We start from the raw sequence: 72,089 nt of genomic DNA on the forward strand, positions 1-72,089 counted from the left end.
ACTGCATGCTGCGTTTTTTGATCCGGTTTTCTGTTGAATGTATTCAAGGAAAATCGGAAACGGAATCGGAAACGGAATCGGAATCGGAAAACGGATTTGCAGTGTGCAGGGAGCCTTACTCACACAGCTTTAGATGCAACTCTTAAATTTCACAGTAATTTGGCAGCCAATTCACAAAAATATTTTGGGAGGTTCCACCTACTCACAGTGTGTCTGTGTCCTAGATGCCTGTGTCACATGACCACTGATCTGTGTGTTTGTCATTTACTGTAGTCCTGACTATTTTTATAGGGCATCTTGGAAAAGTTTCCTTTTACTTTGCTTTCAATGTTGAACAGTTTTTCTTATAGTTTCCAGTTGTTTTGCATCTGAAGCATTTTATGTTCTCTTTTCTATGTGCCCTTGTATTTGTGGTCTTAATGGACATTTTAGAGAGGGATATAGAGGCTGCCATATGTATTTACTTTTATACAATGCCAATTGCTTGGCAGTTCTGCTGTGTTCTGAATCACACACCTGAAACAAGCATGTGTCTAATATGGCCAGACTTCAGCCAGAGCACCAGATGTTCATACTTGCTCTGGGCCTGTGGCTAAAGTTATTAGAGCATAGGCATCGAACTCCACGCCTGGAGGGCCAGATCCATGCCAGTGTTTAGGATGGACTGAGAAAAAGGGGAATGTGTTCTAACTGATGGACCACACCTTTCCTGATTCAGACCCATCAGTTAATTTGAGCTGTGTCAAAAATGTGGGAGGACCTCGGCCCTTGAAGGACCGGTTGACATCCCTGTATTAGAGGCACAGAATGAGCAGGATAGCTAGGAAATTGGCATAGTATAAAAGAAAAAAATGTAGCCTTTCTTATCCCTCCCATTACAATGTTCCTTTACAGTGTTCCTCAGTATTACTCTCTGTACTGTCAATTACTAGCTGTATTCAGCATTTAATGATGGGCCTGGTTTTGCCAATATCTACTTTTTGTTACTTTTAGTTCAGCATCAGGCCTTATCTATTGAATATTAATACCTGCACCATATGAGTCAAGTTAGCTGCACAGCATTATAGCTGATACGTGGCTGTTTTTTCTTATATCCTCTCCAATTGCCCAGAGTTGTACCATAACCTCCAGCATTGGGTTTATATGCTTCTGCATGTCTTTTGCTGTGTGTTGTCTTATTTGGTATAATGTTATTATCAGGAATAGCCTATTGTTCAAGCTGAGTCTTTCATGCAACCTTTTACAGAGCTTCACACATGCCTTTTGTAGTGTTCTGATTCCTTATAATCTTCCACTAACACACATATTTTAGCCCTTTCTTGTCTGTTTTTCTCATTCTTAATTATTATCATTAATCTAGCTGTAGTAAAAACTTCCCACAACTTAAAGAGACACTGAAGCGAAAAAAAAATTATGATATTATGATTTGTATGTGTAGTACAGCTAAGAAATAAAACATTAAGATCAGATACATCAGTCTAATTGTTTCCAGTACAGGAAGAGTTAAGAAACTCCAGTTGTTATCTTTATGCAAAAAAGCAATTAAGCTCTACGACTTTCAAAGTCGTGGAGAGGGCTGTTATCTGACTTTTATTATCTCAAGTGTTATTGAACGAATTACTTTTTTTCTGCCAGAGGAGAGGTCATTAGTTCACAGACTGCTCTGAAAGAATCATTTTGAATGCTGAGTGTTGTGTAATCTGCACATATTATAGAATGGTTAAATGTTAGAAAAAACACGATATACCTGAAAATAAAAATATGAGAATATTTTCTTTCACTAAGGTTTTATTGCAAGAAAGAGTAAAAGTAATACAAACAGTATATGCATAGGAAAATTGCAATATTGACAAGAGAATGTGCCGAATCATCTTGCATATATTAATTAGTATAGAAAACCCCGATGGGAGCAGTGAAAATATACAAACATACTTTGAGTAAAATTTTGAAATCTAAAACATCCTAAACCATTGAACCACAAAGTTTTAGAAAAAGCAGAGTAGATGTATAATAATACTTAATACTTAATATCCATCCTCCCATGCTCAAGGATAATTATAGGGAGCTGAGAAAATAGTGGAAAGAGACCAGTTTTGCCAGGCTAGCTGATATTTAGGGATGGAATCTTGAGATAGGTGAAGGATATAATCCATAGTGCGTATAGTTTCCACCCTTTTTAAGATTTGCTCAGTTTATATTCCTGGTTGTTTCCAGTTCCTGGCAATCCCCCATAAGGTGGAGCAAATGACAGTATGGTAAATTCGCTTCCAGGCTTTCGGAATACTCTTGTTGGGTGCTAATAACAAAACATGCTGAGGTTCTAGTATAATAGTGACAGATGAAAGGTTACTCAGATCTCTAACAAACCAATCCCAGACATGCTTCACAGCCGGACATGACCAAAATATGTGTTTAAAAGAACCTTCCTCTGAGCATCCTCTGAAACAGAGGGGAGAGGCAGAGGGAAATATCTTATGGATTTTAGATGGAGTTCTGTACCAACGGGTGACAAGTTTTGTGATAGTGTCTCTAATCATGGGGGTTTTAGTAGCATTCGCCATATTGAGGCCTATCATAAGCCAGTCTCCTGTGTCTAAAGTGATTTGCAGCTCTGCTTCCCAATCAGTCATAAATTTTGCTTTCTGATCATACATCAATTCTAGCATATGTGAGTAAATTTGTGAGATATGTCCTCTGCCCTCTGTACAAGTTAGGAAGAAATTTTCATAAAATGTGCAATTGAGCCTCCCAAAAGGGCATGTATTCTTTTGGAAAAAACTCTTAATTTGGATATATCGAAAATATTCCTCATTAGGGATGTTTTTATTAAACTTAAATAGGGAAAAGGATGTGAATTTATCAGCTATCCAAAAACGATTGGACGTGGTTAGTGAGTTAGAGATCCACCAATGAAATGAGGAATGATCTAAAAAGGCGGGGGGGAAATCCGGGTGACCTATGAAGGATAGTCTGGGAGGCTTCTCTGAGCAAAGCTTCATCTTAAACCTATGTATATACCAAAGTGAGATATTGTCCAAGACAATTAAGTTAAGAGGTCTTAAAAATTTAGGAGAGCACCCAGATAGCAAGGGAACTGAAGCAAGATTATAAGGGAGAACCGAGTCCCTTTCAAACTGAACCCAGGGGATATGGGAATCCGAATCAAACCAAGGGAGCATCTGTGTGAATCTAGCCGCTAAAGAGTATAACCAGATATTGGGTTGCGCTACCCCCCCTTTAACCACTCTTCTATATAAATATATATTCTTAAATCGAGCAGGTTTATTGTCCCACACAAATTTGTTCATCACTTTCTGAAACTTATTGATGAGAGTTCGTCCTGGGCTAATAGGAATTGCCCTGAGAAAATATAAGATTCTTGGTAAAATAACCATTTTAATTGCGTTCACTTTTCCTAGCCAGGAAATTTGGCATTGTGACCAGTCTTTTAGTGTAGACGATATTGTGCGGAGTAACGGCTCAAAGTTAGTATTAATAAGAGTGTTAAAGTGTGGGGGTACCTTGATTCCCAGATATGTGATATGCGAGTTAACTCATTTGAAATCAAAATTGGCTTTATATAACTTGACCACCGTCTGAGGGAGATTAATTGGTAGGGCCTGTGATTTAGAACCATTGACCGTTAGACCAGAAAGTTTACCAAAATGTTCCAAAAGCTGAAGTAATATGGGCATGGAGGTAATAGGTTGTGATAAAAACAATCATCATCAGCATATAGACTAAGTTTATATTCTTTATCAGCTTTAACATAGCCTTTTATATCAGAATTTGTTTGGATGGCTAGTGATAAGGGTTCCATAGCTATTGAAAATAAGAGTGGGGAGAGGGGGCAGCCTTGTCTGGTCCCTCTGCTAATTTGAATAGGCTTAGACAGAAGGCCAGGTAGTCTTAATCTAGCTTGGGGTAGGTCATATAGAGCCAAAATCGCTTCCATAAAAGCCCCATGGATTCCCATTCTGTTAGTCACTTTATGTAGATAAGGCCATAGAACCGAATCAAAGGCCTTGTGGAGATCAAGGCCTAATAACAATAGCCTTTCATCGTTCAGTTGAGCATCTTGAAGAATATTACATACTAGCCTGGTGTTATCGGTAGTTTGTCGTTGGGGTATAAACCCAGATTGGGATGGAGAGATTAAATCAGCAATCACCCAAGAGAGACGGCTGGCCAGGATCTTGGAGAAAAGCTTCACATCGTTGTTAATAAGTGAGATGGGCCTATAGTTTTGCGGTACTGTATGGTCTAGATTTGGTTTCGGTATAAGAGAAACAAAAGCGTTTGTTAGCTCATTAGGGAATTTAGTACCTAACAATGCATCATTGAAAAGCTGTTTTAATTGTGGGATTAGAATTTGCTCGAATTTCTTATAGTAAAGGCCTGAGAAGCCATCTGGACCTGGGGCTTTAGAGTTTTTGAGAGAAGAAATTGCATTGCTAATTTCTTTAGAGGAGATAGGTGAATTTAAAGTCTCCAATTTGTCTGCTGTCAGAGAGGGAATGGGTAAGGAATCCAGCCAGTCGTCTATCTCTGGTAAGGAGGGGCTAAAAGGGGCAACAAAAAGGCGAGAGTAATAATCCTCAAAAATTTGCATTACCTTATGGGGAATAGATTCTAACACCCCATGTTTATTTTGAAGCTTATACAGGTGGGGGGTTCTTTGAAATTGGGAGCACTTTCTAGCAAACATAGTGCTAGGGGCATTACCATAGAGTAGAAATTTTGCCTTTGCAAATTTTAAGGATTTCTCGACTGCTTCTGATAGAATTTGATCTAAGGTTTGTCTTTTTTCTCTGATGCTGATGAGCGTTGGCCTATCCAGAGAGGAGCCATGTTGCTTATATAAAGTTTCCAGTTTAGAAGTAAGTTTCAAAATTAGAGCTAATCTTTCCCTCTTTCTCTTGGCCCCCATCTGTATAAGCTTTCCCCGTATTACAGTTTTATGTGCTGCCCACAAAGTACCATTAGAAACTTCCCCATTGTTATTTAAAATAAAATATTCTTCTAGCGATTGTTGCACCTCACTGAGGATAGCTGGATCTTGTAACAGCAAATCATTCAATCTCCAGTTGTCAAAAGAAAGGGGAGTACCCATTGATCCCAGATTCCCACTGATTATCTGATGATCAGACCAGACGCAGGCATGAGTCATTGATGCTTGTGCATTGGACATCAAGATGGGAGACAGGAGTAAATAATCTAGTCTAGCATAAGAATTTTGCGGGTTTGAATAATATGTGTAACTCCTGTCTCCCATGTTGAAAGCCCGCCAGAGATCTGTTAATTGAAAGTTTTTAATTAATTTCTGAAGAGTTTTGGGGAAAGTTCTACTGCTGTCGGTGGGGATGCTTCTATTAGTTAGTGGATTACTGACACAGTTAAGATCACCCCCTATAATAAGATGATTAGATAGATATTTTTCAAGACGCTGGAATAGTTCTTTAAAAAACAAAGCCTGTTGCGTGTGTGGGGCATAAACATTACATATAGTAACTTCCTTTCCTGCCAAAGTGCCTTGCAAAATCAAATACCTGCTCTCAGGATCTTTGTATGATTTCTTGAGATCAAAGGGTATCCCATTGCGGAATAATATAGCTACCCCTCTGGTTTTATTTGAGAATACCGTATAATAATTTTTACTAAACAATTTATCCATAACCTTGGGTGTATTGGAAGAGAAGTGCGTCTCCTGAAGCAACAGAATATCCGCCTTCAAAAGCTTATACTGCTTAAAAGCTTTACGCCTTTTGTTAGGGGGATTGAATCCCTGTACATTACGACTCAAGATATTAAGAGACATAATGAGGGGGTGAATACTATCTAGATATGGCTAACAAGGATAGAGGGATATGTAAAGAAAGTTGTTCAGGAGGCGCAGAACTCACATATATAAAGATAGAGGGCTGGATATTGGTCCGAGAGCATGGGGGATGGAAACAAGCAATAATGTGGAGAGCAACATCAAGTTGTGGTTCAGTCAAACAGTACACTAAAACTATTAAGCAACTATAGCAGTAGAAAATATTTAAGCATAATGAAACCATTATAACGGGTAAATACAGTTCAGTAGACTTTCAGACAGATGTCCAACCGATATCGGGAGGCCGAATGTCTGAATACCACAGCCCCAAGAAACGTCTGGAGGCTGGGGGGGGGGGGGGGGGGGGGGGAGTACAGTGCACTTAGCCCAGCTCGGAAACAGCCGCAACATGTTTAAGCTTTCAGAACACTCGGTATGCGAGGGAAGGGTAGAGTATATGGCTCAAAGTGAGAGTATTGCATAAAACAACATTTAAGAAGCGGCAAAAGGTTATAGAACAAACAGGTAGTAATCCCTTATTTTTGCCAGAATTCAGGAATGGTCCGGAGATTGCGGAAGGGAGTCAGCTCGGTGAGATCCTTTTTGCGACCATATTGGTGAAGGTGAGCGCCTCTGGGATTTTTGAGGTGTAGATGTTGCTTTACGCAATCCAAGTTTAATTAGTATTTTTCCCCTTCTCGTGGTGTTGCAGCCAAATGGGTGACCCCATTATGCAGTACTATCAGTTTGAAGGGGAAGCCCCAACGGTAGCGAATTTGAGCTTTGATCAGTACAGCAGTAATGTGCTTCATCTTCCGACGCCTCTCCAGCGTTACAGAGGAGATGTCTTGAAATATTTGGATTGCATATTCCTCATATTTCAGTTCGGAGATGGTACGTGAAGCTTTCAATATCTGTTCTTTAATGAGGAAGTCTTTAAGGCACAGAATAATGTCCCGGGGTGGCTGGTCAGGAGCAGGAGGAGCTCTAAGAGCTCTATGAACTCTGTCACAGAGAAAGGCCTCAATGGCGGCCTCCGGCAAAATTTGGTGGAATATCTTGGTAACATGTTCAGACAGGTCAGTGAAAGATTCAGGCAAACCTCTTATCCGCAGATTATTTCTTCTATTCCGGTTGTCTAAGTCCTCAGTTTGTGATTGAACTGCTTGAACTGTATCACATAAAGAGTCGTGCTCAGACCGCATTTCTTTGTGAGCTTTTAATAGATCGTCATATTTAGTTTCTAACCTGTCTGTTCTGCTGCCCAAGGAAGCTATTTCCTGGGTCAGTGAGACCTCCACTCGTCTGAGTTCAGATTGGAATTTTCCAGCCAGCTTATTATACATTGCTTCTAAGCTTTCTTCCAGGTCTCGTTTCGTGAGGTTCTTACCTCTTTCAGGCTTTGCTTGTGTCCAGTCCTGCCCGGCTTCTGAATCCTGTGACAGAGCAGGGGAGCCGCGGCCATCTTGTGACATGGTGGAGGTTGCACGCGGTCTCAAGAGATAGTCAGAAACGGAGGTTTGCCGCTTCGCCGGTCCTGGATTCCGCTTCCCAGGCATACACCAGTGTTTCCTTTAGGGGTTGCTTGATATCAGGGCCCAGATCGCTGCATAGAAATCCCCAAAAGTTGCGGAGAGAGAGCGGTGAGCTCGGAGCTACATCGGCTTGCTTCCGTCTCCTGGTGCGCCGCGCATGCGCCCCCGAGAATATTTTCTTTGCTGCTAAACTTCTAGTAATTATACATAGTACACAACCAATTCATTATATCATATTTATTTTTTCGCTTCAGTGTCTCTTTAAAGAGAATCTGTACTCTAATATTCTTACAATACAAAGCATACCATTCTATTCATTATGTTCTCCTGGGTCTCTCTTTGCTGTTTCTGCCACTCCCTGCTGCAATCCTGGCTTGTAATTGCCAGTTTTAGGCAGTGTTTACATACAAAAAACATGGCTGCTAACCAGCATGTGATAGGCTGAGAGAAGCTCAGTCTGTGACTTATACAGAGCCTGGAGGGGGCATGGAGAGGGTGTGTATAACTTCTACCTATCACAGCAGAGCAGCACATTCCTGCCTGAGCTGACAAAGCTGACAAAGGAAAGAAGATTAGATTATATAACAGAGATAATACAGCCACTGTGCAACTAGGAAAGCCTGCAGTAAGATAGACCACATTAGAACAGGTATAGGAACTTATAGGATAGAAGAAATAAGGCTGAACATTTTGTTACAGAGTCTCTTTAAATTTGGATCGCTGTATTTAAACTTCAAACTTTCACAGTTGATAGGTCTCAGTTTAGGCTTAGCCACTGCTAATTTAAAGAGGAACTTTAGCCAAGGATTGAACTTTATTCCAATCAGTAGATGATACCGCTTTTCCCACAAGAAATCTTTACCTTTCTCAAATAGATCATTGGAGACGTCTGTATGGCTGATATTGTGGTGAAACCCCTCCCACAGCCTGATGTCATGACCATGGTCCTGACAGTTTGAAGTCTATGAACCTTGTTGCATTGTGGGAAATAATAGCCTTTTCCAACTTCCAAACAAGCAGTATCTCCCTCAGTGCATAGACCTCTCACTAAATGACCATTCCGTACAGATCACCTGGCAGAACTAAAGTAAAGATGTCGCCACCGGTGATACCTTTCAGAATGTAAATTGGAGAGGAAAGATTTTACAATGGGAAAACACTGAATAAATAATCTGTAAATGAATATTGTACACAATAAGCAATTTTATTCATTATGTTATTTTCACTACAGTTCCTCTCTAAAGGGGAACTTCAGCCTAAGCAAACATACTGTCATCAAGTTACATTAGTTATGTTAATTAGAATAGATAAGTAATATAATCTCTTGCCCACCCTGTTTTAAAAGAACAGGCAAATGTTTGTGATTCATGGGGGCTGCCATCTTTGTCATGGGGGCAGCCATTTTTTTGGTTGAAAGGAGGTGACAAGGAGCAGGAGACACAGTTCCAACTGTCCTGTATCCTATTACCCCTCCCAGCTGCACACTCTAGGCTTCAAATGTCAAATTCAAAATGTAAAAAAAAAAAATTGCACCAAAACAGCAGAACGAGAACAACAAAATCAGAAATCCCATCATGCTTTGCACAGCATCAGGGGAAAAAAGCCCGGGCAGTTTTCTTCTGTGCAGCTAAAAATGAGGCTTGTATAAGAGAAACAAAGTTCTGATGCTGTGAAACTGTTAAAGAAACTCCAAGCCTTTTCAGTGCTGCTGAGTCGATTTTTAGTCCGGAGGTTCACTTTAAGCTCTGGGTTGATGGCCATGTCTATCTCACTTCCTTGCGGCACACATTTGTTTTTCTTACTTGCACTTTGCAAATCACTAAATATCTTTGTTCATCAATTTGTAGATGTAGATTGTGCCTGGACCCACAACCCGCTGGAAGTTATGGTCTTAATGAAGATCCCACTCAGCAACTTGTAATCAGGATTTACTAGTGTATCACATTGGGATAGGAGCAGAGCTGAGCAAATTCTTACATAGGGAGAAAATAAACTACTGTATACAACTAAAGAGGTGAGTAATACAACTGTACATAACACCGAATATGCACATCAATGAAACACACAGTGCCACCTTGTGACCTTCTTCAGAACACACAGTTTAAGCATGATAGGTGTTGTGAACACTAAGAAGCAAGTGCAGGAGACTTGGGCGCAGCCGGCTCCACCATAGGCCGAAATATGTATTACGGCTATAGCAGGGCACAGAGTGTAACTTCGGCGCCCTCAGAAGACGGAGCTGAAATTGCATTTAAAACACTGTAATTCGGCCTCCAGCAATAGCTGGAAGCTGGATTACATCATTCTCCACCATCCATGGCGGCCTGGAGGTGGAATAGTAATTAACACGGCCAGAACTTGTGCGGCAGCAGGATCAGCTATATACCGGCTGTATCCTGCGCCCAAGTCTCCCGACGCCGATTCTTTAGGTGTTGCACCTAAATATTTCAACATGTTTTTAACCTCCGCTTTTGTACATAGAAGCCTAGAGTCTATGGCCAGTGGGTTGCCACTCATGACTACGGCTAAATTTGAAAAACATAGAGGCATTTTTATTTTATATAGTTTTAGATAAACACTGGAGAGAGGTCAGAACAAAAGATGAATACTATTTACCAAGTGCTGGACTTAAAGAAGTGTAGAGATTTTCTAGCATGTCTGGAAACTTATGATTAGAAATGAGTGAATTATTGAAATCCTTATCTACCGAGTAATCCAGCGGAACATATCAAAGTACAGAATCTAGAAGATTGCTGGGAAAAGGATGTGCCAACATACTGAAGGCTGCTAGTGGCTAAAAACTGCTTATATTCAATAATGTATTTAATAATTTTAAAAGTTTCTCTAGTGTCTGAGTCTAGGCCCTCCGGTAACTAAATAATTCAAGCTACTGACCTGGTATCACGCTGCGGACTTTGTACAAAAACACCCATTAAAGAGAATTCATTTTTAGATGGGAACACTTGGAGTAGTTTCAAATGACTGTTCCAAACCAATGATTACTTATTGCTCTCTGCCAGCAAGGGTCAACCTGCCAATATGTGCACCTGTTCCAGAAGACTTTGTATTTCCAATTTGTATTTATTACTTTGTAGGTTTGGGCCATTAAAGGACACCGAATATAAATCCACCTTGATTAATCATGCACCATTCATCTATTTACTGTAAACATTTCATCAGCTTGGATATGTTCTTAGGATGTATTTCTCTCTTTTCTACCCTGGCAGTGACTGTGGGCCTTGTCTTGACAGGTAACAGGCTTGCCATTAATTTGCCTCACTTGTTACGGAAAGTAATGGATCTTTTGGTAATGCAGCTTGAGTGCTATTTTTTCATCTATTAGAGTCTCATGAGCTTTTTTGATGTTCTGCCAAACCTGCTTGTTCTGCTCCGTTTCTTTCCCTTTGTTCGTCAGATATGCTGCTGTTAGCTTGCCATTCAGACCTAGCAAGCTCTCAATGACTTCTCTTTTTCTCTATGAAACATATGCAATTATATAGCCTTTCATCGTATATTGCTTCCATCCATACTAATTGCCTCGTCTCCAAATCCTGCCAGATATTCTGGGCAAAGGTTTAAATTCTGTGTATTTTCCCCAGGATGTAGGTGAACCAAGGGGCATGTTTGTAGCCTTCTACAGTGCCTCTCTTAATGCATCAGGGAGGGATTTCTTGAATGATAAAAATGTTTTTCATCAGTATTCCTCAGTACTCAACAAACCATCTAGCTGTAACTTGTTTTGGAAGTGCTTTTTTTCTCTGTGTTTACAGACAAAAGGATAAAAGATTCTGGATGCAAATTGAAATGCTTACAAACATCAGGGTGTTGTTGTTGGTGGTGGTTGTGGTAGGGGATTGTGGGATGGTTATTTTTTTTAGGCTTAGTCCCCATTTCATCTGCTTTCCTTAAAGTGCCTTATTGTAGTGTCTCACTGCTTTATAACAATGCTCTGCATTATGTTGCTCCTAATTTAGTACTCCCAGCTATAGTGGCCACATTATAGTGATCATTGTTATAGTGTTCCCATTGTAATACAAACAATCATAGGAGTGCCATTATAGTCATCCTTGTTATAATGTTAACATTTGAGTGATGCAGGGGAACCAGCAGGGAGGATTATGGAAAAGCTGAAAATAAAAATTGATAGAACAATTCTCAACTAATTGTCAGCAGGCCAGTAACACGATTGGATATAAAAAGAGCATCCCAAAGAGATTAGTGGCCTTATTCAATTTACTTTTTTTTACTAGGAGATAATTTTTCATCTTCTGTTTAAAATGCATTTTCAGCACTGCAATGGAAAAAGTACCAAAAAGTAGGCGAACAAGCACTGTCAATTCTGAGTATGCTCTTACTTGATGGTGGCTTAAAAGGCATTTTATTGATAAGATAAAGTAAAATATCACCAGGGAGAAAACTTAGGCCCAAATGCAATCTACTTTTTCTCCTGAGTTTTCTCCTAGGAGATAATTTTTCATCTTCTATTTAGAATAACTTTTCAGCTTCAAAACTAAAAGGGAAAATTCCAGTGGAGAGGGAAATTGTTTAATACTGAGACCAGGGCAGAGGCAAAGGAGAACCACACACTTGAGAAGTGAGGGTCAAGCAGGGGGGCAGTGGCAGGCGAAGATGAGAGAACAGAGACAATCTGATCTGTGGTGGTGGATCTGAGGGAAGAAAGTGGAGGGTAGGGTAGAGTGGTGGGAGTGGAAGGCCAGGGAGAGATTGAAGGGGTAGGATGACAAGAGATGTCCAATTTGATAGCGTCAGTTTTTTCATAAAAGTAGTTGTTACGGTCTTGGGCAGACAGGTGCAATGTGAGGGGAAGGGGAGTTAGGGTTCAGGAGGGAGTCAAAATGGCAAAAAAAATGGAGGCCTGAGAGATAATGAAAGCAGATAAGTCGTTTTCTTTGGCAATGGAGAGAGCCACATGGAAGACTTGAAGCTTTGTTTTATAGTTCAGGAAGTCAGTGTAGGCGTGACTTCCTCCACTTATGTTATCAACAATATCAAAAGCGCTATAGCCACATCCACATTGGATAATAGAGTTGTCCTGGAGTGTGCCACAGCCAGGCTTGCCAGATTTACAGTTGTAAATACAATGTTTTAAGCGCACATCAACAAGTCCTTCAAATTTCATATACAGGCTCCAAATTCTCCAATAGTGCAGTGCAATTCTCCACCATAGACACCCAGTATCAGGAAGACTCACCAGATCGCTTTGACCACTGTTAGACTGGTCAAAGTAAGCCCATATCCAGGAGCTTTGGAGCCTCAGGATCCTGGTGCCACAGAGATAGGTTGGTGATGAGTCACTAGATCACATAGTGTGTTCCCATAGTGTGTGGTCTCTTGCATCAGAATACCTCAAAGAAATACTCTTCATAGCGTAATACAGTACAAACTTTAAAAGCTTTATTTTAAAATTACACTCACATATTTCATCCAGATAAAATCGCCTATAGTTTTTCACAGGCTCTCCCCCGTTGCCATGCTGGGCTGGGCTGTGTCTCCTTCTCCGCGCTACCTGCCTCATGTTTCCAGCGTGAACTTCCGCTGTCCACCGACGCCTATTTTCTCACTCATCCAGTCTCCGCCCAATCGATTTCATCACTCCCTCGTGACTCATCAGGGGCACCTGATACCTGATACTGGGTGTCTATGGTGGAGGATTGCACTGCACCATTGGAGAACTTGGAGTCTGTATAAGAAATTTGAAGGACTTGTTGATGTGCGCTTAAAACATTGTCCTCCACTTATGTGCTGAAGCAAAAGCAGCTCTTTGGAGACAGAGGGTGTGAGTAGTATGTCAGGGCTGGTGGTAGGGGGATGGTCAGAGTGGAAAATATATGCGGCAACTTCATCTAAAGTTGACGAGAGGGAGAGGTTGTAATGGGCAGTGGCTTGGTTGGGGCAGGACAAGTTCAGGATTGACATTAGGGTTGAGGTTGCAGAGATCTCTCTCCCAATGACCTAGGATAAATGGAAAGCAGAAAGGGCAGGATATAAAGAGTGAAAACATAATCAGATGATGGTCAGGGAAGGGTGTTGTGTCCAGGTTAGTGAGTGAGGAGAACTTGGAGAGGTTATGGTCGAGGATGCGGCCAGCAAGGTGAGAGGAACCCTTAGAGTGTTGGGAGAGGCTAAATGAGCTGATGGTGGAGAGCAGCTGAGTGGAGGCAGAGCTATTGGAGACATCCAAGGTGATATTTAATACTCAGAGGATTATGGTGGGGAGGTTGGAAGATAGGATGTTTGGGAGCCAGGAAGCAAAGTTGTCAAGAAAGAAAAAAGACGGGCAGGCAGGGGAGTGTCAACTATGCTGGGAAGGGAATGGAAGAGGTGAATTGTTTCAAATGATGTGAAATAGAGAAAGGCAAGGTAAAGACATTGAAAGTACAGGAGGGGAGAGGAGGATGCCTATTACACCCCTAGTCAGGTTAGCAGCTTGGGGGAACCTTAGAAACGAAGGCAATGTGGCCATTGGACAGCTGATCATTTATGAAAATACATATGCATGTGGGCAACTGAGCAACTAATATCAGAATCAGAATTCCTTTATTTCGCCAAGCACGGGTGGGCCGTGCCCGGAATTGGATTTGGCACATTGATGGCATAGAAAGAGTCAAAAACAACGTACAACAGAGCAAGAGTAGTACAACAGAACATGATTAATACAACAAGACATGAGAATACACATTTGTGGTAGGGACCAGCACGGACAGCAGCGTGTGACAGCAGATAACACTAGCATGACCTTACCAAGGCAGATAAACAAGCAGCCGCAGCCGAGGTCGGATGTTAGACTACAGACGGCTACAGGGGGGGGGCAGCAGAGCGAGCAGAGTTCAAGAGTCTAATGGCAGTGGGGAAAAAGGTGTTCATGCGCCTGCTGGTTTTTGCAGGTATGGACTGGAACCTCCGACCGAGTTTGAGTCGCCTGAAAAAACTGTGACCAGGGTGTGAATGGTCACCCACAATTTTCATTGCTCTGTTACGCAGCCTGGTGTTGTAGATGAGATCAAGAGGGGGAAGAGGTTTACCGATGATCCTCTCCGCTGAGCTGATGACCCTCTGAAGTTTGTATCTGTCACTGGTGGTGCAGCCAGCAAACCAGACCAGGATGGATGAGCAGAGAACTGACTCTATCGTCGCAGAGTAGAAGGACCTCAGAAGTTCTTGGGCCATAACAAACTTCTTTAGTTGGCGAAGGAAGAAGAGTCTTTGCTGAGCCTTCTTCTGAGTTGCGGTGGTATTAGCCTTCCAGGTCAGATCGTCAGAGATGGTTGTACCCAGGAGGCGGACACTGGGAACCCTAGCGACTTCGGTACCCTCGATGTACATCGGGGGGGGGGGGGGGGATTACTGGTATACTTCCTAAAATCAATCACCATCTCCACAGTTTTGGCTGTGTTGAGAACCAGCCTATTCTCTCTACACCAATTGCAGACTCTGTCGACCTCCTGGCGGTAGGCCTGCTCGTCATTCTCACTAACAAGGCCAACAATTGTGGTATCGTCCGCAAATTTGATGATTTTGACAGAGTCCGCAGTGGAAGTGCAGTTATTCGTGTATAGAGAGAACAGGAATGGTGACAAGACGCAGCCCTGAGGGGCTCCAGTGTTTGTCACTCTGGGTCTGGAGACTATGTCGCCCAGCTTCACAACCTGGGACCTGTTCGTTAGAAAGTCTGTGATCCAGAGGCGAAGAGTAGGATGAACTTCCAGCTCCGTGAGATTGTCATGCAGGATACGGGGGCAGATAGTGTTAAAGGCCGAGCTGAAGTCCAGGAGAAGGATTCTAGCATAAAGGGGCCCATACACTCAGCCGATTTTCTGGCCGACCGATCGATCCCGATCGATCGATCGATTGATCGTTTGCAAATCGGTTGGCCAATCGACCGATCGATGGCCGATTTCGATCGATTTCGATGGATTTCCATCGAACTGGCAGGGTGGAAAATTTAGGTCGATCTGATTAGATTGCTTATCAGTTTGCATTGGCCTTAATGGAAATCTGATGGCAAAAAAATGCCATCAGATCGAATTTCAATAGATTTCAAACTGAAATCTATTGGAATTCTATCCTGGTAAAAAATGTTCTAAAAACGCATCAGATAGATCATCAGATGCATTTCTTATCTATCTGCTGCCAATCTGACGAGTGTATGGGCACCTTTAGAGTTCGGCCTGTCTAGGTGGTCAGTGATAAATTCCAGGCAGATGTTGATAGCATGGGTTAGCTGTGACTTTAACATCTTTTAACATCTCAGGCAGATAGAGCAGATTAGTTAAAGAGACTCCATAACAAAAATTGCATCCTGTTTTTTATCATCCTACAAGTTCCAAAAGCTATTCTAATGTGTTCCGGCTTACTGCAGCACTTTCTACTATCACAGTCTCTGTAATAAATCAATTTATCTTTCCCCTGTCAGACTTGTCGGCCTGTGTCTGGAAGGCTGCCAAGTTCTTCAGTGTTGTGGTTCTGCTATGAACTCCCCCTTCCAGGCCCCTCTATGCACACTGCCTGTGTATTATTTAGATTAGGGCAGCTTCTCTCTGCTCTCTTATCTTTTACAAGCTGGATAAATCGTCCTCTGAGCTGGCTGGGCTTTCACATACTGAGGAATTGCATAAGGGCAAAGCTGTTTGCAGGAAGAAAAGAGCAGCCTGAAACTTCAGTGCATGAGAACTGCAGGGGGAAAGAAACACACAAATGATCTCTTGAGATTCAAAAGGAAGGGTGTATACAGCCTGCTTGTGTATGGATGTATTTTCTATGTGTGGACATACTGTACATCAACCTACTTCCTGTTTTGGTGGCCATTTTGTTTGTTTATAAACAAACTTTTTAAAACTGTTTTTAACCACTTTTAATGCGGCGAGGAGCGGCGAAATTGTGACAGAGGGTAATAGGAGATGTCCCCTAACGCACTGGTATGTTTACTTTTGTGCGATTTTAACAATACAGATTCTCTTTAAGGGAGATCAATTAAATTAGATTAACAATGAGAAACAGATACTGAAAACATACCGCAATTCAACTTATATATCCTATAGTTTCATTGTAACACTATATACTATAAGATTTGTCTTTTATATGCAAATAAAATGGTCTTTTATATGCAAATAAACAACCACCCTTTTTGCAAGTATCCCAGTGTCTTGCGTGCAATCAACTCAAGGTGCAGTCTGCATGGTCCTCTTGTCTATCTATTCCCCCCCCCCTTCCGTGCATGCTGCCAGCCCACCCCTTGGAGTGACGTATGAGGAAGGAGAGGCGTGCTTACTTGGAGAATAGCTTGCTGGGATTCCACACACAGCCACCCACACCTGCCGCCGGATGGAAGTCACACAGCTGATCGGTGGAGATGGAAGCCACTGTTGTTAAAACATCCGTCAGACGGCGGTTCAGATCTAACCTGGTTACAGCACCAGGATAACCACTCTTGACATTGCACTATAAGATCCCTTACACTTTTGATTGTATAAAGACATTGCATAACAGTTCTATAATAAAACTAAATAAAAAGAATAATTGCAATAATCTGTAAACGTGCAAGAACCCAAAACAACCAGTCCAACCACTGGCGCAGGGATCACTATAGCAGACGCATAACCCATGCCTTCCATTGTGGGGAAGGGGGTTCAACCAAAACTTTGCTACTTGGCCCCAGCAATGTCCCGGAGTCTAACATACATTATTCTTACAGCAGGCTAAAATAAACAGAACAATGAAACACTGCAGTTTAATATTGCTTGCCATGAGTTACTGCTCTTTTACATTTTACTTTGCTTTATTAGAAAGGCCATAAATATGTACTATAAGTTTGTGTGTTCATATATTACGACCTCTGTAATGACAGCTTTTGATATTTTGGTGCTAATCTTTTCACCATGTACCTGACGTAGGTTATCATTTGCCTCATGTATACGCCCAAACCAAACAAACAAATTATATGCAATCACCGTTCTATTTTAAAATGTCACATTTTACAACGTAGAATAATATATGCCCCCACCCCACCTCCCCACCAAAAATGATGGGTTAGACCGTTAGACTGTAAACTTAACCTGATCTCTAAGTTAATATGCTTCCACCTGTATGTCATATAAGTTATGTTTCTAATTACAATGCTCAACAAATTTACTGTTTGTCATCTCGCTTGGCCTTTCTCTGTTTTACATCAATCTCCTAGCTCTATGATGGCATGCTGTCCTATAGCTTTCCTGCTTGACCTTTCTACTGAGACCTTGCAACAAGATATACAGTAATACGCAGGAGGATTCATAAATCAAAACCGTGCACTGCACTTGTCCGGACTTCTGAGAAACAAGAGTACTGAAGTCCTGCATTGTCTTCATGTCACTGGGGTCTATTGATCAACCCCCAGAAAATATTCTATGGGTGAGGAGATAAATCCGACTTCTGCAGAATCACACTGCACTAACCAAATTTATGATGTACAAGCCCGTGATTAAAAGGAAATTGATCTCTCAAGAAATGGTTGTTGAATAATCTATCAGAAGGAAAAAAAACAACTTGATGCTGTAGAATCACAGAAATGCAAGAAAAACAAGTAAAAGGCCAACTTCCTCTCCGACTTTTTTGGCATTTCTTACTCCTCATGAAATCCAGTGGTAATATATCCTGTATGGAATTCCCAGATTTGGCGATGTGAGGCTTTCTCTTACAGTTCTGTGAATGATGGGAAACTATCACTCCATCGTTTGTGATTGCTTTGAGTGACAACAGAGCTGGATCATCCAGCAGACAACCTAAGCAGAAAAAGACCACAAGGGAGGCCCAAATCTACTACATTACCTAGGCACCCATTACATCATAATCCATCCCCCGGGGACAGTTTATCAGTGATCACTGTATGTGGTGCTGTCCTGTGGAGAAGGGTGTAAGCAGGAGATGTCCTGCTGCAGCTTACACTGGGGACTACAATAGTGGATACTCTCTCTTCCTTATCTATTCTCTCTCAGTAGAAGGTCCCTGTAGTGCCTCTGTAAAGCTGTTTAGATTTATAAAAAGCATGTCAGATTTAGGTAATGACATTTTCAGAGCGTGTACACGGCAAGATGGAAGTCCCCATGACATAGAGGCAATACATTCTGCACTTTTGGCTAGCTAGGTTAGATGACAATGGTCATTAGTAAAACAACATTATTTGGATTTGTAGGACATAGCAAAGATGGGATCAAGTGGCCAACAGTTTGGTCCAGGTTTGCTCTCCACCAATCCAGTGAATGGAGAAAAAGCCACTGGCATTGGGACCCATGTTCTAATGCTAGATTGCTTTCTAAAGCAATTACAAATGAATCTGATGTATGTATGTTGCTTTCTAAAATACAATATACTGTAGAACTCCACAATGTTAATTACATACCTTACAAGCTTATAGCGGAACTGTAAAGTTATTTTAGACACATAGTTTCACTTACCTGGGGCTTCCCTATGGCCCCAGCAGCCGCCCTGTCCCGCGCCGGTCCTGCCCGAGCCGCCGTTCTCCCACCGCCAGCTCCGTGACATAGACTTCTAAGTCAACGCCGGCGCAGCCCTGTCACGCGTATCTTTTCATCGCGTTCCCCTCTGCAATAGCGGGGACGCGATGAAAAGATACGCGTGGTAGGGCTGCGCTGGCGTCGACTTAGAAGTCTACGGTACGGAACGGAGCTGGCGACGGGAGAACGGCGGCTCGGGCAGGACAGGGCGGCTGCTGGGGGCTTAAGGAAGCACCAGGTAATTGAAACTATGTGTCTAAAATAACTTTACTGTTCCGCTTTAAGACCATGCAGTAGGATGCAAACGTTTGGGCAACCTTGTTAATCGTCATGATTTTCCTGTAAAAATCGTTGGTTATTCTGATAAAAAATGTAAGTTGAATATATCATATAGGAGAAACACACAGTGATATTTGAGAAGTGAAATGAAGTTTATTGGATTTACAGAAAGTGTGCAATAATTGTTTAAATAAAATTAAACAGGTGCATATATTTTATTGATTCCACAACCTTTAGAACTAATTATTGGAACTCAAATTGGCTTGGTAAGCTCAGTGACCCTTGACCAACATACACAGGTGAATCCAATTATGAGAAAGAGTATTTAAGGGCGTCAATTGTAAGTTTCCCTTCTCTTTTAATTTTCTCAGAAGAGTAGCAACATGGGGGTCTCAAAACAACTCTCAAATGACCTAAAGACAAACATTGTTTGCCATCATGGTTTAGGGGAAAGACACAGAAAGCGGTCACAGAGATTTCAGCTGTCTATTTTCACAGTTAGGAACATATTGAGGAAATGGAAGACCACAGGCTTAGTTCAAGTTAAGGTTCAAAGTGGCAAACCAAGAAAAATCTCAGATAGACAGAAGCAACAAATGGTGAGAACAGTCAGAGTCAACTCACAGACCAGCACCAAAGACCTACAACATCATCTTGCTGCAGATGGAGTCACTGTGCATCGTTCAACCATTCGGCGCACTTTACACAAGGAGATGCTGTATGTGAGAGAGATGCAGAGGAAGCCTTTTCTCTGCCCACAGCACAAACAGAGCCGCTTGAGGTATGCTAAAGCACATTTGGACAAGCCAGCTTCATTTTGGAATAAGGTGCTGTAGACTGATGAAACTAAAATTTAGTTATTTGGGCATAACAAGGGGCGTTATGGATGGTGGAAAAACAACACAGCATTCCAAGAAAAACACCTGCTAACTACAGTAAAATATGGTGTTGGTTCTATCATTCTGTGAGGTTGTGTGGGGACTGGGAATCTTGTCAAAGTTGAGGGATGCATGGATTCCACCCAGTATAAGCAGATTCTGGAGACCAATGTCCAGGAATCAGTGACAAAGCTGAAGCTGCACCGAGGCTGGATCTTTCAACAAGACAATGACCCCAAACACTGCTCAAAATCCACTAAGGTATTCATACAGAGGAACAAATACAATGTTCTGGAATGGCCATCTCAGTCCCCAGACCTGAATATAATTGAAAATATGCGGTGTGAGTTAAGGAGAGCTGTCCATGCTCAGTAGCCATCATACCTGAATGAACTAGAGATGCTTTGTAAAGAGGAATGGTCCAAAATACCTTCATCCAGAATCCAGACTTTCATTGGAACCTACAGGAAGCGTTTAGAGGCTGTAATTTCTGCAAAAGGAGGATCTACTAAATATTGATTTCATTTATTTTTTGGGTGCCCAAATTTATGCACTTACCTAATTTTGTTTAAACAATTATTGCACACTTTCTGTAAATCCAATAAACTTCCTTTCACTTCTCAAATATCACTGTGTGTGTCTCCTATATGCTATATTTAACTGACATTTCTTATCATATCAACGATTTATACAGGAAAGTCATGACGATTAACAAGGTTGCCCAAACTTTTGCATCCCACTGTACCTTGGGAAAGATTAACTAACCCCCGGTAACATTCATGAATATAGACAGCACTCATACATTTACTGAAATGTACGTAAAGTACATAGCAGGTGTTATGCAAATAGTGCAACTTGCATTATGTAATTAATGTCCACCTTGCTTGCATGTGTAAGAAACATGTACATCGCATACATAACACGAGTTGTGCAATTTGCGCAATGCTCGTTTAGTACTTTGTACAAATGCAGGTAAAATGTATGTGTGCTGTCTGCCACTGTTAGGGCTGTTTTCCACTGCCTGCAATTTACTGGGTTTTGAGGATCACTTGTGATCTCTAATGTAAATCACACATTTGGGGTTTTATGTGTTATATTTGTGATCAGAACAATAACAAAAATTAAATTGCCGGATTTTCTCCTCCATCGCAAATTACACACTCAATTGCACCATGAAATCCATCCAAACATATAATTGCATCGCAATGTGTGCAGTGAGTTGAGATAAAACATGCATCGCAATGTGTGCAGTGAGTTGAGATAAAACCACAACCACATTGCAATTTTTTTTTTTTTGATTGCGATCGCAAATGGTAGTTGAAAACGGCCCTTAGTGAATCTGACCTCTTGTTTGAGATTCACATCCTTGACCCAAAATGTACATACTGGCAAACTAGAATTAATTTGAGCTCTAAAATATCAAATAATTAAAGTAGATTACAGAGCACTTCAGACCCTTTAAAAGCAAATCTGCGAGGTCCCACAACATCCGCTGGGTCCCCTTTGTGGTCCAGCTGGCGGCCCCTTAAGTGCAGTGACTTCGGGCAAAGTCATGTGCAACTGTGCATGCGTCCACGCAACCGACTCGATGACGTGCTCATCGTCACAAGCATCCTGCGCATGCATGGTTCTAAAAAGACTGACCTGTGCATGTGCAGGATTGCTTACAACGACAGCCGTGTGATCAGGTTGGGTGCTTGGAAAGGCCATGCTTGCGCAGTTGTCAAACTAACGGGGCAGTGGAGGGGACCCAGTGGATGCCGAGGAAACTCGAGATTTACAGGGGGCTGGAGGAAGACCGAAGTAAGTTCAGATTTGCTTTTAAATGGCAAACTGCAAATACGACAGAATGATGCAATGTTATAAAAAAAAAGCTATATAACTGAAAATAAAAATATGAGAGACTTTTCTTTGCTACTAATGTTCTATTAATTATCTGTACTACAAATACAATTCATTATTTCATTTTTTTTTCCGCTTTAGTATCACTTTAACAGTGTATGGAAAACAAAAGTTTGCTTTCTTAACAGTGTATGAAATAAGAAATATAGGTATTTTACGTATTAGGCCTCTTTTCCACGAGCAGCTGAAGTGGGTGAATTCACATCCTGTCAGCTGCTTCTGTCTACCGGCCATGCCTTCAGACTTAACATGAGTTTTTGTCCATGGGGAAATGCCGCCATCTATCAAATGTCACGCACCATGTTCCCAAACGCTGCCATTCTGCTGCCATTTTAGCTTCAGGTTTTGCTTTAACACATACATGATCTATGCATTTAAAGGGACTGCACCCACTTCCTCAAGATGAACAGTTAAGGTGTAAAGCAAAATACAAGATATAACCACCACACTCAGTGAACTCTATGGCCATATGCAATTCATATAGTTTTCTCCTAGGTGATATTTTCATAATTGTCATAAATGGAATTTAAGGAACCAACAAGCAAGAAAATACTCAGCATAGCATTCCCACTAGCAGCCTTTTCTAAGCACTAGGGATTTGAAAAAGCTCAGCTCATCAGGATTCCGGACATCCGGGTAACCCGAATATCCAACCTTTTTTTAGCTATCCAACCGGATTCCGGATACCTGGGCCAAATCTGGATAGTTATCTGCGGATATTTGGGCGCATAACGTGGATATCCACGGATATTGTGGATATCCAGATCCCAAATACTGTAACTAAGTAGATGATGTCCTGGAGCCAATCAGAGGGCTCCCAGCAGAAGCCCTAGCAACCAATCACAGAGGGGAACCCTGGCCAGCCCCACCTGACCTAATTCTGGGAGCCCTCAGCCAATCAGAGGGCTCCCAGCATAAACCCTGGCACCCAATCACAGAAAAGAACACTGGCTAGCCCCCATGTATAATAAGGAGGGCTGCAATGATGAGACATATCGTCCTAGCTTGCTGTATGCTCACTGAGAGACATGCTCCAGTGCTGGTGGCCTACCAAGGGCTGTACACAGTTATAAACCTAAAGCTGTTCAGTGATTAACTCCTTCACTATCACTACACTATTGTTAAATCTTTAATTAGCTTGATGTCATTGTGTGACAGTCATTGTTTGACAGTCAGAGTGTGTGCTCCAGTGCTGCTGGCCTAGCAAGGGCTGTACACAGTGATAAACCGAAAGCTGTTCAGTGATTAACCCCTTCACTATCACTACACTATTGTTAAATCATTAATTAGCTTGATGTCATTGTGTGACAGTCAGAGTGTGTGCTGCAGGCAGCTGCTATGTGTCTGTGTGTGTGCTGTGCACAGACCAGGCCAGCTGCTGCCTGCTGGCCAGCTATTAGCCTTAGCTAGCTACAGTATAGGTTAGTTAGGTCAGGGATTAGGGGATCAGATTACTGTGTTATTGTGTAGTTAGTACTGTAGTACTGCAGTCAGTGCTAGTAGTTGTTAGAGTAGTAGTACTACTGTTTTAGCTTTCTACAGAACTGCTGTGCTGTGAGCAGTGCCAGCGTGACAGTTAGTGTGCACTTGTGTCTTCTCCTCTGCTGTCTGACTGTCTCGCGGCACTTGGCACGTGGCACTTGGCACGTGTCACGTGGCACTTGCCACATGTCAGGTGGCATTTGGCACATGTCACGTGGCACTTGCTACGTGTCAAGTGGCACGTGTCACGTGGCACTTGCCATGTGTCCCGCGGCACTTAGCATGTGCCACATGACACGTGCTAAGTGACACGTGCCAAGTGCCACGTGACACGTCCGGCATGCTCCTGGCACACGTTACACCTGCTGCTGCTGCATTGCCCTGCTCCTGCTGCCTGTGCTGCTCACACCGCCAGGGTGCCACAGGCCACTGCTGCTGTGCTGATACCACCTATATTTAACCCAAAACACAATTGCTGAGTAATTTGTTGGAGGTGTCTTGGCTGAAAACTGTCATGTCCCAGTTGTGCGTTTGGACTTTGGAGTGGACACAATGTGGGCTGCATGACCGCTGTCTGGAACCTAGGCCTGATGTTAATTGACAGCCATTTTTTGGGGAGGGAGGGGGGGGATTTTAATTCCCCACATCATCAATTAGTGTTCCCCTTTAAAAAATAATGATGCTACATGCCTCATTTTCCCTAAAAAACGATTTAGAAGCAATTTAAAGGCCACTTCCGGTTTTCTATTCAGATATCCGAATCCGCCGGATACTGAGGTCGGATATCCGATTCGGATCGGAAAATTTTGAACTCGGATATCCGACCCGGATTGGATATCTAGGTATCCGAATCCGAATCAGATCCGGATTTTGAAAAGGGGTATCCGAGCAGCACTAAATGCAATGCTATGGGGGATTTTTATAAAAGCACATTGCTCAAGTGGGATCACATGCTTCAATATTATTGGGAATGAGCCCCAGACAGAAAAAAAGGGAGCTCCTGTTGATATAGCGATCCACACTTGAGCACACCACTATGCTCAGAGTAGTACCAGATTTCTGTATAAGAGGATCGGTTTGAATAAAGTGAAGCCACAAATCAGTAATCCGCTTCCAAGGTTTAAGTTTCACATTTTATTATATTCAAGAAATCCTTTTTCTTCAAAAAGGTAAAAAAGTTTTTTTTGCAAACAGCGATAAAAATATTTAGTGGTACAGACATAAAGAATCAATGTGTTGAGCAGATCATAGACACTGTGTGCTTTGTTTAAGGAAAATATAATTTCAAAAGTGATTTAGTTCAGGCGACGACACTAGTCCGTTTCGGGTTGTTAACCCTTCATCAGGCCTTGAGGGCTCGTTTCCACTATTGCGTTGCAAAATCGCTGCAGCAAAATTCGCATGCGGATGCGAACTTCGCATGAAAATTCGCATACCAAAACAGAAATATTTCATCTTTACATTGATATTTAAAAAGTTTAGACCCTTAGGTAAATATTTACATGTTGTTGTTTTTTATTGTAATGGATTTTTTTTTTATAGTAAACATTTTATTTGGGTACTTTTGGGAGGGTGGGAGGTAAACAATAGATTTATAATGTAAATGTGTGTTAATTCTTTTTTTTTTTTTTTTTTTTCAGGTGTAGTATTACTTTTTGGCCACAAGATGGCGGCCATGAGTTGGTTTACATGACGTCACTCTAAGCGTAGCACGCGCTTAGAGTGACACATCGGAAAGGGAACGGCCAGAAAAGGCGCAGCTTCCAAGAGAAGCTGTCGCTTTTTCAGCGGGGGAGAGGAATCAGTGATCGGGCTCCATAGCCCGATACATTGATTCCTTGGCTACCGAATCCGCGGCCGGGAGTGCGGGAGCGCGCGGTAGCGCGCATGGTTCCTGGACGTAGAAACTACGTCCAGGAACCAAAATAGGTTAAGCAAATATGAAATACATAGAGACACTTTGAAATGACCCTTTAATAGGAATTAGGGAAGCGCCTTCTACACACAAAACACAAAGACATACATACAGAGAAAACTTCCTCAAAATAAACAGAAAAAGCATATGCAATTAATTACAAAAAATAAATAACTGAAAACTACAGCTGGTCAATGAGATTAAAATAATTTCGTTTTACATTAATGCGATTAAATGCAGTTTGGAAAAGGCTCAATCAAAACTGACATGAAGTTTATCAGCAGTCAGGGCCGGATTTACCATAAGGCACTGTAGGAAGTGGGCACATGGCTGATAATGGAAATGCGGTTCACTCTCCTTCCCTAGTGCCTCCCTCCTTCCCTATACAGAGTCCCGAGCATAGAATAAATGAGGGGTTACTGACTCAGCTCTCTGCGCATGCTTGTGACATCATTGTGAGGTCACCCACATGCGCAGAGCCCTTCCGGCCGTAGTTGCGAGCTGTAACACTTACAAATAGGGACACTCTCACAGGTACATACATTTTCAAAAAAACAAGGGGTACATATTATGACCACATGGCTTCTGCTTATAGTAGACATCAGATGGTGATCCATGCATCAAATTCACATTTGAACACAAATTTATAATGCATGGATAATTTATCAGCAGGGGACACTAGAGCGCATAATCTATGCAGGAGATTAATTTGCATCAACTGTCACTGGCTATTTTTATTAAGTGGAGCTGAGTTCCTCAGCAGCAAATAAGTAAGCCTATCAGTAGCATGGCACATTAGGGAAGTTTGAAGAACTAAACATTACATCAATCATAATAGATGACTGCTACTAATGTGGACAACAAATATAAAGTAAATATTTACCCCCTGAGTGACGTCAGATACATCAAACCTGGATATACTGCAATGCTCCACTCTACTGTCTTCAAGTTAAATTGGGGTGCATTGTCATTAAATAGTTTCTAGAAGTATGGGTCAGGGTGTTAATTCTACACTTCCTTGTAATTATGGTCTAAGTTCATCACAAAGTTGAACTCAATTTTATCTCTCTACAGACATCCAGTTTCCAAAGGAAGACCTTTATGTATATTGCAAGGATAAATCATCTCTTACTTATGGTGGAAATGTAATGAGGAAGAATGCAGTTGGGAAAAGCATGAGTTACATTTGCTGTTATGCACCTGACAGCTGTTACAGAATGATTTATTTGTAGCAATGATTTTTTATTGGTTATGGGATCCTTAACATCACAAACTCTGAGAACATAAACCTTTTAGCAAAGCCTAAACTACTTCTGCACTTTGAAATGGCTTCCTACTTAAAAGCATTCAGCCTTTTTTTCCCCCTTTAATCTCTCGGGAAACAACCACTTGAGAAAGCAGATAGGCAAACGGGCACGGTGCGCTAAAATCCTTGGCAGATATTGAACTTCAGATAGGAGGTTTAGGATACAGTAATTTTGACTGGTTCCGGGGAACGCGATTGAATTACAACCTTATTATTGTGCTCATTGGCATAATGCTGAAATTACTTTAGGGTGTTAGTAAACAATTTTGCTCTTCCGCTTTGTGTTTGAGAGTTTATATCTTGTTCCTTTTCTGATTTATAAGTTTACTTTCAGACTTTATGTGCTCTAAAAGTCCAAAATTGGGATATAAAATAAGGCCTTAGGAAAGGCTAAGGAAAACGAGGCTGTAATGATTCCAGCCAAAGGCCACAGATTTACAATAAGTCAAGCAGATAAGACTGACACATTTGAAATACATTAAAAGGCCTCCACCCCAAAATGGCAACTTCCTGGAAAGAAATAACTATTTGACCATTATATGCACATTTTTCTTTTTTTTGAGTTGCCTACGTACACATAAGTGTTGACTAATGTGCAGGCATGATCAGAATACCTCTTGAGGTATCAGCTCTTCAACCTGTGGATCTTAGATCTCCTGTTTATGCATGAAGTAGAGTTGGGTAATGGTAAAATATACCTTTTGTTCACATTTCATTGTAATTTTTATATATATTTTTCTCCAAAATATTTTTCAAAAGAGAAAATAATTTTGTGAAGTTGTTTACGCTACCAGCTGGATTTTTCATAACACCCTGTAAGCTTCTAGTGTAATAGAACATGCTAAGAAAACTTTAATATGTTAAAATGAATCTCTTCTGACAGGGATATAGTGGATGTGATTTTCATTCCTTTGTAAAAAAGCTACTTGCCTGACTGTCACACTGATCATTCTTCCAGTACTTTGTGAGCTACTGGGTTCTCATCTTGCAGCCCTGGTTTGGAATTTGGAACAGGACGCTATTTGTGTGGAGTTCATGTTTGCATGGGTATAGTGTTTGCTCTGGGCACTTTGATTCCCTCCAACTTACAGATAATTTAATCAGCCCCCACCAAAATTGGTCTTAGTCTATGATAGAGACATATGGCTTCGGTGGGGAATGGGTTTGGCAGTGAGTCCCTCCGAGGTACAGCTAGTGACATGCAGATATTAATGCACAACACACATAAATACTGATTTAAAATAACTCCATTAGTGGACTGATTTTTCCAGGTGTAAAATGCTAAGGCTCCTTTTACACTTAACCCATTCAGGTTCCGTCGTTTTCACGTGAGAAATGTTCACCTCCCATTCATTAGCCTATAACTTTATCACTACTTATCACAATGCACTGATCTATATCTTGTTTTTTCTGCCACCAATTAGACTTTCTTTGGGGGGTACATTTTGCTAAGAGCCACTTTACTGTAAATGCATTTTAACAGGAAGAATAGGAAAAAAATGGAAAAATTCATTATTTCTCAGTTTTCAGCCATTATAGTTTTAAAATAATACATGCCTCCATAATTAAAACTCGCGTATTGTATTTGTCCATATGTCCCGGTTATTACACCGTTAAAATTATGTCCCTATCACAATGTATGGCGACAATATTTTATTTGGAAATAAAGGTGCATTTTTTCCATTTTGCTTCTATCACTATTTACTAGTTTAAAATAAAAAAAAATATAGAAATATTTCATCTTTACATTGATATTTAAAAAGTTTAGACCCTTAGGTAAATATTTACATGTTTTTTGTTTTTTTTTATTGTAATTTTTTTTTTTTTATACTAAACATTTTATTTGGGTACTTTTGGGAGGGTGGGAGGTAAACAATAGATTTATAATGTAAATGTGTGTTAATTCTTGGTTTTTTTTTTTTTTCAGGTGTAGTATTACTTTTTGGCCACAAGATGGCGGCCATGAGTTTGTTTACATGACGTCACTCTAAGCGTAGCATGCGCTTAGAGTGACGCATCGGGAAGGAGACGGCCAGAAAAAGCTCAGCTTCTGAGAGAAGCTGTCGCTTTTTCAGCGGGGGAGAGGAATCAGTGATCGGGCTCCATAGCCCGATACATTGATTCCTTGGCTACCGAATCCGTGGCCGGGAGTGCGCGTGCACGCGCACGATCAGCCGCGGGGGCGCGCGGTAGCGCGCATGGTTCCGGGACGTAGAAACTACGTCCAGGAACCAAAATAGGTTAATCTGCTGCGTTGGGCATGCGTTTGTGTTAGTATAGGTTGGTTCGCGTTAGCACGCCTTTTTTCCTCAAATGTAATTTAGTACTGTACTCTTTTTTGCAAATTCCAGCATGTGGGGATTGTAACAAATAGGTTTTCTATTACATTTGGGGAAAAAACCCACACTAACGCGTACCAACTAGTACTAATGCAAACGCATGCCCAACGCAGCGGATTAAATATAAAAGGAGCCTAGGGCCCTTTTACACTTAATCAGTTGCTCTCAGTTATAACTAAAAGAAAATAGATTTTTAAAGTAATGCCCATATTTTCCTATGGCACCTTTCACATTTAACACATTTTAACTGAATTTTTTTCACAATGCACCGCTATGAAAAAAACGCGTACTAACGCGTACCAATGCGTACTAACGCACACTAACGCACACCAACTGATTAAGTGTAAATGGGCCCTTAGGGCCCTTTTCCACCAGCGCAAAAACGCAAACCGCTAGCGATTTTACAATCGCTACGGTTTGCTTTTTAACATAGGAATCGCGGTAGGTCATTTCCACTACTGCGATTCGTTTTTGCCAGGAACGCGAACGCGCGGCGGAGCGATATTAGCCGCGATTTTGCTTTGCAGTGCATAGCATAGCAAAATCGTGGCCGCGAACGTCGGGGAATCGCCGGTAATTGCGATTCAGCAATCGCTAGCGTTCAGCGTGAACGCTAGCGATTGCTAGTGGAAAAGGGCCCTCAGTAAGTACACCTTGAATTAGAAGACGCTAATTTGAAAATGAGCATCTCCGGGAACGTACATGTTGCAATTCTTGGTAAAACATCACCAGTCATTTGTAATGCAGGTGTAATGTGCTCAGTGTCTGGTAGTGCACAGTTCAGGTCATGTTCTTACAAGTTACAGTGGCGTCTGACACACTTACATTATAGAACAATGCGCATGGGACCCTATTCTATTAATTTTTCTCCTAGGAAAAACTATAAAATAGTACAGTACGCAGCATTTGAGAACAATACAAATAAGTAGGTAAAACTTTTTTCAGTATTTTTCTGCTTCCTTGTGGCTTAAAGTGTACCTGAAGGGAAAAAATTGCCTCTAGGGGGTACTTTCCTCGGGAAGGGAGAAACCTCTAAATCCTAAAGAGGCTTCCCCCATCCTCCATAGCAGAGGGTGTCCAGCGCTGGCTCCCATGAAAATCCCCTTGGCGGAGCTTGTCAGGAGCCTCGCACAGAGTGAGTATCAGCTTCCCTTCAGACTCCAGGAAATAGCCGAGCCCAATCGGAAGATTTGTGCCTGAACGGGCTTGGCTATTTCTGCCAGAGCGGAAAGCCGTAAGTGCACCTGCAAAGGCAGACAAGTGTAAATATTTCTGGATCAGGGCTGCAGAGGAGGATGGGGGAAGCCTCATAGCTTCCCCCTCCCAACATCTTGTGCAGAGTTCTATCAAGTTCTATCAAGCACCCGCCCAGGACACTGAAGTAGGAAATCAGAACCTTCAGCCTCCTGTGTAAAAGAGGTCTAATCCTGAACAATCCCCAATCTCATGTGCAGAAATGCAGCCCCAGCTTGCAAGGTACCTCGGATCCACCAGGGGCGTTTCTAGGGTCCTTGGAGATCGGAGGCACCTGTGGGCACCAGGCGGGGAGAATGGGCGTGGCCATGTGGTTAGTGGGCGTGGCCATGGGTGGGGCCAAATGTACATGAACTTAGCAGCGGTGTAAGCTACAGATAACGGGCCTGCCCATCGAAATATTGGATGGAGCCCCCTGTCCTTTATTTGGATAATTTACAATCAGTATAGGCATAGATCAAAGATGTATACGCACATACAATTTTGATTGGTCAATCACTGACCCCCAATTTTACCACCCCCGTGCAGTAAGTGGGCCAACAGACAATGAATTTTGTGAACAGAGCTAAAATTGGCTAATCAAAATTGTATGTGTGTACCAGGCTTTACAGCTAATACTGTACATACTGAAAGTAGCAGGGATCAGCATACAATATAGCTGGTTTACAATCAATAAAGGCACAGAGTAACACCTTACACTGTACACACTGGAGGTAAATCAGCACACAGTGCAAGCACTAGAGAACAGCGTATACTGTACATACTGTAGGCAGCAGAATTCAGCACACTGCAGCTAGCGTGCCAAAAATATGAGGATCACGTTGTGTGGCGTGCTTATCGTGCCGCACCGAAAAATGGGTGGGCCATGGACCAGAATATAGGTGTGGTAACGGCTGGGTGGAGACAAATTTACATGAACCTAGCAATGGTGGGACATTAGATTATGACAGTGGTGGCGAACCTTTTGGAGGCCGAGTGCCCAAACTGCAATCCAAAAGTCACTTATCTATCGCAAAGTGGCAACCGCAATTTAAACTAAATACTGTACAAACGTTTTAACTCATACATGAACATTATGGAAAATCCAAGTTGAAAATAAACTGTGAAGATAAACAATTTCATCCATCCTACTCCTGAAAAATGTATTCATTTTTTTAGAACCTCCCAGTTTTATTTTCTGTTTTAAAAAGCTAAAAAAGTAGGTTTAATGCTATTGTCTCATATGATAAGGATTCAGCTTTTCCCATAGTCTCACATTTAGCAATCATGTGACCCCCAACAAGACAAATTCAGCAATCATGAGGCCCCCAACAAATCATGAGGCCCCCAACAAGACAAATTCAGCAATCATGAGGCCTCCAACAAATCATGAGGCCCCCAACAAGACAAATTCAGCAATCATGAGGCCCCCAACAAGACAAATTCAGCAATCTTGAGGCCCCCAACAAATCATAAGGCTCCCAACAAGACAAATTCAGTAGTCATGAGGCACATAAATAGACAGCATTTCACATAAATAGGCAGAATGCCCCCTTAATATGGTAGCCCCCCAAGTTAGGTAGTGAGTGACAGGGACCCCCAGGTTAGCTAGTGAGTGACAGGCGCCTCCAGTTAGGTAGTGAGTGACAGGGACCCCGATAGTGAGTGACAGGGAGCCCCTTTAGGTAGTGAGTGAGTGACAGGGAGCCCCTTTAGGTAGTGAGTGAGTGCCAGGGAGCCCCTTTAGGGAGTGAGTGAGTGCCAGGGAGCCCCTTCAGGCAGTGAGTGAGTGCCAGAGAGCTCCTTTAGGCAGTGAGTGAGTGCCAGGGAGCCCCTTTAGGCAGTGAGTGAGTGCCAGGGAGCCCCTTCAGGCAGTGAGTGAGTGCCAGGGAGCCCCTTCAGGCAGTGAGTGAGTGCCAGGGAGCCCCTTCAGGCAGTGAGTGAGTGCGAGGGAGCCCCTTCAGGCAGTGAGTGAGTGCCAGGGAGCCCCTTCAGGCAGTGAGTGAGTGCCAGGGAGCCCCTTCAGACAGTGAGTGAGTGCCAGGGAGCCCCTTCAGGCAGTGAGTGAGTGACAGGGAGGCCCTTTAGGTAGTGAGTGAGTGCCGGGGAGCCCCTTTAGGGAGTGAGTGAGTGCCAGGGAGCCCCTTTAGGGAGTGAGTGCCAGGGAGCCCCTTTAGGGAGTGAGTGCCAGGGAGCCCCTTTAGGGAGTGACTGAGTGCCAGGGAGCCCCTTTAGGGAGTGAGTGAGTGCCAGGGAGCCCCTTTAGGGAGTGAGTGCCAGGGAGCCCCTTTAGGGAGTGAGTGCCAGGGAGCCCCTTTAGGGAGTGAGTGAGTGCCAGGGGGAGCCCCTTTAGGGAGTGAGTGAGTGCCAGGGAGCCCCTTTAGGGAGTGAGTTAGTGCCAGGGAGCCCCTTTAGGGAGTGAGTGAGTGCCAGGGGGAGCTCCTTTAGGGAGTGAGTGAGTGCCAGGGAGCCCCTTTAGGGAGTGAGTGAGTGCCAGGGAGCCCCTTTAGGGAGTGAGTGAGTGCCAGGGGGAGCCCCTTTAGGGAGTGAGTGCCAGGGAGCCCCTTTAGGGAGTGAGTGAGTGCCAGGGAGCCCCTTTAGGGAGTGAGTGAGTGCCAGGGAGCCCCTTTAGGGAGTGAGTAAGTGCCAGGGAGCCCCTTTAGGGAGTGAGTGCCAGGGGGAGCCCCTTTAGGGAGTGAGTGAGTGCCAGGGAGCCCCTTTAGGGAGTGAGTGAGTGCCAGGGAGCCCCTTTAGGGAGTGAGTGAGTGCCAGGGGGAGCCCCTTTAGGGAGTGAGTGAGTGCCAGGGGGAGCCCCTTTAGGGAGTGAGTGAGTGCCAGGGAGCCCCTTTAGGGAGTGAGTGAGTGCCAGGGGGAGCCCCTTTAGGGAGTGAGTGCCAGGGAACCCCTTTAGGGAGTGAGTGAGTGCCAGGGAGCCCCTTTAGGGAGTGAGTGAGTGCCAGGGGGAGCCCCTTTAGGGAGTGAGTGAGTGCCAGGGAGCCCCTTTAGGGAGTGAGTGAGTGCCAGGGAGCCCCTTAAGGGAGAGAATGAGTGCCAGGGAGCCCCTTTAGGGAGTGAGTGAGTGCCAGGGGGAGCTCCTTTAGGGAGTGAGTGCCAGGGAACCCCTTTAGGGAGTGAGTGAGTGCCAGGGAGCCCCTTTAGGGAGTGAGTGAGTGCCAGGGAGGCCCCCCCGCCGCCGCCGCCGCTCCCCCACCCCCCTTACCTCGTAGCAGACCTCAGCATCAGCGGCGACCCGATCAGTAAGAGCGGGCGCTGGACGCACCCGCTCGATATGCGGAAGTGATGTCACTTCCGCATATCAGTGCGGGCGCTGGGTCCTAGCGCCCGCACGATTGGTCGCCGGCTCGCCGCCTGATCCTGAGGTCTGAGTGACGCGGCGGCGGCCGCTGGAGGGAGCCGCTGCTAGAGGGGGCGGCCGGGCGGAGATCCGTGGCACCCCAGGACAGATTGGGGGCACGTGCCCCCCCAAAATAGGGCTAGCGATGCCCCTGGGATCCACTATGCTTCACTGTTGCCTCAGCCTTGCCATAATGTGTGAGTGACCTGCAACATTAAACTGTCTTCCACTTTGGTAGAGTTTGGCTGTTCCTTACCCAGTTTTAAACCTTCCACACAGCTGTTTATATTTCAGTTAATGACTGGGCTTAAATATATATGAAAATGATGATGACAGCACCTGTTTGTAGCAACTGGTTCATAATACATCCTACTATAATCCTACAACATCCTACAACAGCGCTTTGAGTCCCCAGGGAGAAAAGTACTATATAAATATTATTGTTATTGTTACAACATCCCTTAGTTTGTGCACATATTAGAATTTATAAGAACTGATAATATTTTGAAGGCAATGGCTAGACACACGGGGCAAACCCAGAATTTTCAAGGGGGGGGGGGGGGATTCCAGAAAGGTCTCCCTCAGCCATGCACATTACAGTATAATAATATAGTAGGACATCCTGTTGGGTACACATAATGCAATTTCCCATCCCACTGACCGACAACGGGATCGATCAGGAGCAGTTTGGATACAGATAATAATGAGGACAGCCGACATTGGTAATGAAGGGTAAAGTGAGGCATTCACACAGCAGGGCACAGGGCTGTGCTCATACCTGGCTCTGTTAAGTTCCCCAGAGCTGCTCCATGCTCTGTACACACGCTGCTGCTCCATGCTCTGTACACACGCTGCTGCTCCATGCTCTGTACACACGCTTCTGCTCCATGCTTTGTACACATGCTGCTGCTCCATACTCTGTACACACACTGCTGCTCCATGCTCTGTATACACACTGCTGCCCCATGCTCTGTACACACGCTGCTGCTCCATGCTCTTTACACACGCTGCTGCTCCATGCTCTACACACACGCTGCTGCTCCATGCTCTGTACACATGCTGCTGCTCCATGCTCTGTACACACGCTGCTGCTCCATGCTTTGTACACATGCTGCTGCTCCATACTCCTTACACACACTGCTGCTCCATGCTCTGTACACACACTGCTGGTCCATGCTCTGTACACACACTGCTGCTCCATGCTCTGTACACACACTGCTGCTCCATGCTCTGTACACAGACTGCTGCTCCATGCTCTGTACACACGCTGCTGCTCCATGCTTTGTACACATGCTGCTGCTCCATACTCCTTACACACGCTGCTGCTCCATGCTCTGTACACACGCTGCTGCTCCATGCTCTGTACACATGCTGCTGCTCCATGCTCTGTACACACGCTGCTGCTCCATGCTCTGTACACACGCTGCTGCTCCATGCTTTGTACACATGCTGCTGCTCCATACTCCTTACACACGCTGCTGCTCCATGCTCTGTACTCACGCTGCTGCTCCATGCTTTGTACACATGCTGCTGCTCCATGCTCTGTACACACACCACTGCTCCATGTTCTGTACACACACTGCTGCTCCATGCTCTGTACAGACACTGCTGCTCCATGCTCTGTACACACACCACTGCTCCATGTTCTGTACACACACCACTGCTCCATGTTCTGTATACACACTGCTGCCCCATGCTCTGTACACACACCACTGCTCCATGCTCTGTACACACACCACTGCTCCATGTTCTGTACACACACTGCTGCTCCATGCTCTGTACACACACTGACGCTCCATCCAAAGTCAACTGTAGCAGGGAAAAAAAGGGGGCAGTGCTTTGAGCTGCAGGATGCCTGCAGATATTCTGGTGTCTCCACTTGTGCCTGTCCCCAGACACTGCACTGGTCTGAGGGGGGATTCTGGGCAGCTGTAACCCCCCCCCCCCCCCTGCATTTGCCTATGTCAAATCATTTGGGGAAGCAACTTTTCAATGTATATATAAAAAATGTACCTATCGTTAAAGTACAAAAGATTGCGCCTTGATAATTAATAAAAATCTATTGTCATATGCATTTAATAAGTAGGAGGCCAAACTAGGGCTTTAAGAATATACACAAGTAGATAGTGCTTTTTGAGATTACTTGGCATCATGCTGACCAGAAAAGTTGAACTTACATTTTTGTACACAGTAGGGAAAAATGGCAGTGCATGCAAAACCAGGCTGCATCTGAATGACTTAACAGCAAGAAGGTGTGCAGAGCCTCTTAAAGCCATAAATGCACCCAATTGCATCTAAAATAGGTGCTACAACTTTAATGGCTGGCTGCTCCCAGGTCAAACAGATGTTTGCATCTCGTTTTCTGCTCGTTTAAAATAAAAGTTAGGGCCCCTCTCAATAGGATGACCTCACTGCGGTGGAAAGGTCTAGTACACACTTTTTTTTGCAAGCAAACTGTTTTGGAAGCTAACATCTTCCATTATTGTAATTTGTAGCACCTGTTTCAGATGCAGTTGGGTGCATTTATGCCTTTAAGAGGCTCTGCATGCCTTCTTCCTGTTAAGTCATTCAGATGCAGTCTGGTTTTGGATCCACTGCCATCAACCCCCCCCAATCATGCTGACCAGGGGCCAGGGCTAACAGCCTTCCTGCTGATGAGGCCCCCATGGCTTCTCCATATAGCTGAAGACATCACTCACTTATATATCTGTCATATAAAACACCTTTTACCCAGTAGTTTTAGCTTCTTTTTGAGAACCTTATTTTCAATAATAATTTTAAACTTTATGTTACTCTCAAAAATACAGAGAGACCAGCACAATAAGATGGATGATATCAGTATATTGTTGCATTCTCTATAAATATAAATGTCTCCATCTAGAATGCTATATTGTACAGCTTCTTCCGTTTTTTTTTCTGTAAACGGCATTCTCTATACACAAAATAAATGAACCGCATGAAAGGCAGGCAAGCGCACAAGGCAAGGATTGTTTTGTTAGAAATCCACAATTGATTGTGTTTTGTGCTTGAGAAACAAGCATAAACTGCAAGATGTTCTAGTGTTGATTAAGTTTTGTGCAGTAGATATGGCTAGGTCAGCTGTGTCTTACTTTTCATGAAAAAGAACACTAGCTGTTCTACAATGCTGCACAGTCACAAATGTACCCACTGATGCCGAGTTCTGTAATCTTAGTGTCTATGCTAAGTGTGTTGACCCTTATCCAGTGTTGTACTGCACTGCTAATTTTACGTACTGTGATTACTAGCAGTGTGCCCAAGCACCGCAAATTGCAGTTTGTGAAAGGTATTAATAAAGCTTAGATAGAAGTACAACAGAAATAATGTGGGAAACTGGAAATCGCGTCTCTGAAAGGAAATTGTATTTCACTTTTGCACTTCTTTCCATCAACTAAGACATTGTTATAAAATTTAACTGTATTCCCTCTAAATTCAGTTATATGGAAAGGAGTAAGAATGTTTCTAGATGACCCCAGACAATAGCAAAGAAGGTAAATTAGAATAGCATAAAGTGTGTCATGATGAAATGCAGCCGTTATCAAAATGTGGCCATGGATTAAGGGTGCCAATAAACAGGCAGCCATTTCATCTTCTATATTACAGCCAATGATAGTTATGCTGCAGTACCACAAGCCAATACTCGTAGGTAGAAAGAATAAGTCCGGCACCATCAGACTATAATTAATGCTGTTTTATTTAAAGCGGAATATAACCCTGCATTTCAACTTTGCTCTAAAATATTATTTACAGCATATTATATGCAAAAAGCATTTTTTTTTTACTAGACCAGCATTGGAAGGGTTAAACACAGACGTTTCAAGTTCGTGGAGAGATATGCAGAAGTTCAGATTGTTACATTCTATGGGCCTGATTCACAAAGCGGTGATAACTCAGTTATCACGCCTAAAAGACTTTAGGCGTGATAACCTTTGCACTAGCAAAGTTACCACCGCTTTGTGCTCTAACTCGCGCGAAGCTACCGCGCGCACGCAAAGTCCCATAGGGCTTAATGGGAGCTTCGCGCGAAGCGCCGGGTGCTTGCGCGCGCAAATCTTTGCGCGTGGAAAATTCGCGCGAGTTTCTTCTTATCATGCCTAAACTGAGTTTAGGCGTGATAATGGGGTTTTCACTCGCGTGCAAACACTTTGCACCGCTTTGTGAATCAGGCCCTATGTATCTGTTGATAAACAGTTACACACTCTTTGGCAGTCCTCCAAGCTCCTTCTCAGTCAGAGAGATGAGTCACATTAAACACTTAGATACATTTCTGTAAACAAAATGTATCTCTTTTCAGCTTCGGATGCGTCTGCAGAAATCTAAAGGAACTTTAAAGCCCTGTGTAACCCTTCCAATGCTGGTCTAGTAAAAAAAAAAATGTTGGTTGCATATAATATACTGTAAATAATGTTTTAGAGCTAAGTTGAAATGCAGGGTTATATTCCGCTTTAAGACATCAATGACGTGTATCACAGTGACGTTTCAGAGGGCGTAACTCCTTCAAACAGTGTCAAAGCATGATTGATTTAAAGGGAACCTAAACTCAAAAAAAACCCCATGAGTTTCACTTACCTGGGGCATCTACCAGCCCCCTGCAGCCATCCTGTGCCCTCGCAGTCAATTTATGCATGGCACCTGTAACATGTAAAAATGTACTTGTTAATGTCCACATTAGCTTCCTGCACCAGAGGGAATGCATAAAAAGGTACGCATGGCAGTCGGCCGACTCCCAGTCGGCAAAAACGAAACTAGCTGGCAGCGGGGGACCGGAGGAGTGACTGAGAGGGCACAGGATGGCTGCAGTGGGCTGGTAGATGCCCCAGGTAAGTGAAACTCATAATTTTTTTTTGGAGTTTAGGTTCCCTTTAACACACACACACACACACGCACACGCACGCGCACGCACGCACACACACACACACACCTTATATAGGGAAGTACAATGGAAAATACACAAATCATACAGGAGGATGACAAGAGAGCTGCCAACCGGTCACACTGTCTGAGGACTGCCAGCCAATGAGAAGGAAGGATGGCGCAATTGGTCGGCAGCCCCCTTGTCATCCTCCTATGGGAGGGGCTTAGTTTAGATGACGCCACCTTCTTCTCATATGAGTTTTTTACATCAGGTTTGAGCAAGGCAGGGGGCAAGGAGATTGGTTATCAATAGTAGGCAAGCCATGTGATTGGTGCATTTTTCATTGTATTTGGCACTGTTTGAAGAAGGAGGTATGTCCTCCGAAACGTCACTGTGATATACGTCATTGATGTCCTAAATAAAAGAGCATTAATTATAGTCTGATGGTCCTGGAACTTTTCCTTCTACCTAGATGATAGCTATGCAAGCATCTTTTCTAGGTATTGTGCTTCTGCATAGAAATCAGCCCTCATCTGCAGTACTTCACCAGCCAATCAACATACATATTGCTTTCCTAAACAACTGTAGTCATCAGCATCACTGGTCCCACAGCCTTATTTATGTGTGATGATGTGTGAAATCAATATGAATAACTGCAGTTGTTTGAAAACCCCCACTCATTCTCTATTAGTCAAAATCCCCCTTTCCATAGTACAATATAGACTGCTGTACTTCAGCAGCGTATCTGTACAGTGAACATTCATTATGTTGTCATCTGAAATTATCACTTTATGAAAGATTCTGAGCCTGAATGGACTGTATCCACTGTATTAACAAAGTGGTGGTACTACTGCTGCTGACCCCTCTCTCTGTGCTGTTAATAAGCATCACATGTTGGGGAAGCTTTACCAACCTCTAATGTTGTGAACCCAGTGGGCTGGTATCGCTCAGAGTAAAATTTCCAGCAGGTCCGCACACTCTTAAGTACCAAATCAAGTTTTATTCAAATACGTGACACAACCATTCCAAAGAACCAATGAGTCGTTTCGGGACCCGGGTCCCCTTTGTCAAGGCAATAGTACAGAATGGCAACAATGTGCTACATTACAAGGGTGATATAACAGACTCTTTTCACAAAGCCACACCTCCAATTTTCAAAATTACCGCCTTAATTAACATAATTAGCATAATTAACATATGTCAACATTCCAAATATTAGCATGTTATGACAGGCACATACCACTTTCATGTTGTCACCCGCACCTTACAACCAGTAAGTGACAATGAGGTCTATGCATCTATTATATATCTACTAGGCCAGTATGTATATCTACCTTTCTGTGATGCACGCTGTCTTGCAAGAACTGCAGCCTCCTTAGCCATTAGGGTGGAAGTCCCGCCTCGCTCCAGCTCCATAGTAAGCTCCGTGACCTTGCGTGATCATTCTCGCTGGTCTCCGGGGCTGTCACTCGCCCCTTGCTGTCACCGCCCCTCCAGGATCCCAGCCACCAATCCGAGCATGTTCGCCGGCATCCCGGTGACGTCACTGGCCACCGGCCAATCATGCGCCGCCTTCGTTACGCAGCCATTCACGGCAGTGCTGGCAGAAAGGAGGGTTGCCAAGCAACCATTGATCACGGCCGACACTATTCCGCTCTGTAACTGCGATCCTATTAGAGGAGACAGCACATACCAGCATAGACCCGAACTGTGTGCAGACAACTTAAGCCCGCACACATATGAGAACTGCCTTACTCACAACACACGTGCATCACCTGCACACATGGCCTAAAGCAATGTTTTACACTGCACCTGATGGTGTTCGGCCAAACCGTTCGGCCACATGGCCGAACTAAGAGCGCATGGCCGAACGTTCCCCGAACGTTCGGCTAGCGCTATGATTGGCCGAACAGGTCACGTGGTTCGGACCCGAACGCGCTCTGATTGGCCGAACTGTCACGTGGTTCGGGTAAATAAATAACCGAACCACGTCATATCTCCGCCATTTGTCTGTGGGTTTAGCTTTGTGTAGGCAGGCAGGGTAGTTCGCGCTCCAGCCACGCTAGCCAGGGTCCCCCGAGTCATTGTGTGTCGCTGCTGGGAACAGTAGTACACCGCTCGCTCAGCCACACTATATAGCATTGTGTTTACTGCCACTCTGTGTACCTCGCTCAGCCACACTATATAGCATTGTGTTTACCGCCACTCTGTGTACCTCGCTCAGCCACACTATATAGCATTGTGTTTACTGCCACTCTGTGTCTGCTGGGAACAGTAGTACACTGCTCGCTCAGCCACACTATATAGCATTGTGTTTACTGCCACTCTGTGTACCTCGCTCAGCCACACTATATAGCATTGTGTTTACTGCCACTCTGTGTCTGCTGGGAACAGTAGTACACTGCTCTCTCAGCCACACTATATAGCATTGTGTTTACTGCCACTCTGTGTACCTCGCTCAGCCACACTATATAACATTGTGTTTACTGCCACTCTGTGTCTGCTGGGAACAGTAGTACACTGCTCGCTCAGCCACACTATATAGCATTGTGTTTACTGCCACTCTGTGTACCTCGCTCAGCCACACTATATAGCATTGTGTTTACTGCCACTCTGTGTCTGCTGGGAACAGTAGTACACTGCTCGCTCAGCCACACTATATAGCATTGTGTTTACTGCCACTCTGTGTACCTCGCTCAGCCACACTATATAGCATTGTGTTTACTGCCACTCTGTGTCTGCTGGGAACAGTAGTACACTGCTCGCTCAGCCACACTATATAGCATTGTGTTTACTGCCACTCTGTGTACCTCGCTCAGCCACACTATATAGCATTGTGTTTACTGCCACTCTGTGTCTGCTGGGAACAGTAGTACACTGCTCGCTCAGCCACACTATATAGCATTGTGTTTACTGCCACTATGTGTACCTCGCTCAGTCACACTATATAGCATTGTGTTTACTGCCACTCTGTGTCTGCTGGGAACAGTAGTACACCGCTCGCTCAGCCACACTATATAGCATTGTGTTTACTGCCACTCTGTGTACCTCGCTCAGCCACACTATATAGCATTGTGTTTACTGCCACTCTGTGTCTGCTGGGAACAGTAGTACACCGCTCGCTCAGCCACACTATATTGCATTGTGTTTACTGCCACTCTGTGTACACCGCTCACCCAGCACTATATAGCATTATTGTGTTTACTGCCACTCTGTGTCTGCTGGGAACAGTAGTACACCGCTCACCCGCCACTGTATAGCATTGTGCTTTGTGTCACTGCTGGGAATAGTGGTACACCGCTCACCCACCACTGTATAGCATTGTGCTCTGTGTCGCTGCTGGGAATAGTGGTACACCGCTCACCCACCACTGTAAAGCATTTCTGTACTGCCACTGTACTGCTGCCAGTCAGCGTGTACTTTAAGGATAAGTGAAATGAGGAAGAAATCCGGTGAAAGAGGGAGGGGCAAGGGAAGAGGTGTTTCCCCTGACGGTCCACGTACAGGCCACAGGGGAGCACCCAAGAAAACCCACTCAATACCGCCCATGTTGTCCAGGACAACAACCCTCACAAATCCAAAAGAACAGGACCAGATAATTACTTGGATGACCTCTCAAGCGTCCAGCAGTGGGTTAAGCAGCACCAGCACATCACGCACGAGGTCCGAGTCCTCAGCCAGTTACAAGGAGCCAGTGGGCACAAAGCTGACACAACCGGCAGCGACACCACGCACACAACTGCCAGATAACCAGTCCGATGAATTACCTCAGGACACAATGGGGTATTCGCAGGAGCTATTCCCAGCCCAACAAACTTCCACCTTTGAAAGGTCAATGGAGGAACAGCCAGAAATGTTGTGCCCGGATTCACAACCATTAACTGTGGGAAATGCACCGCGCACTGAAATACAAGGCGAGTCCGAGGACTTTAAAACCCAAATCCCAGAGCAAGTTGGGCAGGAGGGGTTGCAATTGCAGGAGGTCGGCCGACAAGATCTGGAAGACGACGTTGGAGTGAGCTGCGCAGAGGTTGTTCTGGGGAGCTCTACTCCACGGCGGCGGCCCCCCACAATGACATATGACGAGTTTGAGGAGTTGGAAGAGGAGGGTATGGACAATGTGGACATAGACCCAGATTTTGTTTGTGAACGAGAACATCGCCGTCGTAGCAGCAGCACAGATGAGTCTGTTGAAGAACCCACTGCTGCACGAGTTCGCCTTGTGCCACAAGGTAGGCGGCGCGCAATTTCAGGCACCACAAGCGTGGAAGTTCAAGTGAGAGGCAAAAGAGGCGCAAACAGAAATCGCCAGCAAGGCAGGTGCTCCAAAGTCTGGGCTTTCTTTGAAGACTGCACTGAGGATGGTACTATGGCGATTTGCAAGGTGTGCAAGACCCGCCTGAGCAGGGGGAAAAGTATTAACAACCTCTCCACCACCAGCATGAGCCGCCACATGCTATCCAAACATCCCACTCTGTGGGCAAACACGGCAGGACAGGGTACCAGCAACACTGCCTCCCTTGGGGTCACCAGACTCTCCACCAGACCCGCCTCAGCAGCAGCAGTAGCCCAGCCATTGCGTGGTTCACAACATTCACAAACATCAGACGACGCTGACACTGTCACTTTCCGGAGTAGTGCTCTTGAGGTCTCCCAGTGTTCATCAAACACAACAACCAACAGCCCTTCAGTGTGCAGCCCTACGGTTCAGTTGTCTGTCTCGGAGATATTTGAGCGCAAGAGGAAATTGCCAGCAAATGACCCCCGGGCCGTGGCAGTAACAGCCAGCATAGCCAAGCTTCTGGCCTGCGAAATGCTGCCATATCGAGTGGTGGAGACAAACGGCTTCAAGGGCATGATGTCAGTGGCCATCCCACGTTACTTGGTTCCCAGCCGCTACCACTTTGCACGCTCTGCAGTGCCTGAGTTGCATGAGCACGTGGTCAGCAAAATAACCCAAAGCTTGAAGAATGCCGTTGCCTGCAAGGTTCACCTCACCACTGACACCTGGACGAGTGCGTTCGGCCATGGTCGATACATCTCCCTTACCGCGCACTGGGTGAACCTTGTGGAGCCTGGCAGCGATTCCTCACCTGCTACGGCGCGGGTGTTGCCCACGCCGCAAACAGCTGCACCGCCGTCCCTCCCACTGGATAACAACAGCAGCACCTACCTCTCTGACTCCTTCTCCTCCAACGCATCTCAAAGCTGTACCTCATCCGGAAACGTTAACCCAGCAGCAGTAGGACCGTGGAAGCAGTGCAGCACAGCTGTTGGCATGCGTCAGCAAGCGTTGCTGAAGCTGATCTGCCTTGGGGATAAGCAGCACACAGGGGAGGAAATTTGGAGGGGAATAAAGGAACAGACGGATTTGTGGCTGGCACCGCTGGACCTGAAACCGGGCATGGTTGTGTGTGATAATGGGAGTAATCTCATTCGCGCTTTAAGGTTGGCTAAGCTGACACACATCCCTTGCCTGGTGCACGTGATGAACCTAGTAGTTCAGCGGTTCCTGAGGACATACCCAGGCATGGCCGATCTTCTGTTGAAGGTGCGACGAGTGGCCAAACATTGTAGAAATTCCAGTACTGCTTCGGGGGCACTCGCCAAGATGCAGGAGCGCTTCAATCTCCCCCACCATCGCTTGCTGTGTGATGTCCCTACGCGCTGGAATTCTACGCTGCACATGCTAGCCCGCTTTTGCGAACAGAAGAGTGCAGTGGTCCAGTACATGACGGCGCAGTACCGAGGCGCATCCGGACAGCTGCCAAGCTTCTGTGGATCCGATTGAGCCAACATGTTGGACCTCTGACAAGTCCTCCAAAATTTTGAGCAAACTCTTCAGTCAGCATTACCATACCACTGCTGTGTTTACTGAAGAGGTCAATGTTGAAAATCAAGGAAACAGCTGTCATGATGCAATTGGGGGAATCTGAAGGAGAAAACGATCAGCGTGATGGTACCAACATCAGGCCATCCGCCTCAGGAAACGCTGGCCCCAGCAGCTATGACGAAGAAGAGGAGGAGGAACAGCTGGAGTTGGAGCAGGAATTTCATGCCACCACTGACGAGGGCCAGAGCGGTGCACGTTGGACTTCCACAATTCAGCGCGAATGGTCAGCAGAAGCAGACCAGGAAGAAGGTGACGACTATGATGCATCACAACAACTATCACAACGCTCACAAGAGGATGATGAGGATTCTGGCAGGACTCTGGCACACACGGCTCAATTCATGCTAGACTGCATTGAACGCGACCCACGCATTGTGCGCATTCTGGACAACACCAATTACTGGGTTTATACCCTTCTGGATCCACGGTACAAACACAATGTTCCAAAACTGCTTGAAGAAAGAGTCAGACAGGTCAAAATGGAAGAATACCAGCAGGCCCTTGTGGAGACTTTAGAGAGGAGATTGACATCCTCCCCCTCCTCTAGCCAGTTGTACGCCGACAGACTGACTTCCGCAAACCCAGGACGACCAGGAGGGCAGCAAACAACACAAGCCGCAGCTAGTGCCCAAAAGGGAATGATATCGGCAGTGTCCTTGGAGTGGGAACATTTTCTGACACCCATGCAGCAGCAGCCCACAGAACAGCAAGCGTGCAGATGCACCTCCAACACCGATCGCCTGGAGAAGATGGTCAAGGACTACATGTCAGATGGCGTAGCTGTGTTGAACAATCCATCTGCACCCTTCAACTATTGGGTATCGAAGCTAGACACCTGGCACGAACTGGCAATGTACGCAATAGAGGTTCTGGCTTGCCCGGCAGCCAGCGTTATGTCGGAACGCTGTTTCAGTGCTGCCGGAGGCATCGTCACAGATCGGCGTATCCGCCTCTCCACAGAAAATGCAGACCGTCTGAGTCAAATTAAAATGAATCAATCCTGGATTGGAAACGACTATGCAACACTCCTGGACCCCAACCAAGTAACATGAACAATGACCATCTGTGATGGGTTAGCGTTGCCGGTCCCTGTTTATTGAACCTCTCATCTTTATTACATTTATGACTGCATGGCGGCAAAAAGCATTGCTATATCCGCACGCTTTTTGTCCTCATGCAAGGCCTGGGATGTTGTGTCTCAAAAAGCGTGGCCTTCTCCTCCTGCGCCTCCTCCTGTTCCATCACGTGTTCTGCTGCTTGTGCTGGGTTAGCGTTACCGGTCCCTTTTCCTGGAACCTCTTCTCTGTATTACATTTATGACTGCATGGCGACAAAAAGCATGTTACCTTTGCAAAGAAACATGACATTTTCCACATTTAAAAGACAGTTTACAATCAATTTTCTCAAAAACTATAAGCTCTTTTTCAAATATTTTTTTTCCTCTTGTACCCACTCCCAAGGTGCACATACCCTGCAAATTTGGGGTATGTAGCATGTAAGGAAGCTTTACAAAGCACGAAAGTTCGGGTCCCCATTGACTTCCATTATGTTCGGAGTTTGGCGCGAACACCCGAACATCGCGGCGATGTTCGGCGAACGTTCGCGAACCCGAACATCTAGGTGTTCGCCCAACTCTGTGCTCTGGTATCGCTCAGAGGCTGGATCTCCATGTTGGTGGATATCTTAGGGCAGTGATCCCCAACCATTTTTGACCAAAGGACCGCTTACACATCAGGAAGTTTTTCCAAGGATGGGGGGGGGGGGGGGGTGATGTTGTAGGAGGGGTGTTGGTATTTTACGGACACTCAGCATACACAAGAAGAAAGCAAAGGCGTGCGCCTTCCGTCATTCAAATATTTACTGGCAAAGTGTAACAGTCCATATACATCCATTCACTTAGGATACATCAAGTGTCAAGCAGGTGTGCTATTGCTGCTGTAAAGCCAGGCATATCTTACGTGTCCCGGGTTGTACAGGGTGAGCGGTGCAGGAGGTGGGTGGAGGTTCAGAGCGGTGGAGCGACGGCCGTTTCGTATCTAGACTGACGCTTGGTCACGCGTACCACTGGATTTTACGGACACTGTCATTACAGAAGAAAGTCCTGGCAGCTCCAACCCCTAACCAACAACCTTATCACCCTCAGTCTTAGTGTCCAAACACACAGAAAGCATGCTCCTTTACAAATTACAGATGCCAGGTGGCAGCAGTAAGAAAGGCTGTGCAAACAGCTCTCCTTCTTCAGCATCCTGTTTAGTGCAGCGTCTTGAACTCTGAAGTCAGATGCACGGCCCATCTCAGCACAGTCTGCGGCCCAGTAGTGGGCCGTGGACCGGGGGTTGGGGATCCCTGTCTTAGGGAATTTCAATCTGCATGGAGGAAAGGGTGATAATAGGGCTTGAGGGGCACACTCTTATTTGGGAGGTGGGACAATAACTCGGGGCATGATGGACAGGGCCTGATTTGTACTCTTTACCGCTAAAGGTAGTGATATTACCCCTCCCCCCTTCCCTTCAGTATAGGTAGCCAGATGACTCCCTTAATCCCTCCCCCCCTTTTCAGTATAGGTAGCCAGCTCATCTTCACACTGCAGCAGCCATCAGTGTCACTCATTTCTCCACCTGTCTCCAGTTCAGAAGCTTCCTCTTCCTTTTCGTTGTTAATGCTGCCCAAGTCCATAACCGCCGGCCACAATGCAAACGTGTACAGAGAGCAAGATGGCTGCTGCTGCACAGGCAGCAGAGTACCACAGTCAGGCGCTCGCCTGATCTCCCTGTATTGCAGCATTTGCAAGCTTGCAAATGCTGCACCAGTTTAGCCTGCTGCTTTGATGCTCTTGCTCCTGTGGTGCCCTAGGCCATGGCCTAGGGGGCCTTTACCTAAATCTGACCCTGATAATGGATCAACTTCTGGTGGGTGGGGTAAGGAGGGGAACAATGCACTTGGGTTTTGCAGTTGTTTAAAAAACATTTTGAAATGCGTTTGGCGTCAGCTGTCATCCTGCTACGTTGTTGGCTGAGCAGGCCATGAATTGCCACTTTAGCTAGAGTTCCACCTGGTATGTGTATGAGGCTTTAGATATGGGGCCTTGCCAGCCTTGGCTTTCCTTTTAATTATACTTTTCTCATTACAGACGCAAAAATTCACACTATTTTGAAATTCCTATTTTTTTAAAGAGGAAATATTCTATTTTCTAGTGCTCTAGCTAGTGCTTACAGCAGACTAGCTCAAAGCAACAGTTTAGCTTTAAACTCCTATCCTGTCCAAACCTTTATGGCACAATTAAATGCTCAGTTCTAAGAATAATGCTTATTATAGTTAGTCTCTCCACCCCAGGGATGGTCGTAGTGAGCCAACTTCGCGTAGTTTTCTGCAATTACGCTTTGCCAAACTACGGCTTCGAAATCAAAGATTCGCTACATATGCATTTCATAGACTAAGCATTAAAATACGCAATTACATGAAGTGCGAAGTGTAGTGTATGCGGACGCTTATGCTGTTATGCGGAAATTAATCCGCATTAATCCTCCAAATATGCGCATATGTGAACTCTTATATGCGTACATTCCACCTACGAATGTGGAATTGTATATGCATAGAAAAGGCAATAATATTTCTGGGCATGTGCAAGCAAAAACAATGATCTGTACGTGGAAAAATAGACGCGTTTACCGTACGCGTAGTTGACTTCGCAATACACACATCAACTATGCGTAGCTGGCGAAGCTTCGCATAGCGGTACTTCGCTATGCGAAAGTGTAGTTTTGAAACTTCGCCTACGAACTACGATGAGTAGATGCGAACTACGACGCGTAGATTTGCACTGGCGTAGTTTCTACTCCACCCCAGATAACCTAATGTTGCACCCTTCAGTGTCCAAAACCCCTTATACTTTATACTTACCACCAAGGGTCTTATCTTCGGGTTCTGTAATTAACTATCTGCCAGGACAATGTATGGAGCCGAAGCAACTCTAAATGCTCAGATTCAATATGTGTTTTATATAGACACCACCCCAAAGTGCACATTCAAAGTACCTCCATGTTACTCCCACATCGCCATGTGCTTCGGCTCATTCAATAAACAAGACCAAGTTCTCCACCGTTATAGTAGGGGAGGACTGTTCCTGTGAAACACATTCCTTTCCTCCATCCAATTATCAATGAAGGGAGTTGTCACCACGGGAGGCTGTGCCACTGAAATGATGTGGTAGCTATCGCTACAAGATAAGGGACCTTGACAAGAAAACCCTATGAGGACATTCTGGGTCTTCAGGTGAGTGCTGGGGTAGAGGTGGGAGGGAGAAGGTGTTAATAAAAAGGAAAAGTGTAGATACACTTTAACCAACACCAGACAAACAGCAGAAATTCTCCTTGATTTTTCTATATTTGTCTGAAATAATTATGGATGCTTGTGAATAAATATGACCTTCTGGTTAAGTCAGAAATTCTGCCTGCAACATTTTATGTGCTCATTGAGCCATAGGATTAGCATGACAAATAGGGAATGAACACAAAGGCATAGCAATAGGGGATGCAGAGGTAGCGACCACACCGGGGCTCTTGGGTTAGAGGGGCACCACCTCAACCACAGTATTATCTCTTTATTGGTCCTGTGCTGGTAACAATCACTTCTTTAGACGCTTTGAATAGTAGTGATTATTAACAAACTGTTTCCCATACCCTTCTTGCACCTTTTACACTGGTTGGCCTTGGCAATTTTTGCTGAAATGTATCAATTATTGTGTATAGAGTGCTCGGGGGGCCCAATGTAAAACTTGCATTGGGGCCCAAAGCTCCTTAGCTACACCATTGAATGAACAGTAGGGATGATCAATGATATGCAAATATTTGTGAGTTTATCCAAATGTATGTAAATTTTCATGCAAATATATTGAAATTGGACCTGCGTGGGACTTGGTTGGTCCACTTTCAAACTGCATATACTGCATTTGCATAAACATGTAGATACATTTACATAAATTCAGCAATATTTGCATCTCATTAATCATCTATAATGAACAGCATCAAAAAGGCAGCAATGGCAGCTCCCATATTTATGATATGTCAGCTTCCCTTTAACCCTTTATTGTCCTTTCTTAGGGCCATCCATATTCACTAGATATCAGTAAACTTGTGGTGTGCAGGGTGCATGATGCAATTTTACCATTACTTGCACCAACTATGTACCGTGGGCTGCGTGCAAGTAGTGTAACCCACCTTACCTAGGATATGCAGGCATTGCTAGGGTAATACCTGTTATGCAAGTAGCATAACCTGGATTACCCTATCAACGATTGTGTTACCTAGGTAACGCAAGTTGCCCTTATTGCACAAGCTCTGCATTTCCCCATTAGACTAAACATGGGTCCACATTAAGTTCTATTCTGTGATCATGTTGTACAGATGCACTGTAATGCTTCAGGGTTCACTGGCACTCTGGAGTGGATGTGTGTCATTTATCAAATGTGTGCACATCAGATTGTTCTGCAATAAACTCAAATGTAATGATTAAATATGAACTGACCTAAAGAAAATCATTGCAGTCCTCAGCCTGTCCATGGTGGATCCACTGCCCAATCCATCCAGATACGTGGCAGTGGATATAGTGTGAGCTGAACCTTAGATTAATACAAATTTGTTCACGATTCAGCTCGCCAACATGTACCAAAAACCTGAAATGTCTTTGGCAGAGCTCACCCTGCAACACCTGAATGCCGTTTCTGCCTTTATTACACAGCGGTAACTTGTAGTGCAGATTTATTGGGCTTTTAATCTTTAAGACCCCCATCCTCTTCATTCGTAGCTTGTGATGGAAAGACAAAGGATGCTTCACGTTTTGTGAGCCTCGATCTCAAACGAGATTACATTTTTTTTTCCAATCGCAATAAATGCATTTCTCTTTTTTCTACGGCTCATCAGCAAACCATTAAGCCAGATCAAAAGGGTCAGCATAACATGCCTGTAAATGGCGGCCCGTAAATTGCCTAATCAAAACTTGATTTGATATGAAACAACAAGTAAGCATAATTACTGAACCTATAAAAACACCCATATGCGTATTCGCCTGGAAATGTATCAATAGTGTAGCCGGCAAACGACAATGTCACAGGCAAATGTCTCTGTGCCAAGACGCTATTATTCCCATAACTAATTTTTCTATAAGCAGCAAATTGTAACGCTAGATTTTGCAGATCATTTGAAGCCACCATTCCACGGCTATTCCCCATCAACTTCTTAATGTTTTTGTAATTAAACTTACCTTGGTGTGAAATTCTCTAGAGCGGGTTTTGCCTGGCTGTTTAGTCTTTGCTGTCCTGTGACTTTGAGAATTTAAAGGAGACTCATGATGCCGGCATTCGTTTGTAATACGAAAATGGCATCAATAATTTATCATTGTTATGTCTCCTACCATGATTGTGCTAAGGTGCCATATATTAATAATGAATGAGTAAATTGATTTTCACGGGTACAAGTACACATCAATGTGATTGAGACGTACTTGAAGGTGTGAAATTCTCATCAAAACACATGGATTACTTTATCTACTTAAAAGAAGACTCACCTTGCATTAAAAGCATGATAGGATGTCGGTAGCGGCTACACAAAATGTTCAATGTTAACGCCCAACTATAATCACCAGTAGCATAGCTTAGGAGCTCCGGGCCCCAGTGCGAGTTTTACATTGAACCCCTCAAGTGTTCTATACATAACAATTGATATGGAGCACCAAAATCTGACAAGGACAACTGCAGTGTCAGAGAGATGTAGGCGGTGGAGGAAAAAAGTCTATTAATGGTTACAACTAGAGCCGGATCATCCCTAAGGCAAACCTAGGCAGGTGCCTAGGGCCCGAAGAGAGACTAGGGGCCTGGTTGCCACTAGCCCTCACCAAATCATACAAAATAGTCCAGGTGGCCACCAAGGGTGGACCCAAAGTTGGTACTTGCCTAGGGCCCCATTCACCATGATTCTTTTCTGGTTACAACAAATAAAAGCACACAGAGGTGATCATTACCAGCTTATTACTAATAAATAGCTAATCAAGTGGTTGAAGGAGAGCTTATACTGGGTCCCTCTGGTCCAATGGTGTGGTTGCTACCTCTGCATCACCTATTGCAATGCCACTGTTAAGCACATAGATTTTCTTAGTGCTGTACAGGCACTTAGTGCCAAATATGTATTATTATTTTTTTTATCTCTGTGTGCGCTAATTGATTAATAAATAAATAAGTACCTGATCAGGACTTCCTATTCCAGCCACATGTGACCGCTCCTCCAGTACCCTCCAGTACATTAATAGCCTTCCTGCACCACCAGGACAGGTACAGTAAACAAAGAAATAATAACAAATAAAGCTTGTGAAAAGTAACACTTTATATTTTTGTGAGGCCTTTGCTGCACTTTTTACCATGCAATACTAACTTTATAACCACATACTCTTTTTATTATAGTCCTGCACTGCCACCATGGGACCTGGTAGCTCCACTGGCTCTGGAAAGGATTGGTTGGTGTTTGTCACAGCCCATGCCTGCCATTGCCTGACTACACGAACACAGCATGCCCCGGATGCTCACTGCTCTGCACATACAGTAACAATTACCACCACAGGCAAAAATGAAATCACTATCTAACTTTCATATTGTTGAACCACCAGTAAAACTATCCAGGTATAGTCAGCCCATCCCCATGATGCCTCTGGTGTAGTCAGCTCTCCCCCAAATAGCCCTGGTGAAATATTAAAGCAGCCTTCAACCCCTCCTGTGATTGCCCTGACATAGCCCTAATCTTCCTATTGTGTGAGCAATGTAACAAGTGAAGCCTTATTGCCCCATGTCCTTTCCAAAAGTGCAGACATAATGAGAATGGGTCTCCTGAAAGGTCCAGCTGCAGAACTTGGAAGAAGCCAAGAGGTGGCCTGGGCACTAGAGGACAGATGTTATCAGGCACGTGCAGAGGGGGGTGCTCTGGGTGTCCAGGCACCCCCCCCCCTTTTTTAAATCTTCAAAAAAGCCCCCCTGGCTGCGAAAAAGAATCCCCGCCCCCAACCGCAGGAAGCTCCGCCCCCGCTGCATGGGTGCAAGTAAAATGACCTCTCCCTCCACCTAGCACCCACAGTGACCTCTCCCTTCACCTAGCACCCACAGTGACCTCTCCCTTAACCCCAGCACCCACAGTGACCTCTACCACCACCTAGCACCGACAGTGACCTTTCCCACCACCTAGCACTTACAGTGACCTCTTCCTCAACCTAGCACCCTCAGTGAACTCTCCCTTCCCCAGGACCCACAGTGACCTCACCATCCACCTAGCACCCACAATCACCTCTCCCTCCCCAGCTCTAGCAGTCATCCTGCCTATCCCAGCACCCACACAGACCTATCGCTCCCCCAGCACCCACAGTGATCTTTCCCTTTCCCAGCGACTACCCTCCTGCCCCCTGCAGCACCCACGGGGACCTCCCATCGCAAAAGCAGCACCTACAGTGACCTCTCCCATTGCTAGCACCAACATTGACCTCTCCCAACACCCAGCATCCACAATGACTTCTCCCTCCTCCAGTAACCACACTGACTTCTTCCAGCACCCACAGTGATCTCCCCTTCCTCCAGCACCCATACTGACCTCTTTCTTCCACAGCACCCACAGTGACCTACCCTTCCCCCAGCACCCACACTGATCTCTCCTTCTCCCAGCAACCACACTGACCTCTACCTCCCCTAGCAGCAACTACGACATTCACAGAAGCACCCACAGTGACCTCCCCTTCCTTCAGTACCCATAATGACCTCTACCTCCCCCAAGACCCACAGTGACCTCCCTTTCCTCCAGCACCGATACTTACCTTTACCTTCCACAGCACCCACAGTTAGCCTCCATATGGCACTTAGTACTTGCATCAAACAGCCACATGACAATCACTACCTGCTCCCCTTCACCCTATAGATGGCACCCAGTACTCACACCTACATGGCACAGTACTTGCACCCAGCCCTGACATGGCGCCCACTACTTACTGCCTCCACATGGCACCCACTATCTGCACCCACATAACCAGTACTAGCACCCGAAGTACCTGCACTCAGAACCCACATGACATGACACACAATGCCCACCCGATGGTTTAACGGGTGGTGATGACCCTGTGTTACAGTAATACTGGCAAAATTGCTTGCACATGGAATCTAATGCCTGGTACAAACCATTTCCCACCAAAATGGTGAACAGATTATATTGACAGGTCCGATCTGATTTACGATCATTTTCCTGATCAATTTGGTATAGAAGTGATGAGAAATACGATCAGAAAAATGATTGGAAATTAGATCGGACCTGTAGGAAATTATCGATTCGACCCGTCTATCTGGTTGGAAATTGGAAATTGCAAGGTATGTACCAGGCATTACTGCAGTATGGTGAACCAGGGCCCAGGAGAGATAATTAATGAGACAGACTGATAAGAAGAGATGACTCATAAGATAAGTTTTATGAATCAGCCTGTGTTGAGTTATACATGCATTATAACACACGTACTGTATCACAATGCATAATGTGTACGTTTTCCTGTGTACATCATCACATAACCCAGCCACTCGATCTGATACAACTGAAGCCAACATTGTGTCAAGAAAGTTAAACTCCTAATGACACAGATTTGTGGATTTGAGCAGTGAGCAGTGCATTTGCATACACAAAAGTACTACAGCACACCATAGGGTGTAACTATTCACAAAAGTGCAGCCAACAGAATAAAGTGTGTAAAGTCTTACCATACAACAAGTATAGCAGAATGTGATACAATACATGCAATGCATTACACTCTACTCATCATGCTGCAGTGATTTAGTGAATGTAATCTAATAACCCTTCTTTCTATACAAAGCTAGAATATAATGCTTCAGTGTACTGCAGTGTGTAGAGAACCAGGGGCGTAGCAATAGGGGTTGCAGAGGTAGCGACTAGAGATGGCCCAAACGGTTCGCCTGCGAACGGTTCCAGGCAAACTTTCGGTGGTTCACGTTTCCCAGTGAAGACGAACTTTTGCGGAAGTTCGGTTCGCCCCCATAGTGCACCATTAGGGTCAACTTTGACCCTCCACATCACAGTTAGCAGGCAGATTGTAGCCAATTAGGCTACACTCTCTCCTGGAGCCACAGCTGCTGGCAGACAATCATAGGGAAAGATTAGTTAGGCTGTTATAGGCTTGTTAACTTGCTCCTGGCTGATTGTTATTGCTAAAATAGCACCCCTCAACAGCTCTTTTGAGAGCTAATGTTCTCCTGATGTGTTTTTTTTTGTGTTACCCACTGACACTGCATTATACAGCCCTATCTGTTGCAGCTGGACCTTGGTAATTGCTATTACTGTGCCAGCCAGGCCCTGCCTAACTATCTATACTGGGACACCTACCTATGCCTACCTAACTACTGGGGCACCTACTTACCTATACGGGGACACCTACCTATGCCTACCTACCTATACTAGGTCACCTACCTATGCCTACCTACCTATACTGGGACACCTACCTATGCCTACCTTCCTACCTATACTAGGGCACCTACCTTTGCCTACCTACCTATACTGCGACTCCTACCTATGCCTATCTACCTATACTGGGACACCTACCTATGCCTACCTACCTATACTGGGACACATACCTATGCCTACCTACCTATACTGGGACTCCTACCTATGCCTAGCTAACTACTGGGGCACCTACCTATGCCTATCTACCTATACTGGGACACCTACCTATGCCTACCTACCTATACTGGGACTCCTACCTATGCCTAGCTAACTACTGGGGCACCTACCTATGCTTACCTATCTATACTGGGACTCCTACCTATGCCTACCTACCTGTACTGGGGCACCTACCTATGCCTACCTACATACAAAAAGATAATAAGGTTGTTGCTTCATTGTGGACAGACCAAAATTGATCAGCTGGACAGTCACTGTTGTTCTATCATTGAGCTACCTCAGCCCGGCAACCATATGGGCTGGAAAACCACCACTCTCGCCATGGTGCGCACCAGTCCAGCACGGCCGTCACTACACAATACAGCTGTTTGCGGTTCATTACACATTGAGTTTGGTGTGTCAGTGTGAAGCAGTACTCTAATTACACTCCCTGATTGATGTATACACATGCAAGATGTTTGAAAGCACTTTAGTCCTGCAATTTAGCATTCAATGTGATTTCTGCCCTTAAAACGCTGCTTTGCGTCAAATCCAGATTTTTCCCTGGGACTTTTGGCGTCTATCCCACTCCGCCATGCCCCCCTCCAGGTGTTAGACCCCTTGAAACATCTTTTCCATCACTTTTGTGGCCAGCATAAATGTTTCTATTTTTCAAAGTTCGCATCCCCATTGATGTCTATTGCAGTTTGCGAAAGTGTGCGCAAACCGAACCTTTTGCGGAGGTTCGCGAACCTGGTTCACGAACCTAAAGTCGGAGGTTCGGGCCATCTCTAGTAGCGACCGCATCGGGGCACCTTGGGCCAGGGGAACCCAGAGGGGCCCTCCCTCAACTGGAGTATTAGCTTACTATTGGTCCTGTGCTCATAATAATGACTTCTATAGATACTTTGAATAGTGGTAATCATTAACAAACTGTTCCCCATCCCCTTCTTGCACCTCTGACACTGTAGTTGCCATTGGCAGGTTTTGGTGCGCCATATCAATTGTTATGTATAGAATGCTTAGGGGGCCCCAATGTAAGACTTGTATCGGGGCCCACAGCTCCGTAGCTACGCCACTGTAGAGAACCAAAGCAATAATCAAAGTATTTGGACTCCTGCCTCTTCCTGTAAAAGGCATCATGTATGTGGGTCATGCGTTCGTACGCGTTGTGTTCCGATCGTGCGGCCATCTGCGTTTGGTAATATGAACGGGGCCTAAGATACAACCCGCATCACATTCCCACACAAATCATGCAGTTTTTAATAGAAATTACTGGCTAGTGTAAAAAAAAGCTAGTCAAAATGCCCTGTAAATTGCACAATTGTGTGGCAAAACGCTTGCAGGGAATCGGCTGCGATCTCTCCCTCAGTGTGCAGACAGATAAAGTGAAATGTATAGTTTGATTGTATCAGCCCCCTGCCACAGCCCTGTCTATTGAAGAAAGATCTGGGGATTGATCAGTGTTTTGTGTCTTTGTGAGATATGCAAGCTGGTCTCAGTAATCCTGAGGATGGTGTCAGGGGAAGCTACGCATTTACTTTCTGGTCTGTGAAGCAAATTACTCATGTAATGAGTAAGTGACAATTTTAGAAAATCATAGCTGGCTGACAATTGAAATGGAAAGGGAATTTAAATAAGCATTAAATTACAAAATGGCATGTAAAGCACTGATAAATGCCATATCAATACAAACAGAACGGCTTATGGGACTTTACGAGACGGGTGTAAATGTACGGTAAGTAATAATACTGGTCTGATGTCTCTTGGAAATCACTGGCGCAGCTACTTCATAGAGAAAACAATCATTATAAAACAGAAAAACTTCATTAAAGCCCTAGGTCCAGTTTTTTTTATGCATATTGGGCACAACGTATTATGATTTGCAATGTATGGATCTATGTGCACTGCATATAAACTTTTCTGTATAATAATAACTATTATTTTTAATGATGTGGCTGGCTGGGTTTTGCAGTTCTGACTTCCTGTACAAATATAATTTGTTGCTTGCCTGGATTGAACAGCAGTGTATATTCTGTGCCGACTTCTCCTCCTATCCCATCATCCCATGATCCACATGAGGTAGTTAGAAAGACCACTATTGTGAAAAATTAAAACATTTAAAATACATGTACACACATACTTACAAAAAAGTACATTTATCCCAGAATGTTGCTGAACAAATAGTTACTGGCGTTCTGCAGCAACATGACAAGCGGTGCAGGGAGAGAAGAGGGTAAAGGGGAACTTCAGCCTAAACAAACATACTGTCATCAAGTTACATTAGTTATGTTAATTAGAATAGATAGCTAATATAATCTCTTACCCACCCTGTTTTAAAAGAACAGGCAAATGTTTGTGATTCATGGGGGCTGCCATCTTTGTCATGGGGGCAGCCATCTTTTTGGGTGAAAGGAGGTGACAAGGAGCAGGAGACACAGTTCCAACTATCCTCTGCCCTGATTACTCCTCCCAGCATCACACGCTAGGCTTCAAATGTGAAATTCAAAATGTAAAAAAAAAAATTGCACCAAAACAGCAGAACGAGAACAACAAAATCAGAAATCTAATTAAGCTTTGCACAGCATCAGGGAAAAAAAGCCCGGGCAGTTTTCTTCTGTGCAGCTAAAAATGAGGCTTGTATAAGAGAAACAAAGTTCTGATGCTGTGAAACTGTTAAAGAAACACAAAGCCTTTTCAGTGCTGCTGAGTCGATTTTTAGTCCGGAGGTTCACTTTAACCTGACCCTCATATTTACAGTAAGTGAAAACCACCATAGAATGTTTTAAAAGCATGCATCCACAATGATGGAGTACTCGTAAAGGAAATTTTAACTGAAAAAATTGGCCAATTATTTACCTGTGGATTCTTCCAGCCCCTGAAGTCTTCCTGGCCCTCACCGTCATCCTGTGCTGCTCTGTTTCGCCCCGGTGTCCCCCTCCGAATGCTAGATGCACAGCCTCCAACGTGCCCTTGTGGCTGGGAGCACTGTGAACTTGCACAGTAAGCAAAATTTAGTACTGCGCATGCTCAAAACGCTCTCTAACACAGGAGCGCAATAGAGGAGTAGCGCAGCCAGGGCTACATGCGCAGAGCCTGGCGACTTGCCGATTCGTCCGGCTTATGGAGGAGGACAGCGGAGGAACAGCGGAGCATGGAATCATGGCGAGGTTGAAGGAGGACTTCAGGGGGCTGGAAGAAGCTGGAAGAAATGTCCCTTTAAGAGACACTGAAGCAAAAAAAAAAATGATGATATTATGATTTGTATGTGTAGCACAGCTAAGAAATAAAAAGAGAGAGATAAGTTGATTTATTACAGAGATGGTAATAGTAGAACATGCTGCAGTAAGCCAGAACACATTAGAATAGCTTTTAGAACTTGTAGGATGATAAAAAACAGGATGCAATTTTTGTTACGGAGTCTCTTTAAGATCAGATACATCAGTGTAATTGTTTCCAGTACAGGAAGAGTTGAGAAACTCCAGTTGTTATCTCTATGCAAACAAGCCATTAAGCTCTCCGACTAAAGGGGCCCATACACTCAGCCGATTTTCTGGCCGACCGATCGATCCCGATCGATCGATCGATTGATCGTTTGCAAATCGGTTGGCCAATCGACCGATCGATGGCCGATTTCGATCGATTTTTCGATGGATTTCCATCGAGCTGGCAGGATGGAAAATTTAGGTCGATCTGATGAGATTGCTTATCAGTTTGCATTGGCCTTAATGTAAATCTGATGGCAAAAAAATGCCATCAGATAGAATTCCAATAGATTTCAAACTGAAATCTATTGGAATTCTATCCTGGTAAAAAATGTTCTAAAAACGCATCAGATAGATCATCAGATGCATTTCTTATCTATCTGCTGCCAATCTGACGAGTGTATGGGCACCTTAAGTTAGTCGTGGAGAGGGCTGTTATCTGACTTTTATTATCTCAACTGTTCCTGGACTAATTACTTTACCTCTGCTAGAGGAGAGGTCATTACTTCACAGACTGCTCTGAAAGACTCATTTTGAATGCTGAGTGTTGTGTAATCTGCACATATTATAGAATAATGCAATGTTAGAAAAAACACTATATACCTGAAAATAAAAGTATGAGAATATTTTCTTTGCTGCTAATCTTCTAGTAATTATTCATAATACACAACCAATTCACTATATCATATATTTTTTTTCGCTTCAGTGTCTCTTTAAATAGCTATGTATTAAGGGGCAGAACAGATAAAAATGGCACCACCATAGGCTGCAATCGTAAAAGCCACAATTAGCGGCTATGAAGTTAAATCTTTGCATTTGGTAAATAGCGAGCAGGTTAGGCAGGGGGTAGTTAGGCGTAGGCGGGGGGGGGGGGGGGGGGGTTACGGTTAGGCAGCAGGGTTTGGAATGGTTAATGTTAGGCAGTGGGGGGATGGAGTAGTTAAAGTTAGGCATCTGGGGTGGAGTATTTAAGTGAGCCCGAGGGGAGAGTGATATGGAGGCTGCTATATTTGTTTCCTTTTAAACAATACCAATTGCCTAGCAGCCCTGCTCATCTATTTGGCTGCAGTAGTGTCTGAATAACACCAGGAACATGCATGCAGCTAAACTTGTCAGTCCTGACAATATTGTCAGAAACAAGTGAACTAATCTGTATATGCTTGTTCAGGTTCTACGGCTAAATAGTATTAGAGGCAGAGGGTCAGCAGGATAGCCAGGCAACTGGTTTTGCTTAAAGGGAACCAGAGGCGAACGACATTGAAAAATGAAGACAAGATGTTATACATACCTGGGGCTTCCTCCAGCCCCATAAGCATGGATCGCTCCCACGCCACCGTCCTCTGCTGCCTCTATCGCCAGTACCGGGTCCCGTCACTTCCACCAGACGCGGCCAGTTTTCCACATGCACAGGGGCTCCCTCTGGCTCTTTACGCATGCTTCTGCGCAGTAGGGAGGGAGCGCACTGTGCTTGCGTCGACTGGCTTGACTGGCCAAAATGATGGGACCCAGTACCGGCGGACAGAGGCAGCGGAGAAAGTGTTTCGAATATATTATACAATACCTGTTCCCGGCAATCCTGTCTCCTCCTCTTCCTGGTTAGTTTGCAGGTGTCCTGCAGCCAGCCAATCACCATGTACCTTCATTCCCCACATGGGGATTGGTTAGCTGCAGGACACGACACCTGCAAACTAACCAGGAAGTGGAGGAGACATGATCACTGGGAGCAGGTAATGTATAATAATGCTAGATTCCGGTAACGGCATCTTGTTACTAACTTTACTTAATGTTTTAGAAATGTCATAAAATCCTAAATATCATTAATAACAAAAGTGCGAACACCTCAATTTTGCGGGGCTATTTTTAAATGTATACGTACATAAGCGTACTTGAAGGGATGCTACCCATTAATGCACATTTAATATGTAATGGGAGGTGTTCGCCTGGTGTTAGGACCAGTAAAATGACTGTGCCCTCCCTGCACACAGCAAAATTATCAGCCTTTTGTGCATCAAGTCCATAGTTATTAATAAAGGGCTTACATGCTAAAATTGTGTTGAGAAGCACTGCTCTATGTGCAAGGACTTGCCTCTTTATAATAACTGATCACTGCTTTATATCCTAAACTGTAGATTAAATACACTGTTACTGAAAGTAAAAAGATGATGTCTGGAAGCACAAGAGGCAGGATGGGGTGCAACAACTCAGCGCCCTCCGGTGCTTTTTGCAGTTAAAATGAGCAAAAGTCGTTAGGATGTGAATGACTCACTCTCAACCTAAAGTACCTAAAACACTTTTACTGGTATTTCAAGAATAACACATGTCTTGATGGCTGCAGTAAAGATAAGTGTAAAATTATAGCATTAGCCTTGCTTTCTCCCCAAGCCATTAGTTTAAACATACCAGAGATCTTCTTTAAATATTAAGCTGCCAAGGTTTTCTGTTCAAAACATTGATCATCATGCACAGAGTTTTGAAGAGACTGTAAGCAATGGCAATGATGAGACTAGTGAGACAGACCAACGTGAGGATCAAATCCAAAGCTTCAGTTTTAATGTAGATGAGATTATTCTTGCTTCCCAAATATTGAATTGTATATTGGTAGCATAGTGGATATGTTTTCAAAGCTATTTTACATGTGAATCCAACGTGATTCAGATTCCCATTTTAATGTTTTGTTTTTTTAAAGTCCTGCATGTTGCTTTTTTGTGTTTCTTGTGTTGCTAGCATCCAATGAACATCGCTAATCGGAATCGCAAATTGTGATTTGCAGTGTAAAAGAAGCCTCAATTTTTCTCTTGTGTATATCACAATGGTACATGCTAGGCTGGCTTCAGCACACTAAAAAAGGCTAGAATATAATAGCCTTTCAAATACTTTCAAATCCTGACCTTGCCACTATATACATGGAGTTTGTATATTGTCGTATACAGTGTGTGGATTTTATCTTAAAAAATAGAATAGTAGTAAGTTAATTGGTGTCCAGCCAGATTTGCCCTAGGCTGCAGTAGGGACATTATAAGGGGAGTCCTTCTTATGCTTATGCGCCATCCCCACTCGTCCTCGCCGGCGCCTGCATCAATCCCCGCTCGTCCCCGCGGGCCCTCCTTATCTTCCGCTCGATTCCCCGCTATTGTCCGCCCACGGGGATCAAGTGGGGAATCTCTCCGGCAGGTCATCAAACCTGTCGGATATTATCAATCGAGCCATCAGCAGCTTGATTGATAAGGAGCAAACGCTCCGTGTATGCCCAGCATAATGCTGGGAATACACGTTTCGTTTTTGCCTTCGTTTTAGCCTTCGTTTCGATTGTGCCTTTTGTCCTTTTCATTCCCGAAATAATCGAACGTACGGTTAATATCACCACCCACGGTTTCGTTTTTTTTTTCCGATTCTGATGGTTTCGTTTTTCCAATAATCGAAGGCTGCAAAGAAACGAAACGAAAATCCCTTTTTACAGGGACGGACTAACATAAACGAACATATAATCGATCTGAACAGCCATCAAGCCTACCAATGGCTCGATTAGATGGATAAAGAGAGATAATATCAAACATGTTCGATCACTAGTCGTTCGTTTTTGGGGTCTATTAATCGAAACTATAATGAGATTATGACTATTTTCACATACGTTTTCAACACTCGATTCGTTTACTGAACGAATCGAAGGCTAAAACGAAGGCAAAAACGAAACGTGTATTCCCAGCATAAGGGTCTGTTAAAGACATGAATGTCTGCCCTCTATAAACTTATAGTATTATAGGGGTCTACATGAAAAGGGCGCCGGTAAAAAAGGGCGCCTGGTGGAGTCCATATATATACCAACTTCGGCTACAAAAAAGGCGCCTGGTGTAGCCCATATAAACTTCGGCTACAAAAAAGACGCTTGGTGTAGTCCATATAAAAACTTCGGCTACAAAAAAAACAAGGCGCCTGGTGTAGCCCATATAAAAACTTCGGCTACAAAAAAACTCCGGGATGTGTTAATTACTATTCCCCCTCCAGGCCGCCATGGATAGTGGGGGAATGAAATAATTCGGCTTACAGTGCTTGTAGCCCATATAAAAACTTCGGCTACAAAAAAAAAAGTCAATAATATGGGCTACAGAGGGGCACCTTACTGTAGTCGAAAAAAATATGGGCTACAAAGGGGAGCCCGCTTGTAGCTGAAAACCTTGTAGCCGAAAAAATATGGGCTACAAAGGGGAGCCCACTTGTAGCCTATATCAAAACTCGGGCGCCCTTTTCTACACCTTGTAGCCCATATTTCCAGAAATAACATTGATGTCTATGGCGGCGCCCTTTTCATACAGGCAGCACGGGCGCCCTTTTCAACCGATCCCGTATTATAGTTAGTGGAACTGTAAGTACTGTTATTTAAAGCAGACCTGAAGTCAAAAGTGAAAGCTGCTGTCATGTTTACTTATGTCACACTGCAGCACAAATAAAAATAGCAATGATTTATGTAAAAGGCTTTCCTTTCTATGGTTTTGCTTAAAAAGGTTACGGACTGGCTGGGTTACGCTGAGGAGAGAAGTTCCTCACAGCGGCATGCTGGAAAAGCTATGCGGTAACAGGGATTTCAAACATTCACATCTGAGAGGAAGGCGTTGTGCCTGGAGGTGATCACATGACCTTCCCAGTATGCAGCCAGGCTAGGTTGAGCAGCAGGCACTTTTTCAAGCCAAACTATGAAAAAGAAAGCCCTTTTTACTATTATTCTTCAGTTTTTTATTTGTGCAGCAGCGTGACATACCTAAATAAGAATTTCACTTTTGACTTCAGGTTTACTCTTGCTGCAAATGGAAAGTGACAACTGATTTAAAAGTAAATAGCTGAGGTAATGAAGAAGCGTATTATTATTGATAGCAAACCATAAAAACACAATAATAATGTTAATATTTTATTTTTTACGGCCAACTACACAGCAACAAAACGTTACCGTCCCAGAAGACTCGTCTATTATGCGTGCGCCATTATGGAGCTGGCAGAAATCGGAGGGCAGATTTTCGAAGCTCTGGAGGAACCTGGATAAATCTATTCTGTCCCACAGAAGGAGTGGAGGTCACTGAACAATCACAGATATGGCTTTGTATGGCTTCCTTCCTCTATCCATAGAGGTTTGTTTGAAAGATTTTGGACTATCACCCAACAGCTGAAAATCTGTCTTGTGCGGTGCTACTGATGCAAATGGAGCTCCTTCCTGCTACTGGAGCCGGTGTTCAGCCTCAGCTACAATTGAAGCTGCACTCTTCTGTATAAAACACACCTGCACAGGCTCTGCAGCAGATGGTGAAGTCTGCAGAAATGGAAAAAAGCCAACCTGGGGTCTCTTACTCTAACCTGATAATAAAACTCCAGTGTTATAAAACTCCTACCTGCTTTCTCCAAAATATGCCACCCAAGCACTTATTTTTTATTTTTATTTTTTTGCAGGATTTTACTGCGCTACTCGGAAATGACAAAATGTCTCTGAAAAGTATAAGCTGGATAAGAGGTGATATTAAACAGAGCTCTGTGAATCCTTTTAGCAGATTCTTGAATTACCTTACTAGATTGGTGAGATGCAGAATATGCTAAGCTCTTATACGCCTTGGAATGAAAATAATGTTTAATGTTTGAAATGTCAGAAGGTTTCACGCACAAAAGTGGGTGTTGGTGAGACTGAAACAAAGCCTGAAATAAGAGGAATGTTGAGGCTGTCAGAGCTACTGGCTTGACTATTGTGCTGATCCTCTTCCTTGTCTTTCTGATTCTCTAAGACCTCTTTACCATGGGTGGCTGAACTGGCAGCTGCCCATGCTGAGTGCTAGCAGGCGCCTGGCTGGTGGACGGGGGCAGATGACAGGCAGTGAATTCACCCCCTTCAGCTGCTTGTGGAAGAGAGTCCTGGATGATCAAAACTTTTTGTGTGAAAGTCAGGTAAATGGCTCATTTTAAGATAATATTCCACCCTCTGGTTAAAAACAAAACAAAATACTATGCAGTATCCATGTTTAAACATTACCTGTGATGTACAGGGCCGGATTTCTGGGAAGGCCACCAAGGTCAAGGCCTAGGGTGCTAAAAATCAGCAGGGCGCTGGACTTTGAGAGATAAGAGGTCACATGTCAAAGTAAATCATCTCCCCTGCTTTTCTCTGGTCTGTCTGAATTCCAGAGATCCCTGCATCTCTCTCAATTGTGTAGAGTGTTTTTTTTGAGGACAGTCAGTATGTGTTATCACCTGAGGATTATGTCGTATGTATGATGGTGGGGACATACAAGCTGCTGTGAGAAGTGCCAGCCTAGGTTTAATAGTAGAACTCTTGAGTTCTGTAAGATTTTTTCATGCACAAATTCAGAATCACAAACAGGAATCTTCTCCCTCTGCACTGTCAGATTTATTACTGGTCTGGGCAGCTCTTAAAGACCTGTGACCTGTTAAATTTATGGTTTGTTTGGTTTTCCTAGGGAATGACCACAGCATTCTCTGTGCTACAGTTTAACTCTTTCCTGACTCATGTTAGAAGAGCATTGTACTTTGCTAGCTAGCTATCAGTGAAACAGGATGGCAATTATATTACATTTATTTATATTTGCAAAACAAACTATGTATCTTCTTCTGATGCTGAATGTATATATAATTGTGTGCTCTAACATCTTGTTAGTATAATGTCTACAAACATATACAAAGTCTGAAGAAGCCAAAGGCTCACTTTTTTATTTACAGTTAGCTAATAAATGTTATCATTCTGTTTTAATAACTTCAAAACTTCCTACTGACTCATCTGTCCTTCCTTGCCTTGCCCTAAGTACTATATTGTCACTATTTAAAGCACATCTATGTCAGCATGTGTAGTTTTAGATCTTCTACTCACATGTTCTCTGTTTTGGATGAGCTTCTTTCAATGGTGGGGAGCTCATTCATACCAGTTATTGCTACTCAGAGGGAATTTGATGGGGGGGGGGGGGGGGGGAGGGCATGGTTGGAGTCAGCTGGCCTAGGGCACTTGGAAGTACAAATCCGGCCCTGGTGATGTATACTGCCTAAGCAAAGTCTGGACACCACTCTAAAGACATGTCACTTCTGGGTGCACAAGTGTACATCTGTATACCCTTCTGAACACTCTTTCCTGACTCTTTATTGTAGCAGTAGAATATTGTACTGCTTTAGCCATCAGTGAAGCCAGGATGTTTTAAAACAGGATGACAACTGTATGACATTTATTTATATTTACAAAACAAGATGCGTGCAGTGGAACCTTGGTTTGGGAGCATAATTCGTTCCGGAAACATGCTTGTAATCCAAATCACTTTCATAGCAAAGCGAATTTCCCTATAAGAATTAATGGAAACCCAGTTGATTTGTTCTACAATCCAAAAACAGTTAAAGTAAAATAGTATAAAAAAAAAAAAAAAAAAAAAGGAAGCAGGCTTTGCTATCAGCACCCTCCTCCATGGAAGCACTCCTATACAGAAACAAGAATATTTAAAGAGTACCTAAGATGGTGAAATAAAAAGATTTTATACCCATCCGGGGTGTCCTCCAGTCACTTGAGGCACCGTGCGAGGGGGGGGGGGGGCACTGCCGCGGAGGGGAACCATGCTCACCCCCCACCAGATTGTGGGCCGCTGGCTGCAGGAAGGTAAGCGTTGAGCTGCGCCCCAAAAGAGGTGTCTTCTACAGGTGAGTAAATGCTTTTTTTTACAGGTATGCATTATTTTCTAGTGAACCGCTGCCACATTATGACTATTTTCTAGTGAAACATTGCTGCATTATGATTATTTTCTGGTGAAAGATTGTCACATTACAATTATTTTATGATGAAATATTGCTGCATTACGATTATTTTCTAATGAAAGATTGCCGCATTACAATTATTTTATGGTGAAATGTAGCATAACGATTATTTTCTGGTGAATCATTGCTGCATTACGATTATTTTCTAGTTAACGATTGCCACGTTACAATTAATATCTAGTGAAAAATTGCCCCATTACAAATATTTTCTAGTAAAACACTGCTGCTTTACGAGTATTTTCTAGTGAAACATTGCCGCATTACGATTATTTTCTGGTGAAACATTGCTGAATTATGATTATTTTCCGGTGAAACGCTGCCCACATTCTAATTATTTTCTGATGAAACATTGCTACATTACGGTTATTTTCCGGTGAAAGATGGCCACATTACGATTATTTTCTGATGAAACATTGCTGCATTATGATTATTTTCATGGGGGGGGGGGCACCCCAGGGGAGGGGGGTCGCCACAGGTTTTCTCCCCTCGAGTGACAAAATGGGTAGAGGCACCCCTACTGTTGAGGGACACATCCGCGCTCATGAGGCTGGAGAAAGACAGACATTTGACTTAAAGCGAATCCGAGATTAAAAACTAACTATAACAAGTAACTTGTCTATATATGTTACCTAAAGTTTAGATAGTTTACACTAAAAATCAAGCTGCATTCTGCTTTAATAGAATATCATTGATTATTCCTGTGATACAATGACAGCAGCCATGTTGTTTGTAAACATTACACAGAGGATGGCTTATCTGCATCTTGAGAAAAAAAACCTAATCCCCCTTCCTCCTCCCCTCTGCCTCTGAAATCTCTTTGCTAGTAATACCTCCCCCTCCTCCTGCCCAGACTGAGCTCCCACGAGCCCTTGCTACTGTCTGAAAGTGCCTTGGCTCTGTGAAAACCTGTGGGCGTGGCTTGTTTAGTTTAACCACTTTACCCCCGCCCGTACGGATTTCTCCATCCCTTTTTCCATCCTTTAACCCCCAGGGACGGAGAAATCCGTACTTTGCGCACTCCCGCAGCTGCCCACGCTCCCACTCGTAAACACGCCGCCGGCCGCTCGTAAACACGCCGCCCGCCGCTCGCCCGGAGATCAATGAACGGGAAAATCCATTCCCATTCATTGATCTAAGCCCTGCAATGATCCGCTGCTCTCCGATGAGCAGCACGATCATTGTGAAAAAAAACCCACTTTCCCAGCCTCCTAGTACTTCCTCCAAGAGTCCAGAAGGACTCTTGGAGATCGCATTAAACAAAAAGTTACTGTGGCCATCTTGTGGCCAAATAGTAAAACTACACCCTAAACATTTTTCACATACAAATAAATTACTTTTACACAAAATATTAATTAATTACCTCCCACACTCCCAATTTTTTTTTTTTTTGTAAATTAAAAAATAATTAAAAAATGTACAATAAAAAAAATACATAAATAGTTACCTTAGGGACTGAACTTTTTAAATATTTATGTCAGGAGGGTACAACTCTGTTACTTTATAAACTATGGGCTTGTAATTAGGAATGGCCGCAAAACTGAAAAAAATGCACCTTTGTTTCCAAATAAAATATTGGCGCCAAACATTGTGATAGGGACATAATTTAAACGGTTCTATAACCGGGACAAAAGGGCAAATACATTTCATGGGTTTTAATTACAGTAGCATGCATTATTTAAAAACTATAATGGCCAAAAACTGAAAAATAATACATTTTTTCCCAAATTTTTTCCTATTTTCCCATTAAAACACATTTAGAATAAAATAATTCTTGGCATAATGTCCCACCTAAAGAAAGCCTAATTGGTGGCGGAAAAAACAAGATATAGTTCATGTCATTGCGATAAGTAATGATAAAGTTATAGATGAATGAATGGAAGGAGCGCTGAAAGGTGAAAATTGCTCTGGTGGTCAGGGGGTAAAACCCCTCAGTGGTAAAGTGGTTAAAGGGAATTAAAGTATTAAAACAAAAACAAAAAAGTATTTGGCTTGAGGAATACCCTATAAACAATAGGAATGGAACATAATTATGCAATGAGTAAAAATTCATCTCGGATCCACTTTAAAGGGAAGGTTCAGGGAGGGAGGGTAAAAAATAAAAATCAATTTCCACTTACCTGGGGCTTCTTCCAGCCCGTGGCAGGCAGGAGGTGCCCTCACCGCCGCTCCGCAGGCTCCCGGTGGTCTCCGGTGGCCGACCCAACCTGGCCAGGCCGGCTGCCAGGTCGGGCTCTTCTGCGCTCCAAGGCCCGGAACTTCTGCGTCCCACGCCGGCGCTCTGACATCATCGGACGTCCTCCGGGCTCTACTGCGCAGGCGCAGAACTACTGCGCATGCGCAGTAGAGCCTGGAGGACGTCCGATGACGTCAGCGCGCCGGCGTGGGACGCAGAAGTTCCGGGCCTTGGAGCGCAGAAGAGCCCGACCTGGCAGCCGGCCTGGCCAGGTCGGGTCGGCCACCGGAGACCACCGGGAGCCTGCGGAGCGGCGGCGAGGGCACCTCCTGCCTGCCACGGGCTGGAGGAAGCCCCAGGTAAGTGGAAATTGATTTTTATTTTTTACCCACCCTCCCTGAACCTTTCCTTTAACCACTTGCCGACCGCACACTCATACCGCGCGTCGGCAAAGTGGCAGCTGCAGGACCAGCGACGCAGTATTGCGTCGCCAGCTGCAGGCTGATTAATCAGGAAGCAGCCGCTCGCACGAGCGGCTGCTTCCTGTCAATTCACGGTGGGGGGGCTCCGTGAATAGCCTGCGGGCCGCCGATGGCGGCTCGCAGGCTAAATGTAAACACAAGCGGAAATAATCCGCTTTGTTTACATTGTACGGCGCTGCTGCGCGGCAGCGCCGTAAGGCAGATCGGCGATCCCCGGCCAATCAGCGGCCGGGGATCACCGCCATGTGACAGGGGACGTCCTGTCACTGGCTGCACAGGACGGATAGCGTCCTGTGCAGCCCGGAACACCAGGGGGGCCAGGTAGGAGAGGGAGGGGGGGGGGATTTCGCCGCGGAGGGGGGCTTTGAGGTGCCCCCCCCCCCGCAACACCGGCAGGCAGGAGCGATCAGACCCCCCCAGCACATCATCCCCATAGTGGGGGAAAAAGGGGGGCGATCTGATCGCTCTGGATGCACCCTGATCTGTGCTGGGGGCTGTAGAGCCCACCCAGCACAGATCACAAATAACAGCGCTGGTCCTTAAGGGGGGGTAAAGGGTGGGTCCTCAAGTGGTTAATGCAGAGTATAAGTACACACTAGTAAAAATCACTTGCATTTTTGCCGGAATGTGAAACCTCATGCGGAAATGCACATAATGTTTTCCTATGGACCTACTGCAATTCCTGTTCCCCTCTGCAATTCTGTATTGTGCTTTGTCTGCACAAAAAGAAAAAAAAAGATGACAGTAGGCACTACTTTTTTGCTTGCGTTTGCAGATTGCATGCGATTCGCGCATTTTGCATTTCAGTGGCACAAAACGCATCAAAAACCGATCAAAAACACACAAAAAACTTATTGGTAAATTTAGAAATGTAGTAGCATAAACATGCGTTTAAAATCCTGCAAATGTGACCTCTGCCTCAGTGTATCACCTAGTAATAAATGTTCAAATATGAAGGCAATGGCAATCCCAAAGAGTGATCACAACACCCACATTTCACAGAAAAAGTCTACGGGGCTACCCAAAAAGTACAAAGGAGAAGGTTCGTTCCAAAATTGATCATCTTTATTCAAATACGCCAAACATGTTTCAAGCTCCTATTTTGAACAATTTGAAGTTGCCAAATCAATTGCTTAAAGGGAAGGTTCAGGGACACCTTGCAAAAAATAAAAATTGATATCCACTTACCTGGGGCTTCCTCCAGCCCGTGGCAGGCAGGAGGTGCCCTCGCCGCCGCTCCAGAGGCTTCCGGTCGTCTTCGGTGGCCGACCCGACCTGGCCAGGCCGGCTGCCAGGTCGGGCTCTTCTGCGCTCCAAGGCCCGGCACTTCTGCGTCCCACGCCGGCGCGCTGACGTCATCGGACGTCCGCCGGGCTGTACTGCGCAGGCGCAGTAGTTCTGCGCCTGCGCAGTACAGCCCGGTGGACGTCCGATGACGTCAGCGCGCCCGCGTGGGACGCAGAAGAGCCCGTCCTTGGAGCGCAGAAGAGCCTGACCTGGCAGCCGGCCTGGCCAGGTCGGGTCGGCCACCGAAGACGACCGGAAGCCTCTGGAGCGGCGGCGAGGGCACCTCCTGCCTGCCACGGGCTGGAGGAAGCCCCAGGTAAGTGGATATCGATTTTTATTTTTTGCAAGGTGTCCCTGAGCCTTCCCTTTAATTCCATTTCAGGCAAAAAATGAATGAAGAATCAAAATTAATCTAGTCCCTTTTTTGGACCTCAGCAGGTTCTAGCAAGCTTTTAGGCGTTAGAAAAGGTTATTCTCGCAAAGGAATATAGTACAGGATATAAGTGCAAAGTGGAGCGATGTGTGTCACAGCATTGTATAATAAATGTTATGTTTTTACTGCTCAGTACAGTCTAGGATATGAGATTGGTTGAAGAACGTCCTCCTGAATTTCTTCAATATACCAATATACCATCTATCTATTGTACGTCTGTGTTGTTCTGTTGATTCCTGATTTTCTCCTACGTTCCTTGAATTGGCGCTAGCTTTTGACCTTTGCTATTGTTTTCACAAAAGCCCAGTCTGTGTAGCTATAGCTACAAACATTTAAAAAGACACCGCAACAACATATCCGCAACAACAGATAGTAGAATGTAATACATTACTCAGAATACCTAATTTATATTAATTATCCTGGTTCCAGCTTAAAGGACTACTGTAGGGGGGTAGGAGGTAAAAGATTTAAACTTACCTGGGGCTTCTAATGGTCCCTCGCAGGTTTTCTGTGCCTGCCCAGCCACTCGCCGATGCTCCAGTACCCGCATCTGGTTCTGGAATTTGTGACTTTAAAGGGACTCCGAGCTCATCTAAAAAATAAAAGTTGTACTCACCCGGGGCTTTTTCCAGCCCAGTGCTGGTCAGGAGGTCCCACGACGGCGTCCTGGCTCCTCTCCTACTCCCCGCTCCGGAATGGCTGACCGGCCGCAGCCCGGGCGGCAGCCCGGCCGAGTGTCGGGCTGCTCCTTCCGCGTATGACGCAGCTGACGTCACACGCCGGCCGCCTCGCGTCATCACGGAGGCCGGCGTGGCAGTACCGCGCATGTTCGCTTTAATCGCGCATGCGCAGTACTTTCACGCCGGCCGCCGTGATGACACAAGGCGGCCGGCGTGTGACGTCAGCCGCGTCATACGCGGAAGGAGCAGCCCGACACTCGGACGAGTGTCGCCCGGGCTGCGGCCGGTCAGCCATTCCGGAGCGGGGAGTAGGAGAGGAGCCAGGACGCCGTCGTGGAACCTCCCGACCAGCACTGGGCTGGAAAAAGCCCCGGGTGAGTACAACTTTTATTTTTTAGATGAGCTCAGAGTCCCTTTAAAGTCAGAAAACCACTGCGCCTGCATGGCCGCATCCTCGCTCCTGCTGACATTACTGGGAGCGTACTGGGCAGGCACAGACAGAACTGGGCCTGTGCAATACACTCCCGGCGATGACAGTGGAAGCGAAGTTAACCGGAGGCAGGGACTGTAGCATCGGTGAGTGGCTAGGTAGGCATAGGAAACTTGCGGGGAACCGTTAGAAGCCCCAGGTAAGTTCAACTCTTTTTCACCCTACAGTACTCCTATAAACACTTCCAATACTTATATATTGCCATATATTGGTATTTAACCCCCCACCCAGTGATGCTTAGCCTAGGGTATGATGTCACACAGCCTTCTGCCCCAGCAATTGT

Source organism: Hyperolius riggenbachi, chromosome 1, assembly GCF_040937935.1.
Source record: "Hyperolius riggenbachi isolate aHypRig1 chromosome 1, aHypRig1.pri, whole genome shotgun sequence".
Lineage (NCBI taxonomy): Eukaryota > Metazoa > Chordata > Amphibia > Anura > Hyperoliidae > Hyperolius > Hyperolius riggenbachi.